The sequence below is a fragment of the Oncorhynchus gorbuscha genome, linkage group LG16 (genome assembly GCF_021184085.1).
Source record: "Oncorhynchus gorbuscha isolate QuinsamMale2020 ecotype Even-year linkage group LG16, OgorEven_v1.0, whole genome shotgun sequence".
NCBI classification, from domain to species: Eukaryota; Metazoa; Chordata; class Actinopteri; order Salmoniformes; family Salmonidae; genus Oncorhynchus; species Oncorhynchus gorbuscha.
Genome location: NC_060188.1, coordinates 47,698,472 through 47,770,560, shown reverse-complemented (window position 1 = coordinate 47,770,560; position 72,089 = coordinate 47,698,472). Strand labels below are relative to the sequence as shown.

Below are 72,089 nucleotides of genomic sequence, written 5' to 3'. Positions count from 1 at the left end.
CAAAAATACTTATTTAGACATGCCCCAGCTGTGTGTGAAATTTGGTGGTGCTATCAGCAATTTTTTCCTGTAGCCGCTGGACTATGTGTCACGTAGGTTATATATGATTCAGGAGACAGGCGCAGGAATGCGTAAAATTTTATTTTTATTCAGCCCAAATTACGGAGTGCCATGTAAAAGCACGGGGACGAAGACCAAACACACACGTACACAAAACACAGGGTTGAAACTCAAACAAAAGAGGGAGGAGTAGCTCGAATAAATACACAAGCGCACAATGATTAACACCCCAGTAGTTGACCAATTTAGACAGTGAAAACAGCAGAAGGGGGACTCAATCAGTGGACCACAGGTGCAGAGGTGAACACCAGGACTGGGAATTTGTGTGTCTGTATGTGTCCAAGTGTTGTCAATGCTGTCAGGCCCACAACCTAAATAAAATCCTGGCCTTATTGGGTACAGAAAGTATACTCTCCACCACTTATTGCTGCTTTTTTACCATATATCAAAAAATTGCCCAGGGCAAAGAAAACACAGAGGCAGGTTGATTACATCTGTTTATTGAATTCTAACAGCCCAAATATATTTTTAATCAACTCACTTCTATGCCTAATGTTTGCTCTTTGCTTCTGAGCCGAGAGCACATTTTGAACGGGCTAGAATGGACCTTGTTAACTCAAACCACATTAACTGGTATCTGGTATGACCATTCAGATTGCATTCACAGATTCTGTATCGGGAACCAAAATAACTCAAGTAGGTGTTTCAGGTACCAAGCTTATGGGCATGTGGCAGCAGTGTGTAGGAGGGAGGTTCCTATGTGAGAAGTGTACAGAAGGTCATGAGACAAAGGAATGTGTAGTATCGGTGAAAGAAGGGGTATGTGTTCATTGTAGGGGTTCCCATGGTGCTGGAGATCAGAAGCGACAGAGGCAGGTTGAGGTTGCCACAGTTTGCAGTTGTACAGGAGGTGTTGCTGAAGCAGTGAAGAAAGTAGAAAAAGAGAGGTCAAGGGGTAGGGATCCTAAGAGGCTCCCGGTAAGTAGCATACTTTTGCCAGTTCAGAGTGATAGGACTACAAATGAATTGTGCTTCAGCGAGGTTGGCTTTTTAGTGTTCATTGCCATGGTTATCAACTGTACCGCAGGAATAGAACGTAAGTTACGGAAAATAGGTGTTGTGGTGGCAGCTTCGGAGAAGTACTTGAGATTTTACTGCAGAAGAGTTTACAGGGAGTGTTGAGTGGTAGTGTCCCATCCTCTCAGGCTGTTGTAGGGTGTAGGACATGATGGGGTTAAAATAGTGGAATAGGGTGGTGGGTTTTTAATGAGTGTAGCCTTAGATGGCAAGGTAATTTGTTACCTTTTTCCTTTTCGTGTCAGAAAGTATAATTGATTTATACTCTAGTGCAGTTGGTGGCGGTAACGCAACATATTTAATGCCAACTGCCGTTAAACCTAATCAAAGAAGAAGAAATGAAGTAGGTGGAGCAAAAATGGTTGCATATGTCATCCAACAACATGAGTCTACTGTGGCAGTTGAGAAGCCAAACAAACTTCTTTGCATGGAAATTTCAGTTATGGTTCGGTTCACAGACGTAATATTCATAAACGATTTATATCTCTTTTTCATTTCACCTTTATTTAGGGACAAGTAATACTCATTTCAAAAACCTGTTGTAGTTAGTGAATCTTAGCTCTTAGCTAGGTTGGTTGAAGAAGTAGCTAGCTAACGTTGCATGCAAATTGAATCAACGTTTCAATTAGTGGGGCACATGCTCAAAGCAAACATGGTCGTCAAAATAAAGTATTTTCCGAGAGGAACCAGGCAGTTGCACCTGCAGGCGCCTGGGTGAAGAGTAGACAAGACTACCATGATAATGAGCATCCAACTGCAAGTCACATGCTGTAGTTAGCAACATCAATTATTGTCCTGGAATAGGTAGGTAGCTGGAGCATATTTACCTGTTGACTTATTCTCGTATGGGCCAGATTAGTACCCTGCTAACTGAGGGGCTACAGGTGGAGATGCAACCGGTTTCAGGATGAAGTGTGCTGCCGCGTGGCGCAACAAGTCTGCATCAGGCAGCAGCTTCAGAAGTCATGCAAAATAGTGACTAGCCTATATTGTGTGGATAATTTACATTATTGTATTGCCATAGTTGCTTTTAGTAACTCAGGGGTATTTACAAACACTAGTGTTTAGTCCTATTGTAATGAGTTACACAAAATCAGTCTGCGGGAAGCCAGAAGTTAAAAACAATTACATTTTAACTTGAAGGGAAAATTCACAATTATTCAACTCATATTCATCATCTCCAGCGCCACACCCAACATCAACACATGTGAAAATGGTGCGTTTCTTGGTTTTGTTGTAAGAAAAGATAGAGGAAGATACGTCTTTCAAATGTATGTAATTCTGTGATTGATTAAGTTAGTTAGTAAGTAAATAATTAAGCCAATTTGTATATAGCTGATTCATGATTTATATTAGGGTTCGTGCAGTTATCCAAGGGTTTGCGACGTTCAGGATATGACTGATGAGGTAATAATACATTAATAGAAGACTGTAATTGATAAGATATGAACATATTTGAAGAGTTAGTTCAATAAAATAGAGACTATAAACATTTTCCTGTGGTGCCCCTACTTCCTAGTTAATTAAAGTTACATGATTAGATTAATCACATAAGGAATAATTACACATAGAGAATTTATTTGATAATATGTCTTCACAATTAATGACAGCAAACTCTACCACAATCGCCTCTAAGCTCGTCACCACGCTTGGGTCACTGGGACTGAACACCTTCCTTTGCAACTAGATCTTGGACTTCTTGATGGGCCGTCCCCTAGTGGTGACGGAAGGCAACATTACCGCTGCCACGATGACTCTCAACACTGGGGATCTATAGGGGTGTGTGCTTAGTCTCCTCCAGGGTTTTTTTCTGGATCAAAGTGGGGCTTAGGTGGTGGGCGTGGCGGGGGCTTGACCAAAGGTGTGGTTGCTTACCGAACATTTTAGAGGCCCCCCTGTTGGCCACAGTGTAAAAATGTAGCTTATACTATCTGAGTGACTCAGACATTATATGGTAAAAATACTCCTGATTGCATCATTTATGGAATTTTTGATTGTCCCTGACTGTCTCTATTTTGGTTATTGTTAGTTCTCAAAGATAATTTTATTGGAAAACATATAGGTCCATTAACTTCAATACATACTTTGTTTCTGGTTTTAGTCATTTAAGTTTACACTGAAAAACTTCTTCCCATCATGAAAAGTATATATTTTTTTACTGTTTGGACATAGGCCGATATTTTTTATTGAAAAAAAAGCCCTCCAGCACTCCCTGTTCACCCACGACTGGCCATGCATGGCTCAAACACCATCAAGTTTGGTGATGACACAACAGTGGTAGGCCTGATCACCAGTGAAGATAAGACACAGGAAGTGTTGTCCTGGGTGACAGGACAACCTCTCCCTCAACGTCAGTAAGACCAAGAAGCTGATCAGGGACTACGCAAATCAGATGGGATGGCGTATCGCTGCAGAATGCTGTGGTAGTCATGCTGGTTAAGGGTGCCTTGAATTCTAAATAAATCACTGACAGTGTCACCAGCAAAGCACCATCACACCTCCTCCATGCTTCACTGTGGGCACAACACATGCTGAGCTCATCCGTTCACCTACTCTGCATCTCACAAAACACAGCAGTTGGAACCAAAAATCTCTTGGACTGGACTTATTCTCCCAATCTTCTTCTGGATCATCCAAATGCTCTCTAGCAAACTTCAGACGGGCCTGGACATGTACTGGCTTAAGCAGGGGGACACGTCTGGCACTGCAGGATTTGAGTCCCTGGCGGCGTAGTGTGGTACTGATGGTAGGCTTTGTTACTTTGGTCCCAGCTCTCTGCAGGTCATTCAATAGGTCCCCCCGTGTGGTTCTGGGATTTCTGCTCACCGTTCTTGTGATCGAGGGAGATTATCAGTGGTCTTGTATGTCTTCCATTTCCTAATAATTGCTCCCACAGTTGATTTCTTCAAACCAAGCTGCTTACCTATTGCAGATTCAGTCTTCCCAACCTTGTGCATGTAATGTAGTTCGTCTGCTGTTTGAAGAGAGTCAGACCGAAATGCAGCGTGTAGGTTACTCATGACTTTTAATGAAGAAAATAGCGGTACATGAAATAACTGAAAATACGAAAACAACAAACGAGTGAAACTAATACAGCCTATCTGGTGACTAACACAGAGACAGGTACAATCGGCCACAAAATACAACGCGCACTCAGGCTGCCTAAATACGGTTCCCAATCCGAGACAACGAGAATCAGCTGACTCCAATTAGGAATCGCCTCAGGCAGCCAAGCCTAACTAGACACACCCCTACTAATACACACTCCTAATTAATACAAACCCCAATACGAAATACAACATATAAACCCATGTCACACCCTGGCCTACCCAAACATATAACAAAATCACAAGAACAATGACCAAGGCGTGACAGAACCCCCCCCCCTAAGGTGCGGACTCCGGGACGCACCTCAAGAGCATAGGGAGGGTCCGGGTGGGCGTCTGTCCATGGTGGTGGTTCTGGCTCGGGACGTGGACCCCACTCCATAAATGTCCTAGTTCCTCCCCTTCGCGTCCTAGGATAATCCACCTTCTCCACCGACCATGGCCTAATAGTCCTCACCCTGATCCCCACATAACTGAGGGGCAGCTCGGGACAGAGGGGCAGCTCGGGACAGAGGGGCAGCTCGGGACAGAGGGGCAGCTCGGGACAGAGGGGCAGCTCGGGATAGAGGGGCAGCTCGGGATAGAGGGGCAGCTCGGGACAGAGGGGCAGCCCGGGACAGAGGGGCAGCCCAGTACTGAGGGGAAGCCCGGTACTGAGAGGGAGCCCAGTACAGAGAGGAAGCCTAGTACTGAAAGGAAGCTCAGTACTGAGAGGAAGCTCAGGCAGGTAGTAGGCTCCGGTAAATCCTGGCTGGCTGGTGGACCTGGATGATTAAGGTTGTCTGGCCGATCTAGAAGATCTTGGTAGACTGGCACTTCTGGCGGATCCTGGCAGACTGGCACTTCTGGTGGATCCTGGCAGACTGGCACTTCTGGCGGATCCTGGCAGACTGGTGACGCTGGGCCGACTGGCGGCGCTGGGCAGACAGGAGACTCCGGCAGCGCAGGAGAGGAGAAAGGCTCTGGCTGCGCTAAACAGGCGGGAGACTCCGATAGCGCAGGTGAAGAGAACAGCTCTGGTTGCGCTAAACAAGCGGGAGACTCCGGCAGCGCAGGAGGGGAGAAAAGCACTGGCTGCGCTGAACAGGCGAGGCGCACTGGAGGCCTGGTGCGTGGTGCTGGAACTGGAGGTACTGGCGCGAGGACACGCACAGGAAGCCTGGTGCGGGGAGCTGCTACCGGAGGACTGGTGTGTATAGGTGGCTCTGGATAGACCGGACCGTGCAGGCGCACTGGAGCTCTTGAGCACCGAGCCTGCCCAAGCTTACCTGGCTCGATGCCCACTCTAGCCCGGCCAATAGGAAGGGCTGGTATGAGTCGCAGCTGGCTCTGCACCCACACTGGAAACACTGTGCGCTCCATAGCATAACACGGTGCCTGCCCGGTCTCTCTAGCCCAACGGTGAGCACAGGGAGTATGCGCAGGTTTCCTACCTGGCATAACTATTCTCCCTTTTAGCCCCCCCCCAATAATTTTTTGGGGGTGACTTTCCGCTTTCCAACCGCGTCGCAGTGCTGCCTCCTCATACTCACGCCTCTCCGCTTTAGCTACTTCTATTTCCTCCTTGGGACGGCGATATTCTCCCGGCTGCGCCCAGGGTCCTTTTCCGTCTAATATCATCTCCCAAGACCAGAAGTCCTCATATTGCTGCTCCTCACAATTAACAGGGAGAGTAGGCTCAGGTCTGACTCCTGACTCTGCCACTCTCTCTCTGCGCTTTCCCCCGTTACCTACGGTTTTCGCTCTGTATAGCCGTGCTTTCCTTTTCGATTCCATCCGTGTATAGCCCTCTTCGCATTGCTGTAGGGAATCCCAGGCGGGCTCTTGCACTCGCTCTGGGTCGGCCGCCCACCTGTCGATTTCTTCCCACGTCGTATAATCCCTGCTTCTGCCGTCCATATCGTCCTCCTTTAGCGCCTGCCAGTTCACACACTGCTCGGTCTGTGAATCGTGGTGGGTGATTCTGTAATGTAGTTCGTCTGCTGTTTGAAGAGAGTCAGACCGAAATGCAGCGTGTAGGTTACCCATGACTTTTAATGAAGAAAATAGCGGTACATGAAATAACTGAAAATACGAAAACAACAAACGAGTGAAACTAATACAGCCTATCTGGTGACTAACACAGAGACAGGTACAATCGCCCACGAAATACAACGCGCACTCAGGCTGCCTAAATACGGTTCCCAATCCGAGACAACGAGAATCAGCTGACTCCAATTAGGAATCGCCTCAGGCAGCCAAGCCTAACTAGACACACCCCTACTAATACACACTCCTAATTAATACAAACCCCAATACGAAATACAACATATAAACCCATGTCACACCCTGGCCTACCCAAACATATAACAAAAACACAAGAACAATGACCAAGGCGTGACAGTGCAGGTCTACAATTTTGTTTCTGGTGTCCTTTGACAGTTCTTTGGTCTTGGCCATAGTGGAGTTTGGAGTGTGACTGTTTGAGGTTGTGGACAGGTGTCTTTTATACTGATAACAAGTTCAAACAGGTGCCATTAATACAGGTAACGAGTGGAGGACAGAGGAGCCTCTTAAAGAAGAAGTTTACAGTTCTGTGAGAGCCAGAAATCTTGCTTGTTTGTAGGTGACCAAATACTTATTTTCAACCCTAATTTGCAAATAAATTCATTAAAGATCCTACAATGTGATTTTCTGGATTTTTTTTCTCATTTTGTCTGTCATAGTTGAAGTGTACTTATGATGATAATTACAGGCGTCTCTCATCTTTTTAAGTGGGAGAACTTGCACAATTGGTGGCTGACTGAATCATTTTTTGCCCCACTGTATATCTAATGTGCATCTATATCCATCATTGATCTCTGCTCCTTATAGACCTAGGCGACTTGCCCTTTTTATCCTCAGTGATGCAGATGGATTATTTACACAGATGTTGCAGCCTTGCTGGCTGAACATACTAATTCAGTGACATTGCCATTAGTGCTGTCATTAGCTCTATAGATAAAATAGATATTCATACGGGCTGGTTCTGGTTTTTCACTCCAGCAAAGTCAAAAGGCAGGTCAGACACAGACTGGTGGCCTGTCAAATGTTCCAAGATGGAGAAGTGATGTCATGTCTCCCTGGGGGATTATGGAAAGTGTCTCCAGCCAGAGATGTGCGTTTACACTGCTCCTTTCTAACTGGCCAAAGTCAGTCTTGACAAAAATGTCAGATAACCATAGAATTCGAGAAAAACGTTTTCTACCTCCTATGAATTTATAATTATTTTTCAAAGGATATAACTTTATAATTATTAGCTCCCATTTACAGGAATACTGTATTTACTGCAAGATTTTTCTGGAAATGTGAGTACAAATAACTATTTTGCTTTCTAACTCAAAACAGAAACCTGTATCTCGGGTGACAAGAGCAGGGGAGGATGCTGAAGAAGAAGAACAGGAGGAGGAAGATATTCCTTTGATTGGGCAACAAGACTCCCCTCTTCGGAACTTTGAATCTCACGAAGGTCATGGGAGAAAGGCTGTCACCTTTGACAACAATCCGGTCGGTCACAAGAAGTGTTCTCTTTTTAACAGTTCTCCAATTTCTAAACACTCCCATTTCCCCAAACCACATACAGTCCTGTGAGGCACGTGCTTATTCTACCATTACTTTAGTCAAGTTATAGCGATTTGTGTTTGTTTATCAGTCTATATGGTTTTCTTTGAGTTAAGAGGTGCTTAACACTTCTGTAAATGAGTCTTTGGGTGCTGTTGCCCAGGAGTCATCTGACTTGTATGAAAAAGACTGCTTTAATGCTAAAATGCATCTATTGTGACCGCTGATAATCAATCTTACATACCTGTGTGTGCTTGCTGCAGGTGTGTGAGAGGCTAGTTAGAGAGCCTTATCCTGCAGGTCATAGTTTTCAGTTTGGTACTGACTATAGAGCTACTCAATTGCTCTGGCCACAAGAAGACCAGGATGAACCGATAGAGACAGGTGATAAAGGTCAGTTAGAACTACATTATAGGGTTCTAGTGTTTATGAATATACAACCAGGCCCTTCCAAGATGGCTACCAAATAACCTTTATTAGTGACCATATTTACACACAGCCAGTTGCATCAGCTGTCCGGGTGGCTGGTCTCAGACGATCCGGCAGATGATGAAGCCTGATGTGGAGGTCCCAGGCTTGCGTGGTTACACGTAGTCTGCGGTTGTGAGGCCAGTTGGATGTACTGACAAATTTTCTAAAACAAAGTTGGAGACAGATTATGGTATAGAAATTAACATTAAATTCTCTGGCAACAGCTCTAGTGGACATTCCTGCAGCCAGCATGCCAATTGCATGCTCCCTCAACTTGAGCCATCTGTGGCATTATGTTGTAACACAACTGAACATTTTAGTGGCCTTCTATTGTCCCAAACACAAGGTGCACCTGTGTAATGATCATGCCGTTCAATCAGCTTCTTGATACGCCACACCACAGGGATGTAAACACATTTGTGCACATTTGAGAGAAAGCCTTTGATGCGTATGGAACATTTCTGGGATCTTTTATTTCAGCTCATGAAACAAGGGACCAACACTTTACATGTTGTGTTTTATATTTTTGTTCAGTATATAATCTCCATTGAAAGTACTTTTTAGTCCAGGAATAATATGACTCCAGAAAACTGGACCTAAATGTGTTTGTGCTGGTGAACCTAGAAAATAAGGCCCTGTGTCCCAGCCTATGTTGTGCATGTTAATTGTGTAACAAGTTGGGCCCTGTGACAGCAAATGGACCAATAAAGATTGTACTGTGTTCTGTGGCAGGTACATCAAGGTTCTGAGAGCTCGGATGGAGAGGATAGCTCTGGAGAAGACAGAGCTCCCCCCTCTCTGTTGCTGCGGAGACAGTTTTTGGGACTCCCATCCTGACACCTGCGCAAATTGTGTCTTCTACCACAACTCTACATTTTTATTTTATTTATTTTATTACGTTTATTTAACGGGCAAGTCAGTTAAGAACAAATTTACAATGACGGCCTACCAAAAGGCAAAAGGCCTCCTGCGAGGACCGGGAATTAAAAATAAAATAAAGGACAAAACACACACAATAAGAGAGACACCACGACACTACATGAAGAGTAACCTAAGACAACAACATAGCAAGGCAGCAACACATGACAACAACATGGTATCAACACAACATGGCAGCAGCACAACATGGTAGCAACACAAGACATGGTACAAACATTATTGGGCACAGACAATAGCAGAAAGGCAAAATGATAGAGACAACAATGCATCACGCAAAGCAGCCACAACTGTCAGTAAGAGTGTACAATCAGCACTAAATGTCTCAACCACAAGTTAATTGACTACCTCCAATAGAACAGTAAAGTTAAAGGTATAGTTATTCTTTGACCTGCTGCAAGCCAAGATAGGTGACTTGCACCCTTGCTGTATGTTTTTCATATGAAGTATGTATCATTTCCACGTAGATTAGCACCCCGTATTATCGGCATATTCAACAGCGTTTAAATTACCTTCACCAGTGTTATCTTGTGATCAAACTATCAATGTTTTGTGATTATTGGGGTCGTAAAAATGTTAGCAAACGGGTTAGAAATTAGCATGTTTGACATTTCAGTGGAAATACTACTACAATCAGCCTTTTTGATAAGCCCTTTAGCAAAACAATGGGTCCCGTATTATCGGCATACGGTCCCCAGTTACCTTACTATTTTGTTCAATTACAAGATATTTCAGTTTAATTTTGTTCAAAAAAGGGACCCCAACCTTGTATCTGAAGTGTTTACTAGATAGTTGATGAGTTGGCTAGCCTTCCAGTAAAAACAAACAAACTTGCCTGTCAACTTTTCATCGCGTAGCCCACCAACATCATCTTCAGGGTTGTAACCAAATAATATTATTTGTTTTACAGATTAAGGAGGAGCCAAGGATGGAACCAGAGCCGGTGTTGGAGTTGAGCGAAGCAGAGACAGTGAAGGAGATCTTGGTGGGGAAATTGGAGGAGAGAGTTATGAGGGAGATGCTGTGTTGGTGCATGAGGCACGGAATTCACCCGACGGAGCGTGTCGGGGAGTTGATGGCACCTGGGTCAGCTCTCCATACTCGTCCTGAGGTGCGTGCTCGTCGTGTGGTGAAGACTGTGCCAGCCTCACGCACCAGGCCTCCTGTGCACCTCCCTAGTCCTGCACGTCCTGTGCTAGCTCAGCACTACAGTATTCCTAGCAGTGCTAACTGTGGCGGGCGTTGTACTGGTCAGGCACCATGTTATGCGGTGGAACGCACGGTGTCCCCAGTACGTGTGCTTAGCCCGGTGCGCTACATCCCAGCTCCCCACATCTGCCGGGCTAGGGTGAAGATCCAGCCAGGGCGGATGGTGCCAGCCCTGCTCTCAAGATCTCCAGTACGCCTTCACGGTCCGATCCATCCAGTGCCAACCCCACGCACCAGCCCTCCAGTGGCAGCCCACCGCACCAGGCTGTCTCTTCGTCCTTTGTCTACAGGTGCTCCCGCTTGTCCAGCGCTGCTAGAGCCTTTCTCCTCTCCATTGCCGCCAGATTCTCCCGGCTCTCCACAGCTGCTAGAGTCTCCCGCCTGTCCAGAGCTGGTAGAGTCTCCCACCTGTCCAGAGCTGCTAGAGTCTCCCGCCAGTCCAGAGCTGCTAGAGTCTCCCACCTGTCCAGAGCTGCTAGAGTCTCCCGCCTGTCCAGAGCCGCTAGAGTCTCCCTCTGTCCAGAGCCGCTAGAGTCTCCCACCTGTCCAGAACCGCTAGAGTCTCCTGCCTGTCCAGCGCCGCTAGAGTCTCCCGCCTGTCCAGCGCCGCTAGAGTCTCCCGCCTGTCCTGAGCCGCTAGAGTCTCCCGTCTGTCCTGAGCCGCCAGAGTCGCCAGTCTGCCCTGAGCCGCCAGAGCTGCCAGTCAGCTTGGAGCTGCCAGAGCCGCCTGTCAGCCAGGAGCCGCCAGTCAGCCAGGAGCCGCCAGAGCCGCAAGTCAGCCAGGAGCCGTCAGTCAGCCAGGAGCTGCCAGAGCCATCAGTCAGCCAGAAGCTGCCAGAGCCATCAACCAGCCTGAGTTGCCTCTCAGTCCTGAGCCACCTCCGCACCTTGGGGGTGGGGGGGGATACTGTCACGTTCTGACCCTAGTTCTTGTGTTATTTGTTTGTTTTAGTTGGTCAGGACGTGAGTTGGGTGGGCATTCTATGTTTTGTGTTTCTAGGTTGGTTTTCTGTGTTCGGCCTAGTATGGTTCTCAATCAGAGGCAGGTGTCGTTGGTTGTCTCTGATTGAGAATCATACTTAGGTAGCCTGGGTTTCACTGTTGTTTTGTGGGTGATTGTTTTCGTGTCTGTGTTTGTTCGCCACACGGTACTGTTTCGGTTTTGTTCACGTTTATTGTTTTGTATTCATTGAGTGTTCAGTTTATGTTTTTTAAAATAAACAACCATGGACACTTACCACGCTGCATCTTGGTCCGATCCTTGCTACACCTCTTCAGAGGAAGAGGAGGAAAACCTTTACAGTGCGTATATATATAAAAGCCAGACTAAGGTTTGCAACTGCACATGGGGACAAAGATCGTACTTTTTGGAGAAATGTCCTCTGGTCTGATGAAACAAAAATAGAACTGTTTGACCATCGTTATGTTTGGAGGAAAAAGGGAGAGGCTTGCAAGCCCGAAGGACACCATCCCAACCATGAAGAACGGGGGTGCTTTGCTGCAAGAGGGACTGGTGCACTTCACAAAATAGATGGCTTCATAAGGAATTAAAATTATGTGGATATATTGAAGCAACATCTCAAGACATCAGTCAGGAAGTTAAAGCTTGGTCGCAAATGGGTCTTCCAAATGGACAATGACTTCATGCATATTTCCAAAGTTGTGGCAAAATGGTTTAAGGACAGCAAAGTCAATGTATTGGAGAAGCCATCATAAATCCCTGACCTCAATCCTATAGAACATTTTTTGGGCAGAACTGAAAAAGCGTGTGCGAGCAAGGAGGTCTACAAACCTGTCTCAGTTACACCAGCTCTGTCAGGAGGAATGGGCCAAAATTCACCCAACATATTTTTGGAAGCTTGTGGAAGGCTACCCGAAACGTTTCACCCAAGTTATACAATTTAAAGGCAATGCTACCAAATACTAATTGAGTGTATGTAAACTTCTGACCCTCTGGAAATGTGATGAAATTCTCCCTACTATTATTCTGACATTTTGCATTCTTAAAATAAAGTGGTGATCCTAACTGACCTAAGACAGAGCATTTTTACTAGGATTAAATGTCAGGAATTGTGAAAGTTTAAATTAATTTGGCTAAGGTGTATGTAAACTTCCAACTTCAACTGTATATACTACTTTTTTTGAAAACTCTCAAAACCTAACTTACATAAACTGCAATGAAAATCAGTGGTCAGCTAGATAGAAGAGTCATTAGTCGCAAAACGCACCGTTATTTTCCAGGCCATTTAAATGTTGAGCTCCAAGTGGTTTAATCCTCCAACCGCTAGAGAGTGTCCGAAGTTAGGGGGTGTCCGATGTTGTGGTAAAACTAGATAGAATTCACTATTTCCTAAAGCATTCATTTTTCAGTTCCTGCTAGTAACATGCCTCGAGGAGTAATTAACACAAGTATTTCAAGGTCCCGCAACATGAACCCACTAATGTGTACCAGTTACCCATTAGTGATGTCCTGTTCATATAAAGTATAAACTTCCTTCCATATTGTCCCTATTTTTATTCTTCCCTATGTAGATTTGTCTCTTTTCAAGCCTATCTGGATCGTGTTTATTAGGGTACGCAACATATATATATTTGTAAGCGTTGCAACCTAAAATGATAAAATTAGTGTTTCTTGTTGGACGGGTAGTGTAGTCCCTCCCTGCTTCAGTCCGTTCTCCTATGTTGGGTCCCTGATGAACATGGCCTTGAGATTCAGTATGATGTGCTTGGAATGGGATGGATCATTTTTCCTTTGTCTTTCATCCAGCCTATGTCCAGGCTCTGCAGTCTGCGCCGTTGACCTATGATCTGAAGGATGGGAGCCACTCCACTTACCAGCGGGCCTTGGCTCGCAGGATCGCCTCCATGCACGCCCTTTAACCCAGGAAGTAATCCAGGAATCAAACCACAGCTCACAGGAACTTAGACACCTTGCAAAGGAACAAAAATAAAATACATTTGAATTTCTGCCCTCTTTGTTTTTAGTCAAATCAATTACAACCGACTAGGTATATCCCTTTGCTTTACATGTCATTTTGATGTGCGACTGATTTTAAATCAAACCTTGCCGTCTCTCTCTCTTGAATACTTATCAGTTGTAATTCCTTAAAACATGATGGGATTTGTTTTGTATGTGGTTGTAATTTAATAATCTGTCATTCGCTTTGTCAGAGATGTACACTTGGTTTAAGTCTGTCCTGATTTAAAAACACCTGACAATTTATCTTTGAACCTCAGGATGATGCTTCATTGGTGTTTGTCCTATAATGTATTTTGGATTCGGCAGTGGGCCTTCCTATGACAGTATACACAGTGTAGAACATTTTGAAACCCCTGGTCTTTCCATGACAGACTCACCAGGTGAATCCAGATGAAAGCTATGATCCCTTATGACTTGTTAAATCCACTTCAATCAGTGATGATGAAGGAGAGGTGACATGTTAAATAAGTATTTTTAAGCCTTGAGACAATTGAGACATGGATTGTGTATGTGTGCCATTCAGAGGGTGATATTTAAGTGCCTTTGAATGGTGTATTGTAGTAGGTGCCAGGCCCACAGGTTTGTGTCGAGAACTGCAACGCTACTGGGTTTTTCACGCTCAACAGTTTCCCATGTGTATCAAGAATGGTCCACCACCCAGAGGACATCCAGCCATCTTGACACAACTGTGTGAAGCACTGGAGTCAAAATGGACCAGCATCCCTGTGGAATGCTTTCAACGTCTTGTATATTCAGTGCTCTGACAAATTGAGGCTGTTCCAAGGGCAAAAGGGGTGCAATTCAATATTAGGAAGCTGTTCATAATGTCTGGTACACTCAGTGTATATTTTTCCATTCCTATGGAAAAAGAGTGGGTTGAAAATGTTGTCTGCTGGTTTAATTTCCTATAAAATGGGGAAAGAGTGACGTTTGTCTGAGACCACAGACCTATGATTGAATCGGTATTTTTTATGTCAATGTATTATTAATGTGTTACTCATTCCATTGTGAGGTTGATTGGTCACGATGTTTCCTATTGTAGTCAGATGACTGAATGTATGTTTTAGTTTTAACCAAAACAGAATATGAAAGGCCACATTGGAGGCTATACTTGTAGGATATAGACCAGAGGTCCCCAATAACATTCAGCCGCGGTACAATTTTTTTCTTGAGCAGATGGTCGGGAGGCCGGAACATAATTATAAAGAATTTGTATAGAAAATGTACTGCAAGAAGCCAAAACAGATATAGTATTTGACAAAAACAATAATTTCAAACCTTCATGACGTTGGGATACGAACAGTGGTGAAAAAAGTACTCAATTGTCATATTTGAGTAAAAGTAAAAGTGAATGTCACCGCGTAAAATATTACTTGAGTAAAAGTATTTGGTTTTAAATATACTTAAGTATCAAATGTAAATGTAATTGCTAAAATACAGTGGCAAGAAAAAGTAACCTTTGAAAATACCTGGATTTCTGCATAAATTGGTCATAACATTTGATCTGATCTTCATCTAGGTCACAACAATAAACAAACACAGTCTACTTAAACTAATAACACACAGACAATTATACATTTTCATGTCTTTATTGAACACACCGTGTAAACATTCACAGTGCAGGGAGGAAAAAGTATACGAACCCTTGAATTTAATAACTGGTTGACCCTCCTTTGGCAGCAATAACCTCAACCAAACATTTTCTGTAGGCACGGATCAGACCTGCATGACAGTCAGGAGGAATTTTGGACCATTCCTCTTTACAAAACTGTTTCAGTTCAACAATTTTCTTGGTATATCTGGTGTGAACTGCTCTCTTGAGATCATGCCACAGCATCTCAATCAGGTTGAGGTCAGGACTCTGACTGGGCCAATCCAGAAGGCGTATTTTCTTCCGTTGAAGCCATTCTATTGTTGATTTAATTATGTGTTTTGCGTCATTGTCCTGTTGCGTCACCCAACTTCTGTTGAGCTTCAATTGGACAGATAGCCTAACAATCTTCTGCAAAATGTCTTGATAAACTTGGAATTCATTTTTCTGTCGATGATAGCAAGCTGTCCAGGCCCTGAGGCAGCAAAGCAGCCCCAAACCATGATGCTCCTTCCGCCATACTTTACAGTTGGGATGAGATTTTGATGTTGGTGAGCTGTGGCTTTTTTTTGTCCACACATAGTGTTGTGTTTTCCTTCCGAACAACTCAACTGTAGTTACATCTGTCCACAGCATATTTTTCCAGTAGCGCTGTGGAACATCCAGGTGCACTTTTGCAAACCTCAGATGTGCAACAATGTTTTTTTTGGACAGCAGTGGCTTCTTCCGTGATGTCCTCCCATGAACACCATTCTTGTTTAGTGTTTTACGTATCGTAGACTCATCAACAGAGATGTTAGCATGTTCCAGATTTCTGTAAGTCTTTAGCCAACAGTCTAGGATTCTTCTTAACCTCATTGGGCATTCTGCGCTGTGCTCTTGCAGTCATCTTTGCAGGACGGCCACTCCAATCTCGTCTCATTGATTAAACTCCAGGTTAGCTGACTCCTGACTCCAATTAGCTTTAGGAGAAGCCATTAGCCAAGGGGTTCACATATTTTTCCAACCTACACTGTGAATGTTTAAATGATTTATTCAATATAGACAAGAAAATACAATAATTTGCGTGTTATTAGTTTCAGCACACTATGTTTGTTTATTGTTGTGACCTAGATGAGGATCAGATCAAATGTGATGGCCAATTTAGAAGCACAAGCATTTCGCAACACTCGCATTAACATCTGCTAACCATGTGTATGTGACAAATACAATTTGATTTGATTTATTACTACGAGTGCACAGAATTTTTTTACAAATTTTTTTTGTGTGTTGTTCTAATTTAAGATACCTAATAATGAGAGATTTTCTCAACGCTTTATTTGAAAGTCTGGTGTGCTTTCCCACTGTCACTGTAACACACTGTTCATAAACCCTGTAATCATGAAACATATGACCACCCTTAAGGGGTTTCTGCCCTGGAAACATTCAATATTCTTTTCACACAAAGGATTGTGTTGACCCAAACCAACCCGTAATGACTATTTTCTTTTTACATTGTCCTTCTCAACACAGTTTTTCAACATTTGAATTTTTGAACTGTTCTTTAACTAGGCAAGTCAGTTAAGAACCAAATCTTAACTGCAATTGCAGCCTAACCCAGATGACTGTGGGCTAATGTGAACCACCCTGTAGGGTTCCCAATCACAGCCAGTTGCAACTCAGCCTGGATTTAAACCAGTGACTACTGTGATGTTTGGATTTGAACCAGAGACTACAGTCATGTTTGGATTTGAACCAATGACTACAGTCATGCACTGAGATGCAGTGCCTTAGACCACTGCACCACTCAGGAGCTGCTGTGGCTTGCTCCACTCAAGACTAGAAACTTTTGAATCTGTAATTTTAGAGGAGCATAATTTACATTTCAAACACATTGATGTCTTTTCATTTTCTGCTCTAAGTAGGCTGTACCACAATTTATTGACAGAAGACAACGCATCATTTTCTGTGGTGGTGGTGGTTTTGTACTTGAGTAAATCAGTCATCGCTCCTTTAATGCCTTGACGTCAGATACGGGAATCACATGTCCACACACTTCGGGAAGATTTGTATTAGTACGGCGGCTGGGCTTGGAAAATATCGGGAAATGGCTACCCTTGAACTATTATGGACAGAATCCGTAAACATGTGGACTAATGTGCATGTGACACAGTAGAGAAGTGCATAGAGTATTTATAGAAACCGGCTTTTATAACGCTATCAGCTAGCTTAAGCATGCATGGAAATCTATGGGAATTCATTGCTGGCGGAGATTCACCCATTAACAGGAAGTAGGAATAGCCAAGCGACTGAAGCTGTTTTGATCAGTGTGCTTTTTAAACATTTGTTTATTTTTTAAATTATTACACTTTAAACAAAACAAAAAATAAATAAACCAGTGTTTTTATAATCAAAGTGGGAAAAATATCGATGAAATATTGTAACTAAAAATTCAAAGTCACTGGAGCTCGAACCTGTGTGAGAAGCTGTTTTTGAAAGTCCCATGTATAGACTTTCAGTTTGCTTTTGTGCTGTTTTTATATATTTTTGTGGTCCTATTTTTTTAACAGACCATATCAATTGGATGTATACAAGACGAACGAACTAACTTTTGATGCCATGTCTGAGAGAAATGTGTAAGCGGTTTTAACAAGTTTTTCGAAGGTCAAAGACCTCCACCCAAGATGAGGTCTTCTTTGGCTCCCGGTATCAGACTGATCACGTCCTTCTCAAGAGACAGCTGGTAAATTTCTACTATCTTTGATCTAATCTAATCTATTGTGTGTGTGTGTGTGTGACACCCTTTTTGCAAACAAAGCTATTGCGTTGTACAGTATGTAGGTTGATGGGGGGGGCTGTTTTGTCCCTAATCAGATAGAAGTCTATGATTGGCTAGACATGAGGCTGTAACCTGGTCTCAAAGCATTTTGTATTATTCTGTAGTAAGAAATGTTACGTTTCGTATGATATGTATTAATTTGTGGATATATGTTACGAATTTGCAAACATACAATATGTAACGAATTTGCGAAATTATATGTTACAGATTCTAATTTGTTGTGGCTAACGTTAGCTAGGTTAGGGTTCAGGAGCATCATGGCAAAAACTGGAAGACTGGTCAGTGGCCAAGAGCTTTTACCTATAGACCATCAGGCTGCTAAATAGCCAACACTAGTCAGCTACCTCAAAAATTCAAGCAGCTTGGGTGCTGTCATATAGTTAGAATTAGAAGTGCCCATCCAAGAAAACACAAGGTCATTGGACACAGATAAATGACGTCAAATCAAGTTATATCTACCGTAGCTTTTATTGGACTGATAATGTCAACATCATACTTTCAAAATCTTAGCTAGCAGTCATCATCATGAATCAAGTCGACAATCTACTGCCAAATCCTTGTCATATGAAGAGAAATTATAGATAAAATGTATCGGTGCTTATCGGCCATTGGACATAAACATGAATTTATGTTGGAAATCGCAAATTCAACAATGAGTGGCGTGGAAGGAATCAGTGGCTAACTGCAAGCATTGCAAAGCAATCACTAGCCTGTTATTCAGTGGAATGGGTGTGTGGTCCAAGTCTAGGTTCAAGGGTCTCTTTTCCAATCTTAAAAAGATAAACATTAGCCATGCTGTCAATCCAGCATGACTTATGCGTGTTCAAAACAACTGGAGACTCGGAACTGGGAAATCTCTGACTTCAGTGAATTCAAGACAACTGGGAACTCTGGGGGAAAAAAACAAGCTCCAACTGGGGAAAATACATTTTGAACTGTCATCCATCTCAGAATTTCAAGTCGGGAACTCTGGGTAAGACCGGCCCATGTTCTGAATTCTGTCGCTCTACATTTCAAAAGTGCTGAACAAATAGTTATATTGGCTGCGTCTGTCGTAGCTCGCTTATTAATGTCTTAATTGAAATGACAGATTGCTCTTATTGTCATCCCCTTATGCCATAGTTTGTACATCTCAATTGAAACCACATTTTGTTTAAGCAAGTCAGCCTTTTTTTAAAAGGCAGTAAATGAGGCTGAATGAACTGTTTCTCTGCCAGACAAGGCTCAGCTGATAGCCAGGTGTAGCAGTGGTAAGGTGTTGGGACAGCTTTATGTAGGCCCTAACAGTTTGTGGGCACCGTTTGTTACTGTTATATTGCAATTCATGTATTGTTTAGTGTTGTGTAGTGCCTTTTCTGGCATGCATATTTGCTATTTTTTGGGGTGTTTGTCCCACCAAGATTTACATGCTAAAATCGCCACCGTTCATTACGTATAGTTGAGGTCGACCGATTTAATCTCAATGGTCGATTAATTAGGGCTGTTTTCAATACAATCGGTAATCGGCAATTTTGGATGCCGATTACATTGCATTCCACAAGGAAACTGCGTAACAGGCTGACCACCTGTTACGAAAGTGCAGCAAGGAGCCACGGTAAGTTGCTAGCTAGCATTAAACTTGTTTTTTTTTTTTAAACAATCCATCTTAATGTAATCACTAGTTAACTTCACATGGTTGATGATATTACTAGGTTAACTAGCTTGTCCTGCATTGCATATAATCAATGTGGTGCCTGTTAATTTATCATTGAATCACAGCCTACTTCACCAATCGGGGGAGGATTTAACAAAAGCGCATTTGCGAAAAAAGCACAATTGTTGCACAAATGTACCTTCCTATAAACTTCAATGGCTTCCTTAAAATCAGTACACAGAAGTATATATTTTTAAACCTGCATATTTAGTTAACAGAAATTCAGGTTTACAGGCAATTTTAACTAGGGAAATTGTGTCACTTCTCTTGCGTTCATTGCACGCAGAGTCAGGGTATATGCAACAGTTTGGGCTGCCTGGCTCATTGCCAACTAATTTGCCATAATTATTACATAACATTGAAGGTTGTGCAATGTAACAGCAATATTTAGACTTAGGGTTGCCACCCATTTGATAAAATACGGAACGGTTCCGTATTTCACTGAAAGAATAAATGTTTTTTTTTCGAAATTATAGTTTCTGGATTTTACCATATTATAATAAATAATAATAATAAATGCCATTTAGCAGACGCTTTTATCCATATTAATGACCAACGGATCGTATTTCTATGTTTGTTATATTATAATATCATTTGATGGAGCAGTCTGACTGAGCGGTGGTAGGCGGCAGCAGGCTCGTAAGCATTCATTCAAACTTTACTGCGTTTGCCAGCAGCTCTTAGAAATGCTTGCTTCACAGCGCTGTTTATGACTTCAAGCCTATCAACTCCTGAGATTAGGCTGGCAATACTAAAGTGCCTGTTAGAACATCCAATAGTCAAAGGTATATGAAATACAAATGGTATAGAGAGAAATAGTCAATGCGTCATAATTCCTATAATAACTACAACCTAAAATTCTTAACTGGGAATATTGAACCACCAGCTTTCATATGTTCTCATGTTCTGAGCAAGGAACTTAAATGTTAGCCTTTTTACATGGCACATATTGCACTTTTACTTTCTTCTCCAACACTGTGTTTTAGCATTATTTAAAACAAATTGAGCATGTTTCATTATTTATTTGAGACTAAATAGATTTTATTTATGTATTCTATTAAGTTAACATAAAAGTGTTCATTGTTCATTCAGTATTGTTGTTATTGTCATTATTACAAATATATATATATATATATATATATATAAATCGGCCGATTTAATAGGTATCTGCTTTTTTTGGTCCTCCAAAAATCGGTATTGAAAAATCATAATCGGTCGACCTCTAGTATAGTTAAAACCAATGATGTATATAAACCCTGGATTGCTAATGCTATATTTTAGCCAATGAGAGGCTTTGACGTCACCGATCGACAATATTGGAACTCCCCAGAAGATGCAGTCCTCTATAGTCCATAGGAATTAATAGAATTCTACAGTATTTTAAAATAAATGTTTCATTTTTAGCAAACATTTCCTGGTTGCTAAAATTCTAATAGTTTGATTGTTTTGTCGCTCTGTATAGTGTAGAAAATCATTGAACCATCTGAACCCGACCAAATTAGAACAACCCGACCAAATTCACATAGAAATGTGAGTTATAGATCTGTTTTCTTATTGAGAGCAAGTATAAGAAGCTATATATCTGTTTTATGTGCACTAGGGCGGGGGTGATGAACACTGTCTACCGGTGTACTAGCTAGCTAGCGTTGTCTCCCCTGCCTATTCTTCTTCTGTGGGTTTTATCTGTGTTTGGTATCCAACGTTATGGTGCAATACCGCCACCTATTCCCGCCTGTGTACTGGGGTCCTAGCTTAAAAATGGACCAGTTGAGGTATAACGAGGGTTTCCTGCAGATACAGGAATGCCCACATGTTGGAACGCCATGAATTGTGGGCCACAATTGTGTTATTTTCACTTTAAACCCCATATTCAAAGATGTCTTGTGCAAAAAGAAGCATAGAATTTTATGTGAAAACATCCTAGGTGAAGGCCATCTACACTGTTGGATTTCTACAACATTTCATCAAGCCACAATACTTTCTGGATTATTGCTGTCACTGATCCAGGTTTTTCCATAAACCTGACTAAACCTGGTGTACGTTGTCCTAGATTTAGTCAGTCAAACTGTGAAGGTCACTGCAGGTTGAGTCTTGTGCACAACACTTTCTCCTGTGTTTGTGTCCGAAATGGCATCCCAGCAGTCACTACATTTGACCAAGGCCCTAGTGTACTACTGCTTTTGATCAGGGTCCATAGCGCTCTGGACAAAAGTAGTTCAGTAATAGGGTGTCTTTTTGAATGCATCTTATGTGTTGTGTGCAATTAGCTTGAGAATGAGGAGTTTACACCAGGTTCTGACTGAGGTGTTAACTGTTACTAAAATCTAAATGTGGTAAAGCCTTCCTTTCCACTCCAGGAAATGTAAACAGGTCAATACAGAGCGTGTGTGGTGTAGCTAGCATCCTTCCTGTGCAGTGTACACCTCGTGTCAGCTAAGTCCCTGTACTGCTCTCAGCAGTGATGAACTCCTCTGAATACTCTGTTTGGTTCCCACTAAAAAACAAGCCTATGTGTACTGCCTACTGTACAGACAAGACCATGTGTACTGCCTACTGTACAGACAAGACCATGTGAACAATTGTTTTGTTTTCTCTTCTCCTCAGATCCTTCTTCAGGATGGTAGTTTGAAGCCTTTCTCTCTCCTTCTCTCTTCTCTCTCTTTTTAAAAATATTTTTCCCTCTCTCTCCCCCTTCCGGACTTATGAGACAAACATCCCATAATACCCAAGCCCTGTAGACCTCTAGATAATGTATAAGAGACTGTCCAAAAAATGTGTGTGCTTTGACAAAGGTGAGGTTGTGTTGATGGCATGATTTTTGCTTTGGACAACATTAGAATGAGCTCTTTTTCTTTCTACTCTCTGTGCAGGTACAGAGGTTTCACCCTCTTCCTCACCTTTCTCTTCTATACCAGCTACCATCTCTCCCGGAAACCCATCAGCATCGTCAAGGTGATACACTGACTTCACAAACCTGTATGAAACGTTATCTTATTTATTAGTATTTTTAAGTGTAACCTTTATTTAACCAGGCATCTTAACGCAAGGCCACACTGTTCAGCTCTATATTCTAACATACCTAAGTGTTCTAGGTCACAAAAGCCAGAGAACACTCAAGTTGCACTACAATAGTTAACATAGTCATTTTTGAGATAGTTATATGATAGTGGCTGTTTTTGTTTCGAGACGTTTAAGCTGGTTGCGTCTTGAAGGCCTAGTGTTTTGTGTCCATGTGTGTAATCTCTGGTTATTGCCCCATGTATATACAGAGTGAGCTGCACAAAAATTGTTCCACCCTCATTCGGCCACCAAACCTCAATGGAACTGACAATGAAACCTGGTGTGACTGGGCGCCATTTGGTGAGTCCTCGGCTTGACTTGACTTCTTCGTTCATTTTTAAAAAGGAATAAAAATGCTTCCAAAGTGTTTCTGAGAATATAGAAAGCACACCATGTCAGTAGAATGAATCCGTTTTTATGTTGCTGTTTAAGCATTACGACAGCAGATTTCATTCTGACATTTTCTGTGCCAACTCGTTTTCTCCAGACCAGGACAACTACCAGACGCTGTTTGGAGCCGTGGACAACTCTTTCCTCGTTGCTTATGCCGTTGGCATGTTTTTCAGGTAGGCAGAATGATGTAAATTCTATCATTGTTTTAGTTTTTTTGTGGGTGGGTGTGTGTGCTTGCGTGTGTATTAAACCTCACTACAAGGAGTTAACCAGATGATGTGTTGTGTGTTTTGACAGTGGGATATTTGGTGAGCGCGTGCCCTTGCGCTATTACCTGACCACCGGGATGCTTCTCAGTGGTCTCTTCACATGTCTGTTTGGCCTGGGCTTCTACTGGAACATCCACTCTATCTGGTACTACGCCTTCGTCCAGGTAAGGGTTAAATCCCCTCTAAAACCATTGTCACTCGCTCACACCCGCCCCATAGTTACCTTTGAGTTCAGGCCCGACCTGGGGCATGTTCATAAGAGTTTGCAGCATAAACATTTTGCAACGGGAAGTCCTGGTAGTCCCTCTGTTTCAGTCAGTTGTCTTGTGTTTCGTGCCAAATGAACACAGCCTGGTACTGAAAATCAACAGTTTAAAGTTACATCTTTGTCCACACTGTGTATACTGGGCCTTGTGTATGCATGCACATTCATGAGTTTTCCTATCTGAGCATATGCAGCAACAAAACAACTTGGGAAAGTTAGGTCAAAGTTGGCATTGGGGGCTTTAGGCACTATCACATGACAGATCAGCAGTATCATATGATGTAGAGCGTGTGAGGGAGGCTGAGGGATTGTTTCCATGCCAGTGCTTTTCTCAAGGCTATGTGTTGTGATAATATAATGGTGTGGGTAACCGGCCCAGCCCCTTCTCTTTTCTGTGTCTCTGTTTGTATCTCTCTCATGGGGATACAAAACATCTCTCCCATCTTTTTTTCTCTCTCATCGGGTTGAGTATAGGGGCATATTTAATGTTGAAATTAAAAGCATCTATATCTCCCTCTTACTTCCCTAGGCAATGAATGGACTAGTGCAGACAACAGGCTGGCCTGCAGTGGTGGCCTGCGTTGGGAACTGGTTTGGAAAGGGGAAGTGAGTGAGACATATTCTTACTCTTGACTGGTTCAGCAATGCTGAGTGCACAGTATCAGTACCCCTTTTCCATATTGTGTAGGGTATTTTTTTTTGTTTGTTGCTCAAGGTCAGTCACATTATGTGAAATTAAAAACAGAACTCTCCGCACAGTTCCTTTGTTTGAGTGTAATGAGTGTTTGGAGAATCAAAATCGGAACAATTTACAGATGTCCAGTTTCCAATTCAGCATTTTACTGCCGGAAGCTGTCCTCAGTATTTAGTACCGGTATGTTGAATGTTTTAAGTATATATTGAATTCACTCCAATAATTTCCCTATGTTCAAGTGTCCCTATAAGTTAATGTAAGCAGGCTCACTGTCTCACCTTTCACTGTCAAGATATACAATGTTTCTAAACCCATTTCTTTCGTGTCCCTCCCATCTGTGTGTGTCTGCCCTTCTCCCTCCAGGCGAGGGTTCATCATGGGCGTGTGGAACTCACACACCTCTGTAGGCAATATCCTGGGATCGCTCATCGCCGGCATCTTTGTATCCTCGGCCTGGGGCATGTCCTTCATCGTGCCCGGCATCATTATCGCATCCACGGGCATTCTCTGCTTCTTCTTCCTGGTGGAGAGTGAGTGTGACCTTTGACCTCTGGGGTCTGTTTTCATAGAGAAAGTAGGTGTGCTGATCTAGGATCAGTTTAGCCTTTTAGATTATAATGAATGGACAGAGGGGGCCTGATCCTAGATCACTATTCTTACTTTGAGATGTTCAAAACATGTCAACAGGACCATAGTGCTGACTGCATAAGCCACTGCAACCTATTGAAGCTTGATACCGTAGATCATAGAATCCAAATGAAATGGTATACAATATTCATTGCCATTAGAAAGTTATGGAGGATACGTTTTTATTAACATTGAAAATGGATCATGTTGCGTTCCCCCGACAGGATTTATCCGAGAGTTTTTACTCTGCAGGAATTTCATATTCAAACTAGACTGTTTTCATTTAGACATGTAAAATGAGAATAGGCTCGTCCCAAGACGTATTTTGACATGAAAATGGATTTGTGAGCACACCCTTTCTTTCTTTTTGTCACAGAACCAGAAGATGTCGGCTGCAGCCCTCCGCAGCACCGTGTAAGTATAACCAAAGAACATATGAAGTAATGGGTGCCTTGCTCAAGGGCAGTCGGTGTCGGTGGCCCCTGAGATATGATATCAGCCCTGCTTTTGTAAACTCTAGCTACCAGCTCCCACCAGATTATGGCCTGGTTTTGTTTTGACCAATGTTTTGTCATTCAATTAATTCCCTTTCTTTCGAAAGACTTGATATTATAGAGTAATAGAAGACATGTTAGACTATACATAAAACATAGTCAATAGTTGTAGCCCTGGTTAGAACAATGCTAATGGCTGTGTATGAGCAGGAGGACAACGAGAAGGAGCCTCTCTTACAAAACTCATCTAGTATCGAGGAGATCTTCAGCAGTCCTGGCCTGTCCAACTCTATCTCCTCCGAGTCGACAGAGGAGCACACCGAGGCCATCAGCTTCTGTGGGGCCCTCAGGATACCTGTGAGTGCGGATCACTATCTACTTTAATTTCAAGCTGTTTCATTTGCTTTCTGCTGTGACTCATCATTGATCATTTATTATATTTATAAAATATTATTTTAAATACATTTTTAATATATAAAAATTTTCCTTTATTATTTTCACCTAACCCCCCCCCTAATTGTAGTAAACTACATTGAACGAAAAATATAAACACAACATGTAAAGTGTTGGTTCCATGTTTCTTAAGCTAAATTAAAAAATGTAAAAAAGTGTTGCGTTTTTATATTTTAGTTATTTTTTAAATATTTTCTTTATTTATTATTTTCCCCTTACCCTACCACCCCTCCCCTAATTGGAGTAAACTAATAGACAACAATACTTAGGCTTCCACTTCCACTATAAACATATTGCATACATTTCATGTACAGTATATTTTACATGAGTTATCTTTTGTTTGTTTTTAGTCCCAGCCTTCAGCTCCACTCAACCCCTTCCATATATCTCTGAAGACCATCCAGTTTTGATTTATTGTTATGACAGTTGCTATGACTGCTCTATGACCAGTGTGTAATAAACTCAGCAAAAAAAAGAAACGCCCTCTCACTTTCAACTGCGTTTATTTTCAGCAAACGTAACATGTTTAAATATTTGTATGAACATAACAAGATTCAACAACTGAGACATAAACTGAACAAGTTCCACAGACATGTGACTAACAGAAATGGATTAATGTGTCCCTGAACAAAGGGAGGGTCAAAAGTAACTGTCAGTATCTGGTGTGGCCACCTGCTGCATTAAGTACTGCAGTGCATCTCTTCCTCATGGACTGCACCAGATTTGAAAGTTCTTGCTATGAGATGTTACCCCACTCGTCCACCAAGGCACCTGCAAGTTCCCGGACACATTTGGGGGGAATGGCCCTAGGCCTCCAATCCAACAGGTCCTAGACGTGCTCAATGGGATTGAGATCCTGGCTCTTCGTTGGCCATGGCAGAACACTGACATTCCTGTCTTGCAGGAAATCACGCACAGAACGAGCAGTATGGCTGGTTGTCATGCTGGAGGGTCATGTCAGGATGAGCCTGCAGGAAGGGTACCACATGAGGGAGGAGGATGTCTTCCCTGTAATACACAGCGTTGAGACTGCCTGCAATGATAACAAGCTCAGTCCGATGATGCTGTGTCACACTGCCCCAGACCATGACAGACCCTCCACCTCCAAATCGATCCCGCTCCAGAGTACAGGCCTCGGTGTAACGCTCATTCCTTCAATGATAAACGCGAATCCGACCATCATCCCTAGTGAGACAAAACCGCAACTCTTCAGTGAAGAGCACTTTTTACCAGTCCTGTCTGATCCAACGACAGTGGGTTTATGCTCATAGGCGACGTTGTTGCCGGTGATGTCTGTTGAGGACATGCCTTACAACAGGCCTACAAGCCCTCAGTCCAGCCTATTGCTGACAGTCTGAGCACTGATGGAGGGATTGTGCGTTCCTTGTGTAACTCGGGCAGTTGTTGCCATCCAGTACCGGTCCCGCAGGTGTGGTGTTCGGATGTACTGATCCTGTGCAGATGTTGTTACATGTGGTCTGCCACTGCGAGGACGTCAGCTGTCCGTCCTGTCTCCCTGTAGCTCTGTCTTCGTCTCACAGTACGAACATTGCAATTACTTGCCCTGGCCACATCTGTAGTTCTCATGCCTCCTTCCAGAATGCCTAAGGCACGTTCACGCAGATGAGCAGGGACCCTGGGAATCTTTCTTTTGGTGTTTTTCAGCATCAGTAGAATGGCCTATTTAGTGCCCTAAGTTTTCATAACTGTGACCATCATTGCCTACCGTCTGTAAGCTGTTAGTGTCTTAACGACCGTTTCACAGGTGCATGTTCATTAATTGTTTATGGTTCATTGAACAAGCATGGGAAACAGTGTTTAAACCCTTTACAATGAAGATCCATAAAGTTCTTTGGATTTTTATGAATGATCTTTGAAGGACAGGGTCCTGAAAAACAGATGTTTCTTTTTTTGCTGAGTTTGTGTGATATATTATCTTACAGGGTGTAATGGAGTTCTCCCTCTGTCTGCTGTTCGCTAAGCTTGTTAGCTACACCTTTCTCTACTGGCTTCCTCTCTACATCTCTAATGTTGGTACGTACTCAGTTTAGCTCCTTTTTGTTGACAGTTCACCTGAGGGTTCAAATGATATCAATGCTTATAAGCTGATAATGATTTGCTTTGCATTTTGATATGCGCCATTAGTTAATTTGGCATACACTGTGTCGCTAAAAATTCAGAATGTTTATTTCCTCAGCCCATTTTGACCCCAAGGAAGCTGGGGACATGTCAACACTATTTGATGTAGGAGGAATTGTGGGTAAGCCTTAACAGTCATGTGACTGACTTTATATGGAATTAGGTAACCTTTATCGCACAATACTCTGGGAGATCATATGAGGAACCAGGAAGCTGCTCTTTGATTGATCTGGATGTTTTGTCTACACTGTAGTTATAACAAGTCATAGACATAATGAGGGGTTTCTGCAGTCATAACAAAACGTAGACATACCAAGTGATGTCTGCAGTCAGAAGAGTTCTCATTAGAATTGCCAATGATTGGCTCCTACTGTATTTGTGTCTGAGCACTTACTATTGATCTTCAATGCAGCTCCTCAAAGGCTGACTATTTTCAGATGATGTAGGACTGCTATCTTCCCCTACGTGTTAAATCTGTGTTAAGCGTGTGTTGTGTGTCTACAGGGGGCGTTGTGGCTGGACTGGTGTCGGACCAAACTGGGGGCAGAGCCTCAACCTGCTGTGTCATGTTAATAGTGGCTGCTCCTATGGTGAGTGTGCACTCACACAGAAAACATCACTGGCTTTTACCATGTGTAACAACCTGGTCTCTTTATTATAGTACACTTATGACTTCTCTTTGAATTGTAAATGTGGCATTCGAGAGTAATATGCACATTCCAATCTTTAGAAAACCGGTGCTGGGCAAAAATATACTGTATATCATGAAAGGAAAGGCCTGCACAAATGCCTGAATTGCAAATCTTTACTGGACACACTTTATGTTCACTAATGAAAAGAGGAAATTCTCTCAGTAAATGTATTGATCATATACAGTACCAGTCAAAAGGTTGGAGGCACCTACTCATTGTGCAAAGCTGTTATCATACTTTGAAGAATCTCAAATATACAATATATTTTGATTTGTTTGACACTTTTTTGGATACTATATGATTCCATTTGTGTTATTTCATAGTTTTGATGTCTTCACCATTATTCTACAATGTAGAAAATAGTACAAATAAAGAACAACCCTTGAAAGAGTAGGCGGCTCCAAACTTTTGATGCTGGTACTGCATATGTCATGTAAATATGACTGCCTGGTGGACTCTGAAAAAGGAGTTTGGCTGCACTTGTAGCTCTGGAATTGGCAGTGAAATTCACCCGCTGCCCAAGAAATATTTCGTGATAGGTTGCAAGGTCCTTGACAGTATTGTGTCAATCTGTTTTTCAGCATAGCTAAATATTTTCCTTTGGGTTTACATGTGGGTTATGAAATCATGAGCAAATCCTTCAAGAGTGCCACCTTTTATCCAAAATCCAGTCCAAATGTTTTTTTTTTGCTTTCCTAGCTGTTCCTGTACAACCACATTGGACAGCATAGCCTAGCAACCACAATCGGTAAGAGATACATTTTTTATTTTTTTTTGTATGGCATTTGACTTTCCATCCATAGAGCCATTTTAGTCTCAACCCCTCCTGCTAACAACTACATCAATGTTCCAATTTAACACATTGTAGGGCGAGTTACATTCGGTGCATTCAACTGAAGTAGGCAATCAACATAACCACATATCACAATAAATCTTCTTAAAAAAGACCCTTGCTATCTGCTAGCTAGCGTACTGTACATGCCTGGTTCTCTCACAGTGCTGTGTTGTTGTTGTAACTCTGCACCGTAGGGATGCTGTTGGTGTGTGGAGCCCTGGTGAACGGACCCTACGCCCTCATCACCACCGCTGTGTCTGCTGACCTGGTAAGCATATCCATTCCAGAATGGACCACTTCATGCCTCTAACATGAGGTCCTCACCTCTCCCGAAGTCACACGGAGGAGATGATCTCCTCATTGCCCTAACTCCCCCCACATCCCCTGTTAGTCCACGGCTCTATGTTAATGCGTCTTTCCTCGATCCCTTGCATTCTGTCTCCCTTGTCTCTTTCTCAAACCGATTTCAAGGTTCCTCCCGTCAGACAATTACCTTCAATGCGTTTTGAGGAGAGTGGACGCAAGGAATCGAGGAGACAAATTGAGGAATAGGATTGAATGTTGGTTCATAATGAGTATTTTTCCTTTCATAGGGGACACATGAGAGCCTGAGTGGAAACTCTAGAGCGTTGTCAACGGTCACGGCCATAATTGACGGCACAGGGTCAATAGGTATGTGGGGAATGTCTTGGCCACATGGGGGATTGGTGCTGATTTTGTTGTTTTAGTTTTGACACTTGAATGGTGACCAGTAATGGGTTAGTGGGGCTATGGTGCATTTATGTGCGCCTGTGTCAATGCATGAAGGAATTTTTTTATTTATTTATTTGAGGTCACCTATGTTTCGAGATTCACTTATTGCAGTGTAATGTGGCAATTTACAAATTGTTTTATACAGTTCATGTACAAGGTCCATGGCTACCAGTAATTGCCATGCACAATTATTTTCCATTGTAAATCATGTAGTGTTCTAAAGGCAGACCTTTCATGATTGTTGTCCCAAATCAAATTGTATATCCAGACCTGGGGCCTTATTTATCAAAGCTGCGCGCGCACAAAAAAGCCTCTAAACACTGCGTGCGCCAGTTTCCCCCAAAGGTTGGTATTTAACCATTTTGAACATGATGTGAAAGTGGGGGTATCTCCACGCATATCTCACTTCTAGTGGTTGATCAATTGTATTGCAAGCAAATATTGTTATTTTGAGGGAAATGTGGGTGTTTGATACATCGGAATTGTAATAATACTAGATGAATAAAAACACCTAATGATAAAATGGATGCATTTGCCGTGGGTAAGGAGATCACATGGCAGCATGTAGCCTATTGTGTTTCTTTTATTACCCTAAAACTTGATTTAATAGCTTTGGCATTTATTTGCTTAAATCACTGAACACAACAGGCGCTTATTAGAGATGGGTTTCTATTTGAACCAGGCATCTATTTCCTTAATGCACACAGCTTTTTTTCTCATTTGCATAATTAATTGCTTGGATCAGCATTCACTTCCAACATTTTAAGCTATTTATTAATTTCATGCACAGTGTTGTCATTTACACAATATGTCACATTTATTTTGTCGTAATATGTCTCTATTTAGACAGAAAAAAAACATTAATTGATGGAATAATTATTCTCCTCTGACTGCATTTTCAGTAGTTCTTACTTTCGGATGATTTCTAGGGGTCTGTACCCCCAAAGTTGTTGACTGTTTTTGTGCTTGATCGTTAGCTAGCAGTTCTCAGCTGTTAGCAGCCAATGGCGTGCAGTTTCTTACTGGTGATTAAAAAACGGAAGATTTTTTGTTTGTTGTCATCACTGAATTATTTAATGTAAAAAATCAAACATTAAACCTTGTAAACAATTCATGGTAATCCATGGTAACCTCGTAAACAATTCAAACCCAGCGTTTATTTGCTGAAATGCGTGCCGTTGCCCAGCTATTTAAAGGGACAGGTGGCCATTTGAGACTGAGCTTTTAATTGAAGTTTTACGGTATATAGGCCTAAATCATGATTATATTGCAGGACATGACTGTCCTTTTCTGACATGACTGGTTTATTCCCGCTACACAACATATAATAGAGTACCATTTATTCATCGCTCATTTAATAGCCAAACATGCTAGAAATTAAATAGACCGGTAGCCAATTTAATATATTTGTTTGTATGGGTATACCGTAGGCTACAGTATAGCTGTGCGATAGGAGCGCAACATCATAGCCAATATATACATTTCAGATCCTATACCAAGGCAGGAGATAGAAACACAATCATCTATTGAAAATTGTTAAACCTTTACATTGTTCGAATAGAAAATTATACTTCCAGAATGTGCTGCTAGTGTTTGGCACTCGCTGTAGGCGGCATGCATTTCTTTGAAAAAGTCACGACAAAACATTCTGTGCATATCTCTTCATAAATGTGATCAAATGTACCATTGCGCTTTACTTTACAACCTGTCATGGCCCACTTCCAACATCTCCAAATCATACAGCAAATGAGGGTGTTTTTGTTACCATAAAAGGTGAATGGGGGTGTTTTCCAGGCGGGGTTGTAACGCTCGTTCACGAGCGCACAACTATAATATGGCTCTGATTTATCAATGAAAACATATGTTACGTGCGCCAGTTTGATAAATCCCAATTTGTTGTTACCTGCAAATCCTGGAATCGACAGAATTTAGTGAGACATTTACACACTGTTGATAAATGTAGCCCCTGGTTTCAGGTGCTTGGTTTCCCCTGCTCAAGTGTTTGACTGTTATTCTGACTGTCCTGTAGGTGCTGCCCTAGGTCCTCTGTTAGCAGGAGTGATCTCTCCGACGGGGTGGAACAATGTCTTCTTCATGCTGATCACTGCTGATATCCTCGCCTGTTTGGTTAGTTTTTAGTCGTGTTTTATAAATCAGTGCAATATTTGAGCCACATGCACAAAGAAGGTGCTATACCTGTGGATTGTGTACAATAGCGGTCTCCAACATATTCTACCATGAGAGCTACTTTAAAAAAATAAATGTTGCAAGCTTCTATTTTACCCAATACATTACTGGGAGCTTGTACAGTGCATTTGGAAAGTATTCACACCTCGTTACAGCCTTATTCTAAAATTGATTCAATAGTTTTTTTCCTCATCAATCTGCACACAAAAACCCATAAAGACAAATCATGAATCCGTTTTATTTTTAGAAAAACAAGAACCTTATTTACACAAGTAATCGGACCCTTTGCTATGAGACTCGAAATTGAGCCCAGGTGCATCCTGTTTCCATTGATCATCCGTGAGATGTTTCTACAACTTGATTGGAAACCACCTGTGATAAATTAAATTGATTGGACATGATTTGGTAAGACACACACCGGTCTATATATGGTCCCACAGTTGATAGTGCTTGTCAGAGCAAAAACCAAGCCATGAGGGCGAAGGAATTGTCCGTAGAGCTCTGAGACAGGATTGTGTTGAGACCCAAATCTGGAGAGTGGTACCAAAACATTTCTGCTAATGTCTAAACCTGTTTTTCACTTTGTCATTATGGGTTATTGGGTGTAGATTGATGAGGATTTTATTATTTAATCCATTTTAGAATAAGGCTGTAACGTAACAATGTGGAAAACGGGGAGGGGTCTGAATACTTTCTTATAAAAACATTTGTGTTATAAATATGTGGAAAATGTTTTTTTTTATATATCTAAAAACATATATACAGTATATACAGTACCAGTCAATAGTTTGGACACACCTACTCATTCCAGGGTGTTGCTTTATTTTCTACATTGTAGAATAATAGTGAAGACCTAAAAACTATGAAATGAAGCATATGGAATAATGTAGTAACCAAAAAAAGTGTTAAACAATTCAAAATATATGATCTATTTGAGATTCTTCAAAGTAGCCACCGTCTAGATGACACACCGCCTTCGCACACTCTTGGCATACTCTCAACCAGCTTCATGAGGAATGCTTTTCCAACAGTCTTGAAGGAGTTCCCACGTATGCTGAGCACTTGTTGGCTGCATTTCCTTCACGCTGCGGTCCAACTCATCCCAAGCCACCTCAATTTGGTTGAGGTCGGGTGATTGGTAAACTGTGTTGAGTGTGCTGTCTTCCTGTTTTCCAGCTGCTGTCCAGGCTGGTGTATAAGGAGGTGAGGGGCTGGTGTGGACACAGCCCCAGACAAAGAGGGTGAGCCACTCATGAATACACCACTTATATCACCAATCAGGAAACCAAAAGCTGGTTTCATTTTTTAAAAAGTTGAATAGGCTTCTAAGTGGAATAAGTCATAAAATAATACATTTGTGTATCTAAGGAGTGACCAAATACTGGCTCCTTAAGGGTACATTTTTTTTGCAATTGAACTTGCGTGTGCACAAAAATGTCTCCTCCTTGAAATACAGGTCAAAGCCACAAATAGCTACTCAGTAGGGCTGTTGTACATTAGCCTCTCCCTGGAGGTTAAGGGTGCCCATTATTCTACTCCAAAGGGGCCTCCGGGCTGCTTATTAATTAAACAGCTTTAAAGTAACTGTCCAGTATTTCCACATTTCTATGAAATATTACCTGAAATTAATTATAATATCAGTGAAATAGTTTTCTTCCAAAACATGGTATTTAAGTATGTTAAAAGCATATTTTCTGTTTTGGAATGGTGTGGGCGTATTCCGGCCATAAAAAATATTCATGCGAGTAGACCACTGATTGGCCAGCTCATCCTCTGTGAGGAAATATCAAGCATTCTTTTAAACATTCTGTTTGATACAAGTTTAAGGTGTTTTTTTTTTTTTTTTTTTTTTTTTCTTCATTTTTTTCTCTATAATTTATACGAGTATAGAATGAATCGACAATAATATTTGGGTATGCGTTAACAGAATATTAACTTTTAAGCCTATGTGAGAATTTCATTGGACAGTTTAAGAATAAAATTGCAGTTACACCTCAGGCTATTTTTAGGCATCATAGGTAATCAATCACTATCAACCTGGGACAACCTACGTCTTGAGACTTCTATTTTTCCAACCGGTTCCCATAGGATTTGAGACATGATTGTCTTTGAATGGATGACTTGAGTTGGGTCTTAGACGCTCAATCAAATGTGACACAGAATCTTCTCTGTTCACTGAGCACTCAGGCTTCTTTACTCTTTCACAGCATCAACTAACGGTTTCTTGATTACAAGCACCTTTCCATGTTCTGCAAATCTATATACACTGGGCAACTGCGATTAACCCTTTGCACTTGTGGAAATTGGCTTATATGGATAGGGCTAAATTGAAATGTTTCTTACAGAAGAAATATGAAAAGCATATGCATAACCATGGTAGCAATGAAAGGGAACAATTTGGAGATTATGCAAAAATTCTTAGACCAAAGTTGTGAAGACACAAGACTGAATCCAAACATTACACTGTTGATTTTATGTGCATTTTATTGACTATACTTTTCGCAGTGTTTGTTGATAACAAAATCAGAAAATACTCTGGATACGTACAGCCTTTAACTATGTGCTTTTTTGAGCACTCCTAGCAGTGCCGTTGAGGAACTAGAGGAACCACACTTTTAGTTGTTTTCTTTGGTACACAGCCCTTCATCCCCGCCATCACACAATTACTGTTGTTTACTCATACCAAAAAAGCGGTTCATTAATAAATCTCAATCTGTCAAGTGGGCATAATTTGAAAGTTTGTACTATTGCCAACATGACTAGCTACATTATAAAATACGATCTTAGTGTTAGGCTTTAACAATGCAATTCAGGGAAACGGATCATCATTTTGACGCGCACAGAAAGGAGGCATGAGTGCATTCTGGGTCATGTGCCGTGGCAAATTTTCTTCACAGTAGACAAACGGGCTCATCCTTGTCAGAAGTTGTCAGAGTTTTATGATATGGAAATGTGAAGTGCACCTCTGGACTCACAGGTGTTTGACTTGCTTGTATGACATCAGTGGTATTTATTATAATCCTCTATCTCATCTTTCAAAATACATAGTCCTCTGAGTTTATAACATTTCCCTCACTCAGACAACAAGAAATGTGAAAAGTTACCCAATTTAGATGCAGGGATGGGGGCAACTTCTTGTCGTGTAAGGTGCTCAAGTTCAGAATGGCTGTCAGAAACATTATGTATAGCGTGATACTGTACAGCCACTGCGTTCCTGTTTAGGTGTTTATCAGTGCCCAAATCTGCCATTTTCAAACCTTATGCGAATGTAAAGGGTTAAGAGCCATTGTGACATCAAGTTTAACATATGTCATTGTAGGCTGTTTTGGAAACTATAGCAGTACTACATTACCCATAATTCACCATGTAACATGTCTGGTTTGTCATAATGGAATTACACTACAGTCCAAGGAGTCTTTCTTTGAGCTACCTAAGTGTCAAAGCTAAAAGGAAGCTGTATCCACCCCAATATCCACAACTGTGCAGGGCACCGGCCACTCTCACACTGTCCCATTTATTCCAAGTCCCAAACTAACCCTCACATCCTGTCAAATAATGCTGCCAAATAAAGCAAGGCTCCATCCCCAACAACAATATCCACAACTGCGCAAGCCACCGGCCACTCTCACACTGTCCGGTTTATTCCAAGTCCCAAACTAACCCTCACATCCTATCAAATAATGCTGCCAACTTAAGCAAGGCTCCATCCCCAACAACAATTGTGCACCCCATGGCTCTATACTGCCCCTCATTTATTCCACTTCCCAAACTGACTCCATAGCATTAGCCTCTCTCCAGCAAGGTTGAGAAAGTGCTAGGGACCGTGTTGACTTGCAAAATTTTCAGAGAGGATACTCAGTTGAAGATTATGTGGTGCTTGCTTCTTCTCCAGTCCTCAAATATAACATTACATTGAATTAATCAGATCCAATGATTTGGTACCTATGTTAATGACCAGAATAGGTTTGTATTTGGACCATTCTGAAACGGGTTAATCTCGCCTTGTGTTGTCAGGTTCAAAGAAATATGAGTGGGTGCATGGGACAAGAGACCGTATCACACATGCAAGGAAGGACGCAGGAAAAAGGACCAAGAACTAACCCCTGAGGTGCATCATGATTTATAGGGTGCCGATCCTTTCATCCTTCATCCTTAATGGCCCCAGACCCCGTCACCAGCAGATGAAAGGATCTGAAAAAGGAGGAAGGGGCCATTGATATTTTGGGACCATCTGACAGAGAGAGAGAACATGTCCTTTCTTCAAATGGTCGCAAAGCACTTTCTCTCTTATGCCTTTTTTATGATTATTTTGTATGTTTATTTTTTTCCTCTGTTTGCCCCTCTCGGGGCTGTGTGCATCTTTCATCTTATTATTAAAATAATGTGCACACTGCATTTCCCCAATCTCTCCTCAATGGTTACTATAAGTTAAAATCACATGCTAGTTTTGGGCAAGCTAAATTGGGCGCGCATGTTTTGCACAGCCAGGAGGACGCCGAACTTCATAGGCAGCGAAGGAGGAGTTTGCAGTTGTAATCAAGTGCTGTGGCAGAAAATGTTGTCACTAACTAAACCAGTGCAGATAAGGATAAATTGTCTGACCAATCAAAAAATCAAGAATATTTCTCAGACAGTACCATCACATCCTTCCATATGTTTCTGATGGAAATGTTTGTTGATCAATGATTAGACATTTGTTTGTATCCACCACATGCATTTGGTTGTTGTTTTGTTTTTGACTCCACCCCTCATAGTGGGCCTCACATGTTGAGCGGGGTGTGGTGATACTGATGGTTTCTACGGTTGTGGCCAGCTACGGACAGAAGTGACTTTACATCGCAGGTTAGGAGAACTAACGCAGCAGGTTAGGAGTATTAACATAGGAGAGTGAGGTTAAGGTTAAGAATGAGGTTAATAACTTGATGGAGCTGTACCATCTAGCCACAACCATAGAAACCATCAGACTTGGCAAACCATTTGAGAAAGGGAAATACCTAGTTGTACAACTGAATGCCTTCAACTGAAATGTGTCCTCCGCATTTAACCCAACCCCTTTTGAATCAGAGAGGTGCATGGGGCTGCCTTAATTGACATCCACGTCTTCAGCGCCTGGGGAACAGTTCTGCTCAGGGGCAGAACAACAGATTTTTACCTTGTCAGCTTGGGGATTCGATCACAGCAACCTTTGGGTTATTGGCCCAATGCTCTAACCACTAGGCTACCTGCCGCCCATTCGTATAATAGCAGGGGGATTTTACTTTTGTCGCCGGGCTCCCAAATTGCAAGTTGAGTGCTACAGATGTAAGCTCTTAATCTGATCACCCTGTTATAGTATAACTGTGGGCCATGCAGAACAAGCTCACTCAATGTTTTCATGTGATTTTGATTTGTAAACATTTCAATGGCACATGACAACTATGCCCTCTGACCAACAACAGGCAGGTGAACAGTGTCCACTTGACACATTTATATATATATATTTTCAATTAATTGGTCTTCCATTCCTTTTGATCTACATTTCACACATTGGTCCCATGTCCCATGTTATTAAGGTGATCATTTTACTTTGGGGACCCTCTGCTTTGTTGTACACAAAGGCGTTACTATAGGTGGCAGAAAATACATTTTGAATTGAGGGTAGTCACCGGTAGTTGTAATGCCCCAGATGATGAAATGCATAAGCGTATGCAGAAAATTATTTAGATTTTGTTGCATTATTTCAGCATAAAAATTACGTTTAGGGGAATTTTATAAGGAAATAGATTAGTTTTGGGAATTTTTGAAAATACTTTAAATATTTGTTGCTTTCCATGTCGGCTCTGTGCCTGAAAATGTCCTTGTCCGAAGCAAAGGATCCCAATTTCATGCGCTCCAAAATGTGTGGCAATAATGGATATTAACTGAAATTATCTTTATATAGTTTCTTGCTATAGCCCTCTGAATTTAAAGAATAGTTCTCTCAACTGTGATTCCTAAACTATCCAGAGATTTGGTCAACTCTGTCAGATTTGTCTAAAATCCTAAATGAATCAGGAATGCGCTGTGTCAGCTATACTATAAAGAACCCTCATGTCAAATCAAATTGTGTTAGTCACATGCGCCAAAAACAACAGGTGTAGACCTTTCAGTGAAATGCTTACGAGCCCCTAACCGACAGTACAGTTTAAAAAAAATACAGATAAGAATAAGAGATAAAAGTAACAAGTAACTAAAGAGGAGCAGTAAAAAATAACAATATATACAGGGGGGTGCCAGTACAGAGTCAATGTGCGGGGGCACCGGTTAGTTGCGTAGTATGGACATGTAGGTAGAGTTAATTAAAGTGACCATGCATAGATGACAGAGAGTGGCTGTGGTGAGGGGGGGGGGGGCAGGCATTGTGAATAGTTTGGGAAGCCATTTGACTAGATGTTCAGGAGTCTTATGGCTTGGGGGTAGAATCTGCTTAGAAGCCTCTTGGACCTAGACTTGGTGCTCCGGTACCGCTTGCCGTGTGGGAGCAGAGAGATCAGTCTATGACTAGGGTTGCTGGGTCTTTTCAATTTTCAGGGCCTTCCTCTGACACCGCCTGGGATAGAGGTCCTGGATGGCAGGAAGCTTGGCTCCAGTGATGTACTGGGCCATTTGCACTACCCTCTGTAGTGCCTTGCGGTCGGTGGCCGAGCAGTTGCCATACCAGACAGTGACGCAACCAGTCTGGATGCTCTCGATGGTTGAGCTGTAGAACCTTTTGAGGATCTGAGGACCCATTCTAAACCTTTTCAGTCTCCTGAGGGGGGAATAGGTTTTGTCGTGCCCGCGTCACGATTGTCATGGTGTGCTTGGACCTTGTTAGTTTGTTGGTGATGTGGACACCAAGGAACTTGAAGCTCTCAACCTGCTCCACTGCAGCTCCGTCGATGAGAATGGGGGCATGCTCGGTCCTCGATTCGATCGCCGCCTACTCCTCAGAAGGCAGCCCGCCCTCCGGCCTCTCTTTCTCCGCCTCCTCTTCGCGCAGATCATTTGCGTCGGGCCTGTTCCCGAGGGAGCCGTATATCCTAAGCCTCGGGGTTGTCAGAGTTGTGAAAGAAGAAAAAGGATTCTGCTAGTCCATGGTGAGTAATCGCAGTCCTGATGTCTATCATTTATTTTCTGTCATAAGAGACAGCAAAATTATGTACAAAAATAGTAAAATAAATAAATAATAATAAACAAAAAAACACAATCGGTTGGGGGCATGTAAAACGTCTGCCTTCTGCTCTGGCGCCATTTTAACATTTGTGTCCTCATTACATGCACATGTTTTGCAACAAGACCACTCATGGTCTGTAAAGTGCTCCACTTTTGATAGATTTAAACAAACAATATTGGAATCACCATGGTCACAACCGTAAACTGTCAACAGCATCTGTCTGATAGAATATACATTTTGGTTCAAATATGTTACTTTTAATATGGTTCAGAGTCAAAGCAACTGGGGAAAAACACAATTGGTTCTGTGTATACCACTTGAATGGAGAATTTTTTTTATCTTTATCAACTCTGTCAGAGTGCTGAAACATCTGATAGAATGGTTGTTTTATTTTATTTGGTGGGGGGGTAATAAATGTTAGGATAAATGTTAGGACTTGCGTCAGCTCTTAAAGTATGTTTGTGGAAGAAGTTTATATCGATTTACTTAAGTGAAGTGGTGAAATATAGTCAAAGTTCAAAATGCAAAAATATCTAGTCTGATTACTTTGACTATATTAACCTTATTACTTTGGACTATGGGGAAGTTAGAGCACATATTTAATCAGAAAGAACTACACTCAGACTAATACACTTCCACTCATGAGAAATTAGAAAAAGTTTGAGTATCATTTGTGAAGAGAAATCTGATGGTGCATCGGGTGGAAGAAATTTAGAATTTCGTTAGTGTTAAAAACAAATTTGTTAGTTGACTTTAAAAAGTTTTACTTGAGTTAAGTAGCAAAATATAGTAAACATTTAAGGTTGAGTTAGTAAACAAACAAAAAAATCCACAAATATACCCACATTTCTATAAAACGTAAACAGTTTGATTAGTGACTGCCATAGTGTAGTTATTTTGTAAGATACTTCTCCTTAGAAGCTGAAATAATATATTTTTTAAAGCCATTTTAGCTGTTGCGCTAGTTTGGTCTGAACAGATTCACAAATCATTGGAAATTGTCATGCTATGCAGACGTTGTTTCCCTCCGAGGCACGTATTGCTAGGCCACCCCTCTGCACTTGCATTGGCAGGCCTGCTTCCGCCGTGGTTAAAGCTAGTGTGAGCTTTCTCTGCAGATCCTCTCCGGCTCTGTCAGGTTGGATGGGGAGTGTCGCTGCACAGCTATTTTCAGGTCTCTCCAGGGATGTTCGATCGTGTTCAAGTCCAGGTTCTGGCAGACCCACTCAAGGATATTCAGAGAGTTGTCCCGAAGCCACTCCTGCGTGGTCTTGGCTATGTGCTTAGGGTTGTTATGCTTTTGGAAGTTGAACCTTCGCCCCAGTCAGGTCTGAAGCAGGTTTTCTTAAAGGATCTCACTTTACTTTGCTCCGTTCATCTTTCCCTCGATCCTGACTAGTCTCCCAGTCCCTGCCGCTGAAGAACATCCCATATAATGCTGCCACCACCATGCTTCACCGTAAGGGTGTTATTGGCCAGGTGATAAGCGGTGACTGGTTTTCTCCAGATGTGAGGCTTGGCATTCATACTAAAGAGTTCAATCTTGGTTTCATCAGACCAGAGAATGTTGTTTCTCATTGTCTGAGTCCTGTAGCTGCCTTTTGGCAAACTCCAAACGGGCTGTTATGTGCCTTTTACTGAGGAGTGGCTTCCATCTGGCCTGATTGGTAGAATGCTGTCCTTCTGGAAGGTTCTCCCATCTCCACAGAGGAACTCTGGAGCTCTCTGAGTGACCATTAGGTTCTTTGTCACCTTCCTGACCAAGGTCCTTCTCTCCCAATTGCTCAGTTTGGCTGGGTGGCCAGCTCTAGGAAAAGTCTTGGTGGTTCCAAAATTCTTCAATTTAAGAACGAGGGAAGCTACTGTGTTCTTGTGGACCTTCAATGCTGCAGATTTTTTGGGGGTCCCCTTCACCAGATCTGTGCCTCGACACAATCCTGTCTCTGTGCTCTACGGACAATTCCTTTGACCTCATGGCTTGGTTTTTGCTCTGACATGCACTGTCAACTGTGGGACCTTATATAGGCTGGTGTGTGCCTTTCCAAATCATGACCAAACAACTTAATTTTACACAGGTGGACTCCAAGTTGTAGAGACATCTCAAATACGTTGAATGGAAACAGGATGCACCTGAGCTCAATTTCGAGTCACATAGCAAAGTGTCTGAATACTTATGTAAATAAGGAATTTCTGTTTTTTATTTGTAATACATTTGCAAACATTTCTTAACCTGTTTTCACTTTGTCATTATGGGATATTGTGTGTAGATTGATATAGAACATGTTTTATTTAATCAATTTTAGAATAAGGCTGTAACGTAACGATGTGGAAAAAGTGAAGGGGTCTGAATACTTTCCGAATGCACTGTACACTGAGTTTTAGGTACACTCATCTTTACTGAACAAAAATATGAACGCAACAGTTAAAGAGCTGAAATAAAAGATTGCAGAAAATGTACATACATATTTCTCTCAAATTCTGTGGACAAATTGGTTTACATCCCTGTTAGTGAGCATTTCTAAAAGATAATCCATCCACCTGACAGGTGTGGCATATCAAGAAGCTGATTAAACAGCATGATCATTACACAGGTGCACCTTGTGCTGAGGACAATAAAAATCCACTCTAACATGTGCAATATTGTCACACAATGCAACAGTCTCAAGTTTTGAGGGAGCGTGGAATTGACATGCTGACTGCAGGAATGTCCACCAGAGCTCTTGCCAGATAATTTCATGTTTTAATGCACAGAGATACCGTGACGAGATTCTGAGGCCAATTGTCGTGCCATTCATTCGCCCCCATCCCCTCATGTTTCAACATGATAATGTGCAACCCCATGTCGCAAAGATCTGTAAACAATTTGTGCAAACTGAAACTGTCCCAGTTCTTCCATGCCCTGCATACTCACCAGACATGTCACCCATTGAGCATGTTTTAGAAGCTCTGGATAGATATGTACGACTGCGTGTTCCAGTTCCCGACAATATCCAGCAACTTCGCACAGCCGCTGAACTGGAGTGGAACAACATTCCACAGGCCACAATCAAAAGCCTGAGCAACTTTATGTGAAGGAGATGTCATGATATATGAGGCAAATGGTGGTCACACCAGATACTGACTAGTTTTCTGATCCACACCCCTACTTTTGTTTTTTAGCTGTCTTTTACAAACAGATGTGTACCTCTATTCTCAGTCATGGGAAATCCATAGATTAGGACCTAAGGATTTTTTTTCAATTGACTGATTTCCTTATATGAACTGTAAATCCTGGAAATTGTTGCATTTTAATTTTTGTTCAGTGTAATTTGTGCACGAATGTTCAGAGAAATAAGCTTTTTTTGCGTATAGAACATTTCTGGGATCTTTTATTTCAGCTCAAAAACATGGGACCAACACTTTTAAATGTTCTTTATTTTTGTTCAGTGTATATCTAAAGGTGATGTATTTTTTTATATGATTTACATGTGTGGCACAGTTAGTAGAGGATGGCGCTTGCAACGCCAGGGCAGAGGGTTTGATTCCCATGGGGAACCAGTACGAAAATGTATGCACTACTGTAAGTCACCCCCGATAAGAGCGTCTCCAAAAAGAACTAAAATGTAAACAAATAAATATGTACATTTAATGTATGAACATCAGATGAATATGAGTTTGAGTATTTCATTAAAAGGGCATGTTTTGCTTCATGTAAAATTCATATTCAATGGGAATGATTGATTTCAGGGGAAGTCTACCTAATATGTAAAAAGTAACTCACCATAACAGTTAGGATAACTGGTGTAAACTTGTCCTAATATGTTTTTATCTCCTATTTTCTATAATGTAGAAGAAGTTTCTGTGTAGCCATTTCCTATGCTCAGTTATCTAAATATAAAATCACTCAAGAACATATATCCTGGTACCACAATAACTATGTGTCCATGCCAAATGTGCACTACTTCCTTTATAGTGCACAACTTGTGACCAGGACCTATAGTAGTGTACTATATAGGTAAAATAGTACAATTTAAGATTCACACACACATTTTTAACACCATCTGGATCTTTCGTTTCCTCGACTCCAGGTGAACTATTAGTTAACAGAACAAGCCCACTTTATTATTGATATTAGTGATGTATGAACGTGGTTTGAACTCGATGTGGAAACACCTGATGAACACCATTCACATCTGATGTAACCCATTGCGTCGGCATTACCAAATCAGGCCATCAAAGGTAAACGCATGCACAGTTCAATGTTTGATTCTATTCTACCACCATGGATGCATCTCAACAGTATTTCCTTGATTCCTCACATCCTCTTTCCTAGACGCAAACTGCATTGGAGAGAGGATGCGAGGAATCAAGAGAATATTGAGATTCTACCACTATGATCCTAATTCCTGGATTCCTGAAAGGAGTAGAAGATGTGACAGGGTCAGTGGAAAGCCTACTTCGCTGTAGTAACAGTACCTTGGCAACTGCAGAGTAAATGGGTGATTATTTAAAGCGCTGGTAGTGGATCACTCCCTCTCAGGTTTCATACAGGTTGTGGTATTCCATCCCCCTCACTGGATCTGCAGCATATCAACAGGCGGGAGAGGTTCGCTCCTAACTGGCCGACTGAGGAACGTACATCTAGTTTCATTCGATTCTTTGGAAGATGAATAAGCATTGAGCTATTTTTGTCCATGATATTACATTTGACATTCTACATTGCCTTTATCGTTCAATGTGATATGTAGCAACTGGTTGACAGGAAAATGTTCATGTTTATCTTTTATGTATTTATTCAAAGTATACGCAATGTCAAAAATGATTATTTAATAATATTTTCACATTTTGATAAGTAAGTATACTATCACTTCCTTTTCATGGTAATGATCCAGCATGAATTTAATACATGTAATGAATCAATGGCTGCTATGAATGAAAAAATAATACCCTTTTCCCACCTATATCATATTTCATAATTGATGTTTATTTATAAAGCCTTCTTAGGCCTCACTCCCACCATCTGAGATATCTACTGCAGCCCTCCACATACAACACCCGTTCTGCCAGTCACATTCTGTTAAAGGTCCCCAAAACACACACATCCCTGGGTCGCTCATCTTTTCAGTTTGTTGCAGCTAGCGACTAGAGAGAAACACTCAAACTGGACAGTTTTATCTCATTCTCTTCATTCAAAGACTCAATCAAGGACACTTACTGACAGTTGTGGCTGCTTTGCACGAGATATTGTTCTCTCTACCTTGCCCTTTGTGCTGTTGTCTGCCCAATAATGTTTGTACCCTGTTTTGTGCTGCTACCATATTGTGTTGCTACCATGTTGTTGTCATGTTGTGTTGCTGCCATGCTATGTTCTCTTAGGTCTCCCTTTATGTAGTGTTGTGTTGTCTCTCTTGTCGTGATGTGTGTTTTGTCCTATATTTTTATTAAATGTATTTGTATTTTTAATTCCAGTCCCCGTCCCCACAAGGAGGCCTTTTGGTAGGCCGTCATTGTAAATAAGAATTTGTTCGTAACTGACTTGTCTAGTGAATTAGTTAAGAACATATTCTTATTTACAATGACGGCCTACCCCGGCCAAACCCGGATGACGCTGGGCCAATTGTGTGCCGCCCTATAGGACTCCCAATCACTGCCAGTTGTGATTCAGCCTGGAAATGAACCTAGGGCTGTAGTGACGCCTCTAGCACTAAGATGCAGTGCCTTAGACCGCATAATGTAAATAGCGCCGACAGAGATGGTCAACTCGCTTCGCGGTCTTAGGAAACTATGCAGTATTTCATTTTCTTATGTATTATTTCTTACATTGTTAGCCCAGGAAATCTTAAGTCTTATTACATACAGCCGGGAAGAACAATATAAGAGCAACATCAACTTACCAACATTACGACCAGGAATACGACGTTCCTGAAGTGGATCTTCTGTTCGGGCCACCACCCAGGACAATGGATCTGGTCCCAGTAGCTGAGCCAAAACATCGGCGCTGCAGATGGAGCAGCCTTTTGGTCAAGCTCCGTAGACGTGCTCACCGCTCCCGAGTATACTACTCGTCAATGTCCAGTCTCTTGGAAATAAGGTAGATGAAATTCGAGCAAGGGTTGTAACATTCTCTGTTTCACCGAAACATGACTCTCTCGGGATATGTTGTCGGAATCGGTTCAGCCACCGGCCTTCTCCATGCATCAAGTTGACAGAGATTAAACACCTCTCTGGGAAGAGGAAGGGCGGAGGTGTTTGCTTTATGATTAACAACTCATGGTGTAATCATAACAACATACAGAACTCAAGTCCTGCTCACCCGACCTAGAATTCCTTACAATCAAATGCCGGTCATTTTACCTACCAAGAGAATTCTTGTCAGTTATAGTCACAGCTGTGCACATTCCCCCTCAAGTGATCACCAAGACTGCCCTCAAAGAGCTTCACTGGACTCTACGTAAACTGGAAACTATATATCTGGAGGCTGCATTTATTGTAGCTGGGGATTTTAACAAAGCAAATTAGAGAACGAGGCTACCTAAATTCTATCAACATGTTGATTGCAAGACTCGCAGGGCTTATACTCTCGATCACTGCTACTCTAACTTCAATGCATACAAAGCCTTCACCTGCCCTCTCTTCGGCAAATCTGACCACGATGCCATCTTGTTTGTTCTGTCTTATAGGCAGAAACTCAACCAGGATGTACCAGTGACAAGAACCATTCAACACTGGTCTGACCAATCAGCGATCCACCACATTTAACCATGGAAAGAAAGAGGTCTGGAAATATGGATGAATATATACAGTGTAGTTATTCCCTCCGCAAGGCAATCAAACAAGCGAAATGCTGATACAAGGACAAGGTGGAGTTGCAATCAGAGCATGCGCAAAACAGCTGGCTGGTGTGTTTACGGACATATTCAATCACTCCCTATCCCAGTCTGTATTGTCCCCACATGCTTCAATATGGCTACCATTGTTCCTGTACCCAAGAAGGCAAAGATAACTGAACTAAATGACTACCGCCCCGTGGCACTCACTTCTGTCATCGTGAAGTGCTTTGAGAGGCTAGTCAAGGATCCTATCACCGCCACCTTACCGGCCACCCTAGATCCACTTCAGTTTGCATACCGCCCCAACAGGTCTAGAGATGACGCAATCGCGATCACACTGACCTATCCTATCTGGACAAAAATAATACAGATGTAGGAATGCTGTACATTGACTACAGCTCAGCATTCAACACCATAGTACCCTCAAAAGCTCACCATCAAGCTGGAGGCCCTGGGTCTCAACCCCACCCTATGCAACTGGGTCCTGGACTTTCTGACGGTCAGACCCCAGGTGGTAAAGATAGGAAATAACATCTCGACTTCACTGACCCTGAACACTGGGGCCCCAAAAGGGTGTGTGCTCAGGTCTCTCCTGTACTCCCTGTTCGTCCATGACTGCATGGCCATGCACTCCTCTAACTCAATCATCAAGTTTGCAGACGACACAACAGTAGTGGGCCTGATCACCAACCAAGACAAGACAGCCTACGGGGAGGAGTTGAGGGCCCTCGGAGTGTGGTGTCAGGAAAACAACCTCTCACTCAACGTCAACAAAACAGAGGAGATGATCGTGGACATCAGGAAACGGCAGAGGGAGCACCCCCCTATCCACATCAACGGGACAGCAGTGGAGAAGGCGGAAAGCTTTAAGTTCCTCGGCATACACATTACGGACAAACTGAAATGGCCCACCCACACAGACAGTGTGGTGAAGAAGGCTCAACAGCTCCTCTTCAACCTCAGGAGGCTGAAGAAATTTGGCTTGTCATCCAAAACCCTGGCAAACTTTTACAGATGCACATTGTTTCTTCATTTATAAGTAATTTATAAGTTTATGTAGGCTTCTTTGTGTTTTGGACACTGGTGACCAGCCTTTGTTGTGTTTTCACTGGTGACCAGCCTTGCTTGTGTTCTCCCTGGTGACCAGACTTGCTTGTGTTTTTTGCTGGTGACCAGACTTGCTTGTGTTTTTTGCTGGTGTCCAAACTTGCTTGTGTTTTTGCTGGTGTCCAGCCTTGCTTGTGTTTTTGCTGGTGTCCAGCCTTGCTTGTGTTTTTGCTGGTGTCCAGCCTTGCTTGTGTTTTTGCTGGTGTCCAGCCTTTGTTGTGCTTTTGCTGGTGTCCAGCCTTTGTTGTGCTTTTGCTGGTGTCCAGCCTTTGTTGTGCTTTTGCTGGTGTCCAGCCTTTGTTGTGCTTTTGCTGGTGTCTAGCCTTTTATGTTTTGTATGCTGGTATCCAGCCTTTGTTGTGTTTTGGACATTGGTGACCAGCCTTTGTTGTGTTTTGGATGCTGGTGACCAGCCTTTGTTGTGTTTTGGATGCTGGTGACCAGCCTTTGTTGTGTTTTGGATGCTGGTGGCCAGCCTTTGTTGTGTTTTGGACGCTGGTGACGAGGCTTCCTTTTGTTTTCGACGCTGGTGAGCAGCTTTCGTTGTGTTTTGGACACTGGTGAGCAGCTATCGTTGTGTTTTGGACACTGGTGAGCAGCCTTTGTTGTGTTTTGGACACTAGTGCCCAGCTTTCGTGGTCTTTTTGATGCTGGTGACCAGATTTTGCTGTGTTTATGAAGCTGGTCACCAGAATTAAACAAAACAGAAATGTCAACCATCGAGTTAGACTCAACCATTACTTTCATGGTAATCGACCCAGTCATCTAATAGTTAACATGCTTTGACGTAATGATCGGTTAGTGGATATTGCAGCTATTGAATCTGAGTCAGGTAAATTACTATCAGAACCCAAATGAATCAAGAAAAGATTATTCTGCTTCTATAAAGAATGGTACACCTCTGAGTATAAATCAACACAAAGCCAGACTGAGTCCTTTTTTTAAAGATATGGGAGCCCAAAGCTCTCTCCATGAACTGAAAAGGGCATTGGAGAAAAGCAAATCACCTGGTTGGGACAGTACTGTGTTGCAGGAATTAAATTCCTCTATGTTTTAACACCCAATTAAATTAAACATTCTGTCAATTCATAAGGATTTGTATGACCCTTATTTTATAAAAATGGACAGAGCCCAGTCTTAAAGTCAAACAGCAGCCTTTATTCACGAGAGTACAGCCCATTACACATTTTACCACAGGTTATAAACTGACAATGACGTCATTAGTTTCAGTACTAGCCCATGTCATCTCCGCTGTAGTACAATTGCTGTATGGTTCTCACATGTCTCTCCCTATTAAAGATAATATATGACCGAGCCAATGCCATGCTTGTGTAGATAATCCTTCTAGCCAGACTGGCTATAAATTCATTCATTTCTACCATGGTACAGACAGTCATTGTTCTAATTCTTGATTATATTTGCACACATTATATTCAGTACTAAGATTAAAAAGAAAATTCATACATATACAGTAACATAATAGTATTCTGATTAGTCAGTCCTGATTAAAATGTATACATAATTAGTCATTGATAAAAATTCCCTTAACATACTGCAACTGATATCTATACAATTTTTTAAAACCAATTAGTTCCACTGTTACTTGAAATGATTAACACAGCCGTTCAGAAAGGGTGGAGGCACAATTATTATTATTATTATTGATTTTTTTACATACTAAATGTATTGTTACTTTTTGGTTCTGTGATGCAAGCTAACTATTACATGATATGAATTTCTGTATTGTGTATGTAGTCCCCCCTCCAATAAAAAAAAATGAATATTTGGTCACAAAAAAAGAACCGCAATATTTGTCTAACTAACACACACACACACACACACACACACACACCAATATATTTTTGTGTAGAAACTCATCCCTCTCTATGTATATTTTTCTGTTTGTCGAAAACCAAAATATTACAATCAACAATGTAATCAATTCTCATGAAGTCTTTTTTTAGACTGAAATAAAACGTGAAATTTAAGCTAGACCTCAGTGAAAATCCATCATATCTGCGATAGTCGGGATTAGTTCCATAGTAAACTGGAACCATAGAACTGGGTTGTCATAGTTCCAAGAGTCAATAGGATTCTAGGATTCTATTCACCAAGGGGGAATTCCTACCCAAGTTCAGTGTAAATGGAAAATAATTCCCTTTTTTATGCTCTTTTCTCTCTACGTGTATACGAACCTTGAACTTAAGCATGAGAAAAGCATGCCATTCACCCGCTATTCGTTTGGGGTGGAGATTTAAAAAAATAAATAAAGGTGTGGCGGAGGTGTGTCTACAGATTAATTGACTTAATGCACTCATAATACGCGTGATGAAATTATGAATAAGGTTGAGCAACCTGTCAGTTCCAAGTGGAACATCTCATTTATTTGTTTTCTGATAGAAATAACACCATTCTCCATTCACTGTATTTTACAAATTGATAGGAGCTATTGATAAGAGTAAAGAAGTGGGTGAGCGGTTTCGATAAGGGAATTGTAAACATAAATTGCAATTGTTTGAGACCTATTTTACCTTATGATCCCTGGAGACAAATGTGAAACCAGTATTACAGCAGCAAACTGAAGCATATCAACAAATCACCTTTTCCAAAGTGACATTTATGAAATACTGGTCTAATAATGGGATGCAATTTGGAGACCCAAGCTATAGCCTTCTGTAACCATGTGCAAATGACACTACAGCACCAAATCAGTTGATTTAGAATCTCCAGAATGTTTTAATTATATGTCCGGACTTTTCACAGTGTTCTTTAAAATTTGAATCGTGTTAAATATTAGCCACTATAGGACATCACCGCCAGTTAGACCCACATACATTTATAACTCTCATTGACTTTAGTGTTCATTTCCTTACATTTTGAATCATTCCATTGCATTGTTAGTTTAACTTTCTTTCCTCTGTCACATTCGTGTGGTTGTTCCTGAGGATCGCTAGCAATAGGGCATCTTCTAAGGCTAACGTATTACAAGTTGTTCAATAATTTGGGACATGTAGCCTATTTGAACGCAAACCATATGTAGCAGTTTAAACCTGGAGCACGGTTCACGAGGACTGGACCATTGTCACCACAATCCCATGATTAGTGAGGATTATTAGGCTAGATATCAGAACTATGCGCTGACATTGCGAAGAGTGATCAAATATTTTATAAATGCTAAAATCTTGCAACATGGATAGTTGAACATGTCATATACAGTAGCATGCCTGTATTTTCAACAAAGTTAATCACTGGTTCAGTATCTTTACAGATGATCCAGCATAAATCCAGAACCCAGGATAGAGGGGCTGATTAAATGTGGTCTGGACTTTGTGGAGGAGGGTCATTGTGTCAGAGACACTGTAGAAGGACCGAGTTCCTGCCCTATGGTCCAGGTACACTCCTACTATTCTGGAAGAGCGGGGCACATGTATGGCAGTCCGTTTGTTATTGTGGTAGAAATAACAGCCAAGGATAGAACAACACACCAAACTCCAGGACTGATCATTGCCTCCAAACCAACACTCATCACCACGTCCTATTCTGCCAATCCCTTTATATGAGGTGGCTATATAAGCATTGAATGAGCTCCACTCTACCACCCAGTAGCAGGTTCCAGACAGACCCTCTCTACATAGGACTTGTTCATAGGTGGAAAATCTGTCTGGATGGTCAGGATAAGGCTGGGCCTTATTACTCCATGGACTCCACGTCACCTTCCTATTCCCCCCTGACAGACACAGCCAGTTATTAGCTGTGTTGGGATCCAATGTGAGCTGGCAGGAATCTGAGGACAAAGAAAAAGTAGGTGAAAGTGTGTGTGTGTGTGTGTGTGTGTGTGTGTGTGTGTGTGTGTGTGTGTGTGTGTGTGTGTGTGTGTGTGTGTGTGTGTGTGTGTGTGTGTGTGTGTGTGTGATGTGTGTGTGCGCACATGCATGCACACTCACATTCCAATAACTCTTCTCTGGTCTTGGGTTCAGGCCTTATCTTCTGAAAGGTGGCATCATTTCTACATGACGCTAGTTCACCAACTAAGTCAATGCCCATACCACATGGAGGTCTGTATGTATGCACACGCACGTTAGTGTATCTAAAGTTTCCATTAAAAAAACACGTTTGAAATCAAAAACTACTGCCATGCATAAAATTACCTGTTAATTTCTCAAGTGTTCTGTAAATAATACAGTTTATGTCCTTACCTGTCTCTCAGCCCTTTCTGATTCAGCTGACACTGTATCGTGGCCTTTATGATCACCTATCATACAGAGGTAACAGATAATTTGCTGATCGGTACGGCAGTACATTTCCAGCAGCTTGTCATGACGAGAGCAAATCTTCTCCTGTAGCTGTGTGGAGGCTTTGACCAGCTTGTGCTTCTTAAATGTAGGTGATTCATAGTGAAGTTGAAGGTGAGTCTCACAGTAAGAGGCCAGACACTCCAGACAGGACTTGACGGCTATGAGTTTACTCCCAGTGCAGACGTCACACTCCACATCTCCAGGTCCAGCATAACAGTGAGCAGGAGGAGCAGCTTGAAGCCCTGTTTTCTTTAGACTCTCCACCAATTCAGCCAGCAAAGTGTTTGTGTTTAGAACAGGCCTTGGAATGAAAGTCTGTCTGCACTGTGGGCAGCTGTAGACACCCTTCTGGTAATCCTGATCCCAGTGATCCTTAATACAACCCATACAGTAGCTGTGTCCACAGGGAATAGCCACAGGATCCTTCAGTGGATCCAGGCAGATCGAACAACTGATCGAATCCATGGATGTTGCCATTTTGGTGCTGACACGCTAACAGATGGAGTGCAGCAGAGTATCAGAGTTCACTAACGTTTCTCTAGAAGTGTTTAGGGTTATAGAAATGAGAACTGATTGTGCGTGTACTCTGTACCTGCAAGGGGTGTGGCGTTGGATGGATTCTATATAGTTATATGAGGGGCTATTTTCTTTGATAGTGAATATCTTCTCCTCGGCCAGTGCAGGGGCGCCTACATAAAAAGATATTACAGTTTACTATAGAAGAGTATATTACTTTAGAATTCTGTAGTAAACTATAGTACATGGTAGTATACTGTAAAAACCTGTACTCTACACTGTAATATACCTAAGATCGTGTAGTGCTTACTATAGACTTTTGTAGAATACTATACAACACACTGAACAATCCCTTGATCATGGGTAGTACTTACTTTAGAATGTTGTAGTAGAATACTATACTAAACACTGTAGTATCCCTCGATCATGTAGGGCCCGTTCAGACTTAGGAAAGTACGCCTTTCCTGCGCACGCCTTTCCGACACACTTCTCAGTAGTTAGTATTCAGACTTACCTTATGCAGGTGCTTAATGGGCTTTGCAAGTGAGGTTCACTTGCACGCTAAATACATGTCTTTCAATGTTATTCATCCTGAAAGTTGAACCCGATCGAATATCTCTGGAGAGACCTGAAAATAGCTGTGCAGCGACGCTCCTCATCCAACCTGACAGAGCATGAGAGGATCTGCAGAGAAGAATGGGAGAAACTCTCCAAATACAGGTGTGCTAAGCTTGTAGCGTTATACCCAAGAAGACCCAAGGCTGTAATCACTGCCAAAGGTGCTTCAACAAAGCCTTTTTCTGAACTAAATACATGACTTTCAATGTTATTCATCCTGAAAGTTGCCATATTAAATGTTTAAATCCATGAAATATTGGAAGGTGAAAAAAAGTGAACAATAGGGGTTGAACAGTAGTCCTATAAATCTACCCTAATAATACTCATTAATCATGGATTTAAGGAGTGTAATGACAACAGTCTAGTTGTTGTGAACCGTGCGCAAGGCTCCAGGTTTAAACTGCTAGGTATCAAATTAAATTGTATTTGTCACGTACACATGGTTAGCAGATGTTAATGCGAGTGTAGCGAAATGCTTGTGCTTCTAGTTCCGATCATGCAGTAATATCTAACAAATAATCTAATAATTTCACAACAACTACATTATACACACACAAGTGTGAAGGAAGAATGAGAAAGTGTACATAAAAATATATGGATGAGCGATGGCCGAATGGCATAGGCAAGATGCAGTAGATGGTATAGAGTACAATATATACATATGAGATGAGTAATGTAGGGTATGTAAATATTATATAAAGTGACATTGTTTAAAGTGGCTAGTGGTAAATTTATTACATCCAATTTTTAATTATTAAAGTGGCTAGAGATTTGAGTCAGTATGTTGGCAGCAGCCACTCAATGTTAGTGATGGCTGTTTAACAGTCTGATGGCCTTGAGATAGAAGCTGTTTTTTCAGTCTCTCGGTCCCAGCTTTGATGCACCTGTACTGACCTCACCTTCTGGATGATAGCGGGGTGAACAGGCAGTGGCTCGGGTGGTTGTTGTCCTTTGATCTTTATGGCCTTCCTGTGACATCGGGTGGTGTAGGTGTCCTGGAGGGTGGGTAGGTAGTTTGCCCTCAGTGATGCGTTGTGCAGACCTCACTACCCTCTGGAGAGCCTTGTGGTTGTGGGCAGAGCAGTTGCCGTACCAAGGCGATGATACAGACTGACAGGATGCTCTCGATTATGCGGCAGCGTAGCCTAGTGGTTAGAGCGTTGGACTAGTAACCGGAAGGTTGCGAGTTCAAACTCCCGAGCTGACAAGGTACAAATCTGTTGTTCTGCCCCTGAACAGGCAGTTAACCCACTGTTCCCAGGCCGTCATTGAAAATAAGAATGTGTTCTTAACTGACTTGCCTGGTTAAATAAAGGTAAAATTAAAATTAAAATTGTAAAAGTTTGTGAGTGTTTTTTGTGACAAGCCAAATTTCTTCAGCCTCCTGAGGTTGAAGAGGCGCTGTTGCACCTTCTTCACCACACTGTCTGTGTGGGTGGACCATTTCAGTTTGTATGTAATGTGTATGCCGAGGAACTTAAAACTTTCCACCTTCTCCACTGCAGTTCAGTATAGTCCGTCAATGTGGAAAAAGGGCTGCTCCCTCTGCTGTTTCCTGAAGTCCACGATCATCTCCTTTGTTTTGTTGACATTGTGTGTGAGCTTTTTTTACTGACACCACACTCCGAGGGCCCTCACCTCCTCCCTGTAGGTCGTCTCATCATTGTTGGTAATCAAGCCTACCACTGTAATGTTGTCTGCAAACTTGATGGTTGAGTTGGAGGTGTGCATGGCCACTCAGTTATGGGTGAACAGGGAGTACAGGAGAGGGCTGAGAACGCACCCTTGTGGGGCCCCAGTGTTGAGGATCAGCGGGGTAGAGATGTTGTTTCCTACCCTCACCACCTGGGGGTGGCCCGTCAGGAATTCCAGGACCCAGTTGCACAGGTTGGGGTCGAGACCCAGGGCCTCGAGCTTAATGACGAGTTTGGGGGGTACTATGGTGTTAAATGCTGAGCTGTAGTCGATGAACAGCATTCTTACATAGGTATTCCTGGTATGGTCTGCGTTCCATAATGATTCAAAATAGGCCACATGTCCCAATTCTTTACACAACTTGTAAAACTTTAGCCTAATATGATGCAAAATGTAAGGAAATTAACACTAAAGGCAACACTAAAGGCAATGACAGTGGTGGCAACTTACTGTGGCTGTCATATGATTGATTTTACATGTCTCCAGCGATCATAAGGTAAAAATAGATCTCGGCGTACGTCGCAAGTCACGACTTCACAGAGATCCTTTTGAATGTAAAAACATATTTTTTTATCAAAATGCATTTTTTGGGGCAGAAATGCTTTCTCAAACATGTGAACCTTCATGTGCCTTAATATCAAACGTGTATGTCATCGGTAAATACGAATAAAATTGTTAAATTATGAGCCTAGTTGGTTTATCCCCAGAAAAAGTAAGCAACCTTCACGCTAGCCATGATTGTTTCTGAAGATTTTTCTGAACATTTGAGACGTGTAGTCCACTTGTCATTCCAATCTCCTTGCATTAGCGTAGCCTCTTCTGTAGCCTGTCAACTATGTGTCTGTCTATCCCTGTTCTCTCCTCTCTGCACAGACCATACAAACGCTCCACACCGCGTCTGAGATAAGGTCTCCGGTAGCCTCTGGAACTGGCTGGGCAGAGTTCATCTCAGCCTATGCCTCCCTCCAGTCCCTCGACTTGGCACTGACAGAAACATGGATCACCACAGATAACACTGCTATCTCCTACTGCTCTCTCTTCGTCCGCCCACGTGTTCTCGCACACCCCGAGAGCTTCTGGTCAGCGGGAGCTGGTGGCATCTGGATCCTTATCTCTCCCAAGTGGTCATTCTCTCTTTCTCCCCTTACCCATCTGTCTATCGCCTCCTTTGAATTTCATGCTGTCACAGTTACCAGCCCTTTCAAGCTTAACATCCTTATCATTTATCGCCCTCCAGGTCCCCTCGGATTCATCAGCTTGATGCCTTGATAAGCTCCTTTCCTGAGGATGGCTCACCTCTCACAGTTCTGGGCGAAACCTCCCCACGTCTACCTTTGACTCATTCCTCTCTGCCTCCTTCTTTCCACTCCTCTCCTCTTTTGACCTCACCCTCTCACCTTCCCCCTACTCACAAGGCAGGCAATACGCTCGACCTCATCTTTACTAGATGCTGTTTTTCCACTAACCTCATTGCAACTCCCCTCCAAGTCTCCGACCACTACCTTGTATCCTTTTCCCTCTCGCTCTCATCCAACACTTCCCACACTGCCCCTACTCGGATGGTATCGCGCCGTCCCAACCTTCGCTCTCTCTCCCCCCGCTACTCTCTCCTCTTCCATCCTATCATCTCTTCCCTCTGCTCAAACCTTCTCCAACCTATCTCCTGATTCTGCCTCCTCAACCCTCCTCTCCTCCCTTTCTGCATCCTTTGACTCTCTATGTCCCCTATCTTCCAGGCCGGCTCGGTCCTCCCTCCCGCTCCGTGGCTTGACGACTCATTGCGAGCTCACAGAACAGGGCACAGCCGGGAAATGAAGGAAAACTCTTGGCATCCTTTCACTCCCTCCTCTCTACATTTTCCTCCTCTGTCTCTGCTGCTAAAGCCACTTTCTACCACTCTAAATTCCAAGCATCTGCCTCTAACCCTAGGAAGCTCTTTGCCACCTTCACCTCCCTCCTGAATCCTCCTCCCCTCCCCCCTCCTCCCTCTCTGCAGATGACTTCGTCAACCATTTTGAAAAGAAGGTCGACGACATCCGATCCTCGTTTGCTAAGTCAAACGACACCGCTGGTTCTGCTCACAGTGCCCTACCCTGTGCTCTGACCTCTTTCTCCCCTCTCTCTCCAGATGAAATCTCGCGTCTTGTGACGGCCGGCCGCCCAACAACCTGCCCGCTTGACCCTATCCCCTCCTCTCTTCTCCAGACCATTTCCGGAGACCTTCTCCCTTACCTCACCTCGCTCATCAACTTATCCCTGACCGCTGGCTCGTCCCTTCCGTCTTCAAGAGAGCGAGAGTTGCACCCCTTCTGAAAAAACCTACACTCGATCCCTCCGATGTCAACAACTACAGACCAGTATCCCTTCTTTCTTTTCTCTCCAAAACTCTTGAACGTGCCGTCCTTGGTCAGCTCTCCCGCTATCTCTCTCAGAATGACCTTCTTGATCCAAATCAGTCAGGTTTCAAGACTAGTCATTCAACTGAGACTGCTCTTCTCTGTATCACGGAGGCGCTCCGCACCGCTAAAGCTAACTCTCTCTCCTCTGCTCTCATCCTTCTAGACCTATCGGCTGCCTTCGATACTGTGAACCATCAGATCCTCCTCTCCACCCTCTCCGAGTTGGGCATCTCCGGCGTGGCCCACGCTTGGATTGCGTTACCTGACAGGTCGCTCCTACCAGGTGGCGTGGCGAGAATCTGTCTCCTCACCATGCGCTCTCACCACTGGTGTCCCCCAGGGCTCTGTTCTAGGCCCTCTCCTATTCTCGCTATACACCAAGTCACTTGGCTCTGTCATAACCTCACATGGTCTCTCCTATCATTGCTATGCAGACGACACACAATTAATCTTCTCTTTTCCCCCTTCTGATGACCAGGTGGCGAATCGCATCTCTGCATGTCTGGCAGACATATCAGTGTGGATGACGGATCACCACCTCAAGCTGAACTTCGGCAAGACGGAGCTGCTCTTCCTCCCGGGGAAGGACTGCCCGTTCCATGATCTCGCCATCACGGTTGACAACTCCATTGTGTCCTCCTCCCAGAGCGCTAAGAACCTTGGCGTGATCCTGGACAACACCCTGTCGTTCTCAACTAACATCAAGGCGGTGGCCCGTTCCTGTAGGTTCATGCTCTACAACATCCGCAGCTACGACCCTGCCTCACACAGGAAGCGGCACAGGTCCTAATCCAGGCACTTGTCATCTCCCGTCTGGATTACTGCAACAATTGGCTGGGCTCCCTGCCTGTGCCATTAAACCCCTACAACTCATCCAGAACGCCGCAGCCCGTCTGGTGTTCAACCTTCCCAAGTTCTCTCACGTCACCCCGCTCCTCCACTCTCTCCACTGGCTTCCAGTTGAAGCTCGCATCCGCTACAAGACCATGGTGCTTGCCTACGGAGCTGTGAGGGGAACGGCACCTCAGTACCTCCAGGCTCTGATCAGGCCCTACACCCAAATAAGGGCACTGCGTTCATCCACCTCTGGCCTGCTCGCCTCCCTACCACTGAGGAAGTACAGTTCCCGCTCAGCCCAGTCAAAACTGTTCGCTGCTCTGGCTCCCCAATGGTGGAACAAACTCCCTCACGACGCCAGGACAGCGGAATCAATCACCACCTTCCGGAGACACCTGAAACCCCACCTCTTTAAGGAATACCTAGGATAGGATAAAGTAATCCTTCTCACCCCCCTAAAATATGTAGATGCACTATTGTAAAGTGGCTGTTCCACTGGATGTCATAAGGTGAATGCACCAATTTGTAAGTCGCTCTGGATAAGAGCGTCTGCTAAATGACTTAAATGTAAATGATTGTCTGAGATAATGAGTGGGCTGGACATGCCGAGAGATGAGTTTGGATTGGTCGGTGTTGCATCTTGTGTCTATAAAATGAGCTGCTTGTACTGCAGTTTTTTTCAGAAAGTTATTATGTTAGCCATGGAGAACTGCAAATATGTTGCTACTGCTCTCAATAACATTGATGCCCAGAATTTATCAGGCACTATCGACAAAGGTCAGTGGGAAAAAGTTTTGATGGAATACTTTCTGGAAGAGGATCATGCCATGCTATGCTGACTCTCATTTCATAACACATTTTGAAATCAGTGGAACACCACGGGCCAAACAAGCTGTGCAAACTAAACGGAAACAACACAGGATGTCTTATAAAAGTGGCTGCAGTCATCCATGTATACAGTTAAGAATCTAGCTACAGAATCTAGATAACTTTAGCATGCTATGACCATTGGTTTATATTGCTAGTAACTTTACTCTATGGATTGGGATTATAGTTAATTTAGCTATCTAGTTAACATGACATGTCTAAACAAAAGATCCCAAGTTAAAGCTTGCTGTTTGGTGAGGTTAGGTGGCTGGCTTGCTTGCTAGCTAAGATTAATTTATGTGTATGAAGTGTGTGTAACGTTAAAGATGTTTTCTCAGAATGCCATTTCGCATTGCTAGTTATAGCCTAATGCTAGCTAGCTAACATTGAACTTATTGGTTAACTTTAACTAGCTATGACAATCGGTTTGTATTGCTAGTTAAAACTTTGCTGTTAACTAGCCAGCTGGCTAACATTACCTGTATGAGCTGTGTGTAGTGATGATAATGCTGAAGTATTTGTATCTGGAATTTCTTTCAGCATTAATCAGTAGAACACGCCTGACTCTAATCCACCAGTCATACAGTCATCAAAAAGAGAGCTGCCTACATGCACAATTTCTTCAACTATGGAGTTGGGAAAACACATGTGGACCTGAATTGTGATAACTGCAGTGGCCAAAACATTAAGTTTGTTCTCTGGTATTGTGCCTGGTGGACCATGCACAAGCTCTACCACAATCTGGACCTTCAGTTTGCCCCTGACTTGTGCTTTGGCCTCATCAAACAGGGCTTCAGAAAGACCTGAGTGAATACCTTGTCTGAGATTTCTGGTGTTGTGAAGGACAGCACTGTGACATGTGTCAACATCCCACAGCTGGTTGGACTGGAGGATGGTACAGTGCTGGTGGAAAGCTATGTCTGGCAACAACACCTGACTCTGTCCTTCAGGCTGCTGCCACAGATCAAGCAGTACCAGAACTTCAGGTAAAAAATGGTTTTCTTTGTATGAGGTTATTCTTATCTAAACTTGGGAGGTACATTGATGTTGTGCAGGGTTGTAATGTCTTCTGATTTTTTTGTTGTTGTTATTCCCTGTTTTATAGCTTCAATGCTCTGGAGCCTGGTGTTGTTGTCGCCAAGGAGCATTCGGACTCAGTCGGGACCAGGTTTCAGTTGCTACGCAACGCTAGCATCCTTCCTCCCATAGATGGTCTGCCTGTAAAAGCACCACCTGGACTGGACACAGCTAGACAAACTATATTTTTGAGGCTATGGACATCACATGCCCTGCACCAAAGTCAAGGGCAGGACAGAAACGCTCTCTGAATATAGATTCCCTTCATGCGTGGTTTGGACGGACCAGTCATCAGCACTATCTGCAGTGCCTGTATTCACATGACTCTCTCCTAACATACATTACATGCCATACGTTGCAGCTATTGTTTTCTATCCTGCTGCTCAGCCACTTTACACCTGTATGCATATAACTACCTCGTATATCACTGATATCGTTATTGTTCTTGTACATACAGTATATTCTATTTATATTGACACTATCTATTTCTGATATTGCTACTATGCAAGTAACCATTTGGCTGTACTGTTTACACCTTCTGTAGAGACCATCCACTTAGCAAGACTATAAATATTGATAAATAAAATGAATATTGATTTGTGTGGTCGTATCATGATTTTGTGACATACTGCAACAATATCATGAGACCGTCTCAAGTGTCCACAACTTAAATATATGGTGCATGCATCGGTTTATGTACTGTACATTGTTACGGTAAATGAGTGAAGAGGTGTGGAGTCAGGCGCAGAGAGCAAAAGATGTGGGAAAAACAACACGCTTTAATGTCCCGGAAACATAACATGTACAAAAGTGGAAACACAAATGAACAGAAATATAAACAGACAGAGTGAAAGCCAAAAGCCAACAAAAATACACTCAAACAACAAAACAGACGAACAAGCCCGCACGAAACAGAAGCGGGCTAAACAGACTATATATAACCCTATCCTAACAACCAAACTAGAAACAGGTGCTACCAATTAGACAAAACTAAACGAACACAGAACAACGGATCGGCGATAGCTAGTAGACCGGCGACGACGACCGCCGAGCGCCACCCGAACAAGAAGGGGAGTCACCTTCGGTAATATTCGTGACATTACCCCCCTCCTGACGCGCAGCTCCCGCAGCGCGCCGACGCCGGCCTCGGGGACGACCCGGAGGCCGAGGCGCTGGGCGATCCGGACGGAGGCGATGGAATTCACTCAACATGGATGGGTCCAGAATATCCCTCACCGGAACCCAGCACCTCTCCTCCGGACCGTACCCCTCCCAGTCGACGAGGTACTGCAAGCCTCGACGAGGTACTGCAAGCCTCGTCTCGAGTCCAGAATAGCTCGTATCTTGTACGCCGCGGACCCCTCGATGTCCAGAGGGGGCGGAGGAACCTCCGGTACCTCATTTTCCTGCATGGGACCAGCTACCACCGGCCTGAGAAGAGACACATGAAATGAGGGGTTAATACGATAATACGAAGGAAGTAATAATCGATAACAAACCTCATTTATTCTCCTCAGGACTTTAAATGGCCCTATACACTGCGGACCCAGCTTCCGGCAGGGCAAGCGGAGAGGCAGGTTTCGGGTCGAGAGCCAGACCCTGTCCCCAGGTGCAAACACGGGGGCCTCACTGCGGTGATGGTCAGCGCTCTTCTTCTGCCTTATACTCGCTTGGCGTAATGACTCTTGGACTGCCCTCCAGGTCTCCTTAGAGCGCTGTACCCACTCCTCCACAGCAGGAGCCTCAGTCTGGCTCTGATGCCACGGTGCCAGGACCGGCTGGTACCCCAACACGCACTCAAATGGTGACATGTTGGTAGAAGAGTGGCTTAGTGAATTCTGGGCTATTTCTGCCCAGGGAATATATCTCGCCCACTCGCCTGGCCGGTCCTGGCAATACGACCGCAGAAACCTACCCACCTCCTGGTTAACTATCTCCACCTGACCATTACTCTCCGGGTGATACCCTGAGGTAAGGCTGACCGAGACCCCCAGACGTTCCATAAATGCCCTCCAAACACGGGAGATAAATTGGGGGCCCCGATAAGAAACTATATCCTCGGGCACCCGGTAGTGCCGGAAGACATGGGTGAAAAGAGCTTCCGCAGTCTGTAGGGCCGTAGGGAGACCGGGCAATGGGATAAGACGGCAGGACTTAGAGAACCGATCCACAACGACCGGGATAGTAGTGTTACCCTGAGAGGGGGGGAGGTCAGTAAGAAAATCCACCAAAAGATGGGTCCACGGCCGTTGTGGAAAGGGAAGAGGTTGTAATTTACCTCTTGGCAGGTGTCTAGGAGCCTTACTCTGGGCGCACACCGAACAGGAGGAAACATAGAATTGCACATCCCTCCTCAAAGTGGGCCACCAGTACTTCCTCTGAAGACCTCTCACTGTCCTATAAATACCTGGGTGACCCGACGAGGGTAGACAATGAGCCCATCGAATCAATTGATCACGAACAGCCAGCGGCACGTACCTACGACCCTCCGGACACTGTGGAGGCGTAGGTTCCCCCCTTAGCGCCCGCTCGATGTCCGCGTCCACATCCCATACTACCGGTGCCACCAGCTTAGCTGCCGGAACGATGGGAGTAGGATCGATGGACCTGTCCTCAGTGTCATAGAGTCTTGACAGCGCGTCAGCCTTAGTGTTGAGGGAACCTGGTCTATATGAGATAGTGAAATGAAATCTAGTGAAAAACATGGCCCACCTAGCCTGACGAGGATTCAGTCTCCTAGCTGATCGGATATACTCCAGGTTACGATGGTCAGTCCAGATAAGGAAAGGGTGCTTAGCCCCCTCAAGCCAGTGTCTCCACACCTTCAGGGCTTTAACCATAGCCAACAACTCCCTATCCCCCACATCATAATTCCGCTCCGCTGGCCCGAGTTTCTTAGAAAAAAAGGCACAGGGGCGGAGCTTCGGTGGCACACCCGAACGCTGTGAGAGCACCGCTCGAACCCCAGCCTCGGATGCGTCCACCTCTACTATAAACGCCAAAGAAGGGTCCGGATGTGCCAACACCGGCGCCTTAGTAAACATCGCCTTCAACTTATGAAAAGCTCCGTTCGCCTCTGCTGACCACTGTAAACGCACCGGCCCCCCCTTCAGCAGTGAGGTAATAGGGGCAGCTACCTGACCAAAACCCCGGATAAACCTCCGGTAGTAATTGGCAAATCCCAAGAACCGCTGCACCTCCTTTACCGTGGTCGGAGTCGGCCAATTACGCACGGCCTTAACGCGGTCACCCTCCATTACCAAACCAGAGCTGGAAATGCGATAACCCAGGAAGGAAACTGATTGTTTGGAAAACTCACATTTCTCCGCCTTCACATACAGGTCATGCTCCAGCAGTCGTCTAAGAACCTTGCACACAAGAGATACATGCGCAGAGCGTGTAGCGGAGTAGATCAAAATATCGTCAATATAAACCACTACACCCTGTCCATGCAGGTCTCTGAGTATTTCATCCACGAAGGATTGAAATATAGCTGGAGCATTCTTTAAACCGTATGGCATGACGATGTACTCATAATGGCCCGACGTAGTGCTAAATGCAGTTTTCCACTCATCTCCCTCCCGAATACGCACCAAATTATAAGCACTCCTGAGATCCAGTTTAGTGAAGAACTGCGCTCCGTGAAATGATTCCACTACCGTAGCAATGAGAGGTAGTGGGTAACTAAAACCCACTGTGATGGAATTTAGACCTATATAATCAATACACGGACGCAAACCACCATCTTTTTTCTTCACAAAAAAGAAACTCGAAGAGACAGGTGACATGGAGGGCTGAATGTACCCCTGTCCCAGAGCCTCAGTGATATAATTTTCCATAGCCACCTTCTCCTCCTGGGACAAAGGATACACATGACTCCTGGGGAGTGCAGCGTTAACCTGGAGATTTATCACGCAATCCCCCTGCCTATGGGGTGGTAATTGGGTCGCTTTCTTTTTATTGAAAACGATAGCCAAATCGTCATACTCAGCTGGAATGCGCACTGTGGAAACCTGGTCTGGACTCTCCACCGTTGTAGCACCGATGGAAAACCCTACACACCTGCCTGAACACTCATCAGACCACCCCTTTAGAGTTCCCTGTTTCCACAAAATCGTAGGATTATGAATAGCTAGCCAGGGAATCCCCAGAACAACTGGAAACGCAGGTGAATCGATAAGGAACAAACTAATTCGCTCCTTGTGATTCCCCTGCGTAATCATCTCCAACGAAATAGTGGCTCTCTTCACCAGCCCTGACCCTAATGGTCGACTATCTAAAGAGTGCACGGGAAAAGGGGGGTTTACTTTTACTAACGGAATCCTCAACCTCTGAGCGAGTCCGCGATCTATAAAGTTTCCAGCTGCGCCTGAATCTACCAGTGCCTTATGCTGGAGAGAAGGAGAATAATTTAGGAAACAAATTAATAGGAACATGTGACCAACAGGAAACTCTGGGAGAGTGTGGTGCTTACTCACCTGGGGTGACCGATGAGTGTTCTGCCTGCCCTCATGATTCCCAGATGAATTCCTCCAGCACCGACCAGACGTGTGCCCTCTCCGGCCACAACTGGTACAGGAGGAGCTTCCTCCTCCGATCTCCCTTGACGCGGTACCTCCTAGCTCCATCGGGATAGGGGCAGGAGGATCAGGAGGTATAACTGACAGGACCCTTTCAGAATGTTCACGAGCAGCTAGCAGATGGTCCAACTGGATTGACAGGTCTATCAGTCCATCCAGGCCAAGTGTAGTATCCCGACAGGCCAGCTCCCTACGGACGTCCTCTCTCAGGCTACACCTGTAATGGTCTATCAGGGCCCTGTCGTTCCACCCTGCTCTTGCAGCCAAGGTCCGGAACTCCAGCGTGAAGTCCTGCGCGCTCCTCGTCCCCTGTCTCAGATGGAACAATCTCTCACCCGCCGCACGACCCTCTGGAGGGTGATCGAACACGGCCCTGAAACGGCGGATGAACTCCGGGTAGTTGTCTTTCGCCGAGTCGGGCCCGTTCCAGACCGCATTAGCCCACTCCAGGGCTCTACCGATCAGGCAGGTGATGAGGACCCCTACTCTCTCCACCTCCGAGGGGGCCGGTCGAACGGTGGCCAGGTAGAGGTCTAATTGCAGCAGGAATCCCTGGCACCCTGTCGCTGCTCCATCGTAATTCCTCGGAGGCGTCATGTGCAGAGTGCTGGAACCGGATCCAGATGGGGAAGATGGTAGAGTTGCTGGTGGGAGGGTCGGTGGGGTAGTAGGGAAACCATTCCTCTCCCAACGATCCATCCTCTCCATCATCTGATCCATCGCTGATCCTAGGCGATGGAGGATGGATGTGTGATGATGGACTCTCTCCTCCATAGTGGGAAGAGGAGTGGTCGCTGCTCCTGCTGACTCCATATCGAGGTGTGGGCTTCTGTTACGGTAAATGAGTGAAGAGGTGTGGAGTCAGACCATTTCCGGAGACCTTCTCCCTTACCTCACCTCGCTCATCAACTTATCCCTGACCGCTGGCTACGTCCCTTCCGTCTTCAAGAGAGCGAGAGTTGCACCCCTTCTGAAAAAACCTACACTCGATCCCTCCGATGTCAACAACTACAGACCAGTATCCCTTCTTTCTTTTCTCTCCAAAACTCTTGAACGTGCCGTCCTTGGTCAGCTCTCCCGCTATCTCTCTCAGAATGACCTTCTTGATCCAAATCAGTCAGGTTTCAAGACTAGTCATTCAACTGAGACTGCTCTTCTCTGTATCACGGAGGCGCTCCGCACCGCTAAAGCTAACTCTCTCTCCTCTGCTCTCATCCTTCTAGACCTATCGGCTGCCTTCGATACTGTGAACCATCAGATCCTCCTCTCCACCCTCTCCGAGTTGGGCATCTCCGGCGTGGCCCACGCTTGGATTGCGTCCTACCTGACAGGTCGCTCCTACCAGGTGGCGTGGCGAGAATCTGTCTCCTCACTACGCGCTCTCACCACTGGTGTCCCCCAGGGCTCTGTTCTAGGCCCTCTCCTATTCTCGCTATACACCAAGTCACTTGGCTCTGTCATAACCTCACATGGTCTCTCCTATCATTGCTATGCAGACGACACACAATTAATCTTCTCCTTTCCCCCTTCTGATGACCAGGTGGCGAATCGCATCTCTGCATGTCTGGCAGACATATCAGTGTGGATGACGGATCACCACCTCAAGCTGAACTTCGGCAAGACGGAGCTGCTCTTCCTCCCGGGGAAGGACTGCCCGTTCCATGATCTCGCCATCACGGTTGACAACTCCATTGTGTCCTCCTCCCAGAGCGCTAAGAACCTTGGCGTGATCCTGGACAACAAACTGTCGTTCTCAACTAACATCAAGGCGGTGGCCCGTTCCTGTAGGTTCATGCTCTACAACATCCGCAGAGTACGACCCTGCCTCACACAGGAAGCGGCGCAGGTCCTAATCCAGGCACTTGTCATCTCCCGTCTGGATTACTGCAACTCGCTGTTGGCTGGGCTCCTGCCTGTGCCATTAAACCCCTACAACTCATCCAGAACGCCGCAGCCCGTCTAGTGTTCAACCTTCCCAAGTTCTCTCACGTCACCCCGCTCCTCCGCTCTCTCCACTGGCTTCCAGTTGAAGCTCGCATCCGCTACAAGACCATGGTGCTTGCCTACGGAGCTGTGAGGGGAACGGCACCTCAGTACCTCCAGGCTCTGATCAGGCCCTACACCCAAATAAGGGCACTGCGTTCATCCACCTCTGGCCTGCTCGCCTCCCTACCACTGAGGAAGTACAGTTCCCGCTCAGCTCAGTCAAAACTGTTCGCTGCTCTGGCTCCCCAATGGTGGAACAAACTCCCTCACGACACCAGGACAGCGGAGTCAATCACCACCTTCCGGAGACACCTGAAACCCCACCTCTTTAAGGAATACCTAGGATAGGATAAAGTAATCCTTCTCACCCCCCTTAAAATATTTAGATGCACTATTGTAAAGTGGTTGTTCCACTGGATGTCATAAGGTGAATGCACCAATTTGTAAGTCGCTCTGGATAAGAGCGTCTGCTAAATGACTTAAATGTAATGTAAATGAGTCAGGCGCAGAGAGCAAAAGATGTGGGAAAAACAACACGCTTTAATGTCCCGGAAACATAACATGTACAAAAGTGGAAACACAAATTAACAGAAATATAAACGGACAGCGTGAAACCCAAAAGCCAACAAAAATACACTCAAACAACAAAACAGACGAACAAGCCCGCACAAAACAGAAGCGGGCTAAACAGACTATATATAACCCTATCCTAACAACCAAACTAGAAACAGGTGCTACCAATTAGACAAAACTAAACGAACACAGAACAACGGATCGGCGATAGCTAGTAGACCGGCGACGACGACCGCCGAGCGCCACCCGAACAAGAAGGGGAGTCACCTTCGGTAATATTCGTGACATACATGTGCACCTCACTCAGGTTTCAACTTCGGTTGCATGGCCTTAACTTGTGTATGTACGTGATACGTGCGTGTGTAACAGTATATAAAGTATGCTAATGTACTGTTGTGAAGGAATTTGGGCAGTGATGTAAAAAATACTTGAAAGTACTACTTAAGTTATTTTTTGTGGTATCTGTACATTACCATACATTTTGACAGGAAAACTGTCTAATTCAAACATTTATCAAGAGAAGGTCCTTGGTCATCCATACTGCCTCTGATCTGGCAGACTCACTGAACACATGCTTCGTTTGTAAATTATGTCTGCGTGTTGGAGTGTGCCCCTGGCTATCCATCAATTGAAATATAATACAATTGTGCCGTCTGGTTTGCTTATTATAAGGAAGTTGAAATGGTTTATATTTTTACTTTTAATACTTAATACATTGTTCCCTGGCTATTTAAAAAAAAAATACAATCGTGCCGTCTGGTTTAATATAAGGAATTAGAAATGATTTATACTATTACTCAAGTATGAAAATGTAGTACTTTTTACACCACTGGATATGGCTGAGGGTTATAGCAGTTCTTTGACATGACCCATCAAAAATGCTGTGTATAATATACCATTTTATAGCTCTGAGTCTCTACTTTTATCCAATGTTTAAAAAAATAATAATTTGATACATAAGACCGAATCCAGGTGGTGAGTCACATATTGTTCCAATTGGAACCGACAGGTTGCTCGACCTTATTGATCAGTTCATTAAGTTTGAAGGTGAGAGAATTAACATCTGTCGGGTCTGGAGCAAATAGGTCCACAGACGATGCAATCTCAACCACACTGCACACTGCCCTAACCCACCTGGACAAGAGGAATACCTATGTGAGAATGCTGTTCATCGACTACAGCTCGGCATTCAACACCATAGTACCCTCCAAGCTCGTCATCAAGCTCGAGACCCTGGGTCTCGACCCCGCCCTGTGCAACTGGGTACTGGACTTCTTGACGGGCCGCCCCCAGGTGGTGAGGGTAGGTAACAACATCTCCACCCTGCTGATCCTCAACACTGGGGCCCCACAAGGGTGCGTTCTGAGCCCTCTCCTGTATTCCCTGTTCACCCACGACTGCATGGCCACGCACGCCTCCAACTCAATCATCAAGTTTGCGGACGACACAACAGTGGTAGGCTTGATTACCAACAACGACGAGACGGCCTACAGGGAGGAGGTGAGAGCCCTCGGAGTGTGGTGTCAGGAAAATAACCTCACACTCAACGTCAACAAAACTAAGGAGATGATTGTGGACTTCAGGAAACAGCAGAGGGAACACCCCCCTATCCACATCGATGGAACAGTAGTGGAGAGGGTAGTAAGTTTTAAGTTCCTCGGCGTACACATCACAGACAAACTGAATTGGTCCACCCACACAGACCGTATCGTGAAGAAGGCGCAGCAGCGCCTCTTCAACCTCAGAAGGCTGAAGAAATTCGGCTTGTCACCAAAAGCACTCACAAACTTTTACAGATGCACAATCGAGAGCATCCTGTCGGGCTGTATCACCGCCTGGTACGGCAACTGCTCCGCCTACAACCGTAAGGCTCTCCAGAGGGTAGTGAGGTCTGCACAACGCATCACCGGGGGCAAACTACCTGCCCTCCAGGACACCTACACCACCCGATGTCACAGGAAGGCCATAAAGATCATCAAGGACAACAACCACCCGAGCCACTGCCTGTTCCCCCCGCTATCATCCAGAAGGCGAGGTCAGTACAGGTGCATCAAAGCTGGGACCGAGAGACTGAAAAACAGCTTCTATCTCAAGGTCATCAGACTGTTAAACAGCCACCACTAACATTGAGTGGCTGCTGCCAACACACGGACTATCATGCAGGTGAAAGAGGACCCAAAAGCGACTTGGCGAAAACAGAGTCTTTAATCCAGTAAAGTAAATACAAACAAAAAAACACAACTTTCACTCGAAATGACGAGGACAAACTGGAGACTCGATCTTGAACAGCAGGTGAACAGCAGGTTGCCTCGGGAAGGCACTTGAACCAGACAGACTCAGACACCTGCTCACCACGCAGCATCTGAGGAAAACACAACACGACAGGGCGATACACAATCACAGCACGGTGAATTCTAAACAAGGAACCGACAGGACAGGAACGGAACACAAAGGAAGAAATAGGGACTCTAATCAGGGGAAAGGATCGGGAACAGGTGTGGGAAGACTAAATGATTGATTAGGGGAATAGGAACAGCTGGGAGCAGGAACGGAACGATAGAGAGAAGAGAGAGCGAGAGAGTGAGAGAGGGAGGGGAGAGAGAGGGATAGAAAGAGGGAAAGAACCTAATAAGACCAGCAGAGGGAAACGAATAGAATGGGAAGCACAGGGACAAGACAAGATAATAAATGACAAAACATGACAGTACCCCCCACTCACCGAGCGCCTCCTGGCGCACTCGAGGAGGAATCCTGGCGGCAACGGAGGAAATCATCAATGAGTGAACGGTCCAGCACGTCCCGAGACGGAACCCAACTCCTCTCCTCAGGACCGTAACCCTCCCAATCCACTAAGTATTGGTGACCCCGTCCCCGAGAACGCATGTCCATGATCTTATGTACCTTGTAAATAGGTGCGCTCTCGACAAGGACGGGAGGGGGAGGGAAGACGAACGGGGGTGCGAAGAAAGGGCTTAACACAGGAGACATGGAAGACAGGATGGACGCGACGAAGATGTCGCGGAAGAAGCAGTCGCACAGCGACAGGATTGACGACCTGGGAGACACGGAACGGACCAATGAACCGCGGAGTCAACTTACGAGAAGCTGTCGTAAGAGGAAGGTTGCGAGTGGAAAGCCACACTCTCTGGCCGCAACAATACCTTGGACTCTTAATCCTGCGTTTATTGGCGGCTCTCACAGTCTGTGCCCTGTAACGGCAAAGTGCAGACCTCACCCTCCTCCAGGTGCGCTCACAACGTTGGACAAACGCTTGAGCGGAGGGAACGCTGGACTCGGCAAGCTGGGATGAGAACAGAGGAGGCTGGTAACCCAGACTACTCTGAAACGGAGATAACCCGGTAGCAGACGAAGGAAGCGAATTGTGAGCGTATTCTGCCCAGGGGAGCTGTTCTGCCCAAGACGCAGGGTTTCTGAAAGAAAGGCTGCGTAGTATGCGACCAATCGTCTGATTGGCCCTCTCTGCTTGACCGTTAGACTGGGGATGAAACCCGGAAGAGAGACTGACGGACGCACCAATCAAACGACAGAACTCCCTCCAAAACTGTGACGTGAATTGCGGGCCTCTGTCTGAAACGGCGTCTAACGGGAGGCCATGAATTCTGAATACATTCTCGATAATGATTTGTGCCGTCTCCTTAGCGGAAGGAAGTTTAGCGAGGGAATGAAATGTGCCGCCTTAGAGAACCTATCGACAACCGTAAGAATCACAGTCTTCCCCGCAGACAAAGGCAGACCGGTAATGAAGTCTAGGGCGATGTGAGACCATGGTCGAGAAGGAATGGGGAGCGGTCTGAGACGACCGGCAGGAGGAGAGTTACCCGACTTAGTCTGCGCGCAGTCCGAACAAGCAGCCACGAAACGGCGCGTGTCACGCTCCTGAGTCGGCCACCAAAAGCGCTGGCGAATAGACGCAAGAGTGCCTCGAACACCGGGATGACCAGCTAACTTGGCAGAGTGAGCCCACTGAAGAACAGCCAGACGAGTGGAAACAGGAACGAAAAGGAGGTTACTAGGACAAGCGCGCGCGACGCAGTGTGCGTGAGTGCTTGCTTAACCTGTCTTTCAATTCCCCAGACTGTTAACCCGACAACACGCCCATAAGGAAGAATCCCCTCGGGATCAGTAGAAGCCACAGAAGAACTAAACAGACGGGATAAGGCATCAGGCTTGGTGTTCTTGCTACCCGGACGGTAAGAAATCACAAACTCGAAACGAGCGAAAAACAACGCCCAACGAGCTTGACGGGCATTAAGTCGTTTGGCAGAACGGATGTACTCAAGGTTCTTATGGTCTGTCCAAACGACAAAAGGAACGGTCGCCCCCTCCAACCACTGTCGCCATTCGCCTAGGGCTAAGCGGATGGCGAGCAGTTCACGGTTACCCACATCATAGTTGCGCTCAGATGGCGACAGGCGATGAGAAAAATAAGCGCAAGGATGAACCTTATCGTCAGACTGGAAGCGCTGGGATAGAATGGCTCCCACGCCTACCTCTGAAGCGTCAACCTCGACAATGAATTGTCTAGTGACGTCAGGAGTAACGAGGATAGGAGCGGACGTAAAACGTTCTTTTAGAAGATCAAAAGCTCCCTGGGCGGAACCGGACCACTTAAAACACGTCTTGACAGAAGTAAGAGCTGTGAGAGGGGCAGCAACTTGACCGAAATTACGAATGAAACGCCGATAGAAATTAGCGAAACCTAAAAAGCGCTGCAACTCGACACGTGACCTTGGAACGGGCCAATCACTGACAGCTTGGACCTTAGCGGAATCCATCTGAATGCCTTCAGCGGAAATAACGGAACCGAGAAAAGTAACGGAGGAGACATGAAAAGAGCACTTCTCAGACTTTACGTAGAGACAATTCTCTAAAAGGCGCTGTAGAACACGTCGAACGTGCTGAACATGAATCTCGAGTGACGGAGAAAAAATCAGGATATCGTCAAGATAGACAAAAACAAAGATGTTCAGCATGTCTCTCAGAACATCATTAACTAATGCCTGAAAAACAGCTGGCGCATTGGCGAGACCAAACGGCAGAACCCGGTACTCAAAATGCCCTAACGGAGTGTTAAACGCCGTTTTCCACTCGTCCCCCTCTCTGATGCGCACGAGATGGTAAGCGTTACGAAGGTCCAACTTAGTAAAGCACCT

General features: G+C 43.9%; 3 protein-coding genes across 4 annotated transcripts; 1 reads left to right on the top strand and 2 right to left on the bottom strand.

The window, feature by feature from the left end:
- The first annotated feature begins 17,023 nt into the window (after positions 1-17,023).
- Positions 17,024-36,777, top strand: LOC123999891 (glucose-6-phosphate exchanger SLC37A2-like). Of its 2 annotated transcripts, none has more exons than XM_046305905.1 (18): positions 17,024-17,732; positions 22,392-22,473; positions 22,791-22,881; positions 23,069-23,147; positions 23,272-23,407; positions 24,038-24,114; positions 24,566-24,732; positions 25,206-25,243; positions 25,534-25,680; positions 27,720-27,810; positions 27,974-28,036; positions 28,420-28,505; positions 29,307-29,355; positions 29,637-29,710; positions 30,036-30,114; positions 32,225-32,322; positions 33,559-33,623; positions 36,397-36,777. In XM_046305905.1, exons 1-18 carry the CDS (start codon positions 17,674-17,676, stop codon positions 36,410-36,412), a joined length of 1,497 nt encoding a protein of 498 aa, XP_046161861.1. In that variant the 5' UTR covers positions 17,024-17,673; the 3' UTR covers positions 36,413-36,777. The 2 variants fall into 2 exon arrangements, with proteins under 2 accessions (XP_046161861.1, XP_046161860.1); XM_046305904.1 differs by lacking the exon at positions 17,024-17,732 and adding an exon at positions 18,546-18,801.
- Positions 36,778-48,615: 11,838 nt separating this feature from the next.
- On the bottom strand, positions 48,616-51,423 carry LOC123999767 (stonustoxin subunit beta-like; the record flags this gene model as incomplete). The annotated part of the gene is made up of 2 exons (XM_046305793.1): positions 48,616-51,379; positions 51,417-51,423. Coding segments are annotated over 2 exons (669 nt in total), but the record flags the coding sequence as incomplete, so codon positions are not given.
- Positions 51,115-52,308, bottom strand: LOC123998631 (E3 ubiquitin/ISG15 ligase TRIM25-like). Its single transcript, XM_046303684.1, has 3 exons — positions 51,669-52,308; positions 51,417-51,529; positions 51,115-51,256 (listed from the first exon to the last, which is right to left on the bottom strand). The coding sequence occupies exons 1-2, from the start codon at positions 52,242-52,244 to the stop codon at positions 51,506-51,508; spliced, it is 600 nt and encodes a 199-aa protein (XP_046159640.1). The 5' UTR covers positions 52,245-52,308; the 3' UTR covers positions 51,115-51,256; positions 51,417-51,505.
- Between the last annotated feature and the right edge of the window lie 19,781 nt (positions 52,309-72,089).

Excerpts from the sequence above, each read along its gene's own strand:
- LOC123998631 (XM_046303684.1), bottom strand. The coding sequence starts at position 52,244 with ATGGCAACATCCATGGATTCGATCAGTTGTTCGATCTGCCTGGATCCA. Across the intron at positions 51,530-51,668 it reads CAGAAAGGGCTGAGAGACAG|ACCTCCATGTGGTATGGGCA; the intron begins GTAAGGACATAA and ends GCATACATACAG.
- LOC123999891 (XM_046305904.1), top strand. The coding sequence starts at position 18,644 with ATGCGTGTTCAAAACAACTGGAGACTCGGAACTGGGAAATCTCTGACT. Across the intron at positions 27,811-27,973 it reads TCTCTACATCTCTAATGTTG|CCCATTTTGACCCCAAGGAA; the intron begins GTACGTACTCAG and ends TTATTTCCTCAG. Across the intron at positions 28,506-29,306 it reads TAATAGTGGCTGCTCCTATG|CTGTTCCTGTACAACCACAT; the intron begins GTGAGTGTGCAC and ends TTGCTTTCCTAG.